The sequence below is a fragment of the Physcomitrium patens genome, chromosome 5, assembly GCF_059467195.1.
Source record: "Physcomitrium patens ecotype Gransden chromosome 5, ASM5946719v1, whole genome shotgun sequence".
In the NCBI taxonomy this organism is placed as follows: domain Eukaryota; kingdom Viridiplantae; phylum Streptophyta; class Bryopsida; order Funariales; family Funariaceae; genus Physcomitrium; species Physcomitrium patens.
Window position 1 is genome coordinate 17,991,863 of NC_143414.1, and position 72,089 is coordinate 18,063,951.

Consider the following 72,089-nt stretch of genomic DNA (forward strand, 5'->3'; position numbering starts at 1 on the left):
AAGTACGGATTTTATTATACTAGATTTATAATTTTTTACTTGGTTGGTAGAACTATTAATAACGCTCTGGAAAAAGTCAAGTTTACATAAATTCCAATCTATTCGAGGGTTATATTTTTCTAGCCAGGATAGACCTAAAATAACTGGATTGGACGGGGATTTAATTATGTTAAAAGCTATGTAGCTATCATGACCGTCTATTGTTACTTTTATAGGATGAGTTTCATGAGTGATATCTCCAGAAGACAAGGGACGACCATCTATGACTTCTACATGTACTGGTTTAGGTTTCTGTATAAAAGGTATTTTACGACTTTTAACAAATTGTTCATCTAAAAAACATGCTGAGGCTCCCGAATCTAATAAAACAAAGGCTTTGTAATTCTTAGGTCCTAAATATAAGTCTATTATAAAACAAGGAGAGGGTTCTGAGGAGAGGATAGGACCTTCATTAGGAATTGTACAAGACTCCAGCTGCACGGTTCCTATTGTAGCTGGACGAATCCGTTTTCTGACATGTTGTCTTCTTTGACCGCCGTACCCCTCATTTTATAGTTATGTTTTTTCTTTAAACAATGTTGAGCAGTGTGCTTAGGTTCTCCGCAGTATAAATATAATCTTTCTTGACGACGACAAATCTTTTCTTGCTTAGTTAGGGGTTTAAAACGTACCGCGTCAATTTGCATGTCTTCTACTTCCGAATGTACGTTTGGTGAAGATGCTGATGTTGCCATTGAGTAATAACGTTGAGGTTCCTTTGTATGACTCTCGAATCAAAATTTAAAAAGTCGATTGTCACATTTTACCGCAAAATCGATTGCTTGTCTCAAAGTTTGAGGATCAGGTAAGTTGAGCATCAATTTCTTTACTTCATATTGCAATCCATAAAAAAATTGACTGATGAGTGCAGCATCATCCCACTTGATATCAATTGCAAGTTGTCAAAATTATGAAGCATACTTTGTTACTGAGCGATTTCTTTGTCGCAAAATTCGTATCTTGTTTGTTGCGACACGAGTTGCATCGTGTTCACCATACATAGATCGAAACTCCACCAAAAAAGCTTCCAAATTGTCCAATATTGGATTTCGTTGTTCAAGAAAAGATGAAAACCACGATAAAGCAGAACCAGAAAGTAGAGTGCCAATAAACCTGACTTGTGATCCTGGAGTTGGATAGCTTTGCGGTTGAAGTTCAATTGCCAATTGTACTTGATTGATGAACCCTCAAAACTTTGATCTTGTACCATCAAATTTCTCGGGTAAGGCAATTCTTGGTTCTCTAGTGCTTTCAGGGTGTTGTACAATTGGAGAAGGAATGTGATTTGGTGCAAATGTTGAAGCAGCTCCGGTCATCTCTATATCTCTACTTTCTGCTATTCTTGTTCTTTCCTGTGTTGGTGAATTGAGTTGATTCATCGCAAGCAATAACTCCCTCAATTGTTCTTGCATTTGTGAGATTGCACTCTTCATTTCAACAAGCTCTGCCATAATGATACTAAGAAGAAAAATTTATCTGATATTGCTCAAGACAAAAGAAAAAGAAAAGACTTGATAATAAAGAAGATACTAAGAACAATATCAGTTTAGAAGTGGGTAATCTGCAAACCTCTAATACGCTTATGTCTTGTCAAGAGAAAGGGGTAATCCACTCTTACTCAAGAAAAACAAAGCTCTGATATTGTAAGTGCACTCTTGTCAATCTGTCAAGGACAAGAACTCGATGAAAAAATAATTCAAACAAGTGAGCATTCACTCAAAGAGAGGTAACAAAATATATATAAACAAGTATATATATTGAAAGAGAAACTGGAATGGCTATTGCCAAAAGACAAGAAAACTAGAGATCCTTGAAACAAACTAGAAGCAAGAAAGGAGTTGACAAGAGTGAAGAAGCCTTCACTCTTGTCTCTATATATACTATCTAACTAGGAGGTACGTGGCGACGTTCTATAGGACCTCCAATATGTGTTGACTTTGTAGGGCACATGCCTTGACTTACAAGGCAAGTTTTTCTACGTCTGGGCTACATAGTTAGCTTGATCTTCAAGCTAACAACATGTGTGGCACATGGCCAACTTGTTGACCACGTTTCTAATCCAAAAAGTCAATTAAAGACACCTATGAAGTCAAAGCAACATCTAGGAAATTTCTAGGAAGCTTTTATATTAAATATTATAGAATTAACTTACTTTTACTTACTTTTACTTACTTTTACGTATTTTGATATGTAATTATTAGCTTACATGATTATGGCCGTGACAATAGTAGTCATATTATTTTTAATATTATTAGAACCTCATCAAATCCTATTATTCTTGGTCTTTCTTGGTTGGAAAAACATAATCCATCGATAGATTGGAGGTTGCGAACGATGACTTTTCCCACAAAACCACCCAAGAAAAAACCTAGTAAAAAACCTCGAAAAAAGAAATCCTTATTCATTGGTGGAAGAGCGTTTATAAGATCATCTAAAGAAGGCACTCCATTTGTCATTTATGTGGCTCCAACTACCGAGGAAAAAATCTCAACACCAAGTATACCGGAGCAATATAAAGATTTTGAAGACGTGTTTCAAAAGAAGAATGCTGACATACTATCGGAACACCGACCATATGATTGTGCCATAGACTTGCAAGAAGGATCACAACCACCTTTTGGCCCAATCTACAATCTATCGCAAATGGAGTTAGCAGAGTTGCGAAAGTACATCGACGAGAATCTAGCCAAGAACTTCATTCGTCATTCAAAATCATCAGCTGGAGCATCCATCTTATTTGTGAAGAAGAAACAGGGATCATTACAAATGTGTGTGGACTATCGAGGCCTCAACAAGGTAACAAAGAAAAATCGTTACCCATTACCCTTGATTTCTAGTCTCTTAGAATAACTTGGATGTGCGAAGATCTTTACAAAAATTGATCTAAGGGGAGCTTATAATCTCGTACGAATCAAGGAAGGAGATGAGTGGAAGACAGCATTCCGTACAAGGTATGGTCATTTCGAGTATAATGTCATGCCTTTTGGTCTTACCAATGCTCCAACGGTTTTCCAACATATGATGAATGACATCTTTCGAGAACACCTCGATGATTTTGTTGTCATCTACTTGGATGATATTCTAATATTCTCTAAAAACGAGGAAGAGCATGAGAAGCATGTTTGTTTGGTCTTGGAGAAGCTACGCAAGCGAGGACTATATGCCAAATTAGAAAAGTGTTTATTTCACAGGACGCAGATGGAGTTTTTAGAGTTCATTGCGACTACAGAAGGTTTGAAGATGGACCCCAAGAAAGTAGAAGCAATCATGTCTTGGGAGGTTCCGAAGACGGTTAGAGACGTACAATGCTTTCTTGGTTTTGCTAACTTCTATCGGATCTTCATCAAGAATTATTCTCAAGTTGCTGCTCCTCTCACTCGATTGACATGCAAGGATAAGTTGGAAGGGGGACCTTTGGCAGAGAAGGGGTTTCAAGACTTGAAGTCAGCATTTACTACAGCTTCAATTTTGGTACATCTAGACTTTACAAAGGCCTTCTATTTAGAAACTGATGCTTCAGATTTTGCTTTGGGAGCTGTGCTTTCACAAATGAGTGAAGACAAGAAGCTCCATCCAATTGCATTCTATTCTCGGAAGTTCTCTGCTACTGAAATCAATTATGAGATCCACGATAAGGAACTTCTTGCTATAGTGGATTCTTTCAAAGAATGGCGTCACTTTCTTGAAGGAGCTGCATATCCAGTAATCGTGTATACGGATCACAAGAATTTGGAGTATTTCATGTCGGCTCGAGTTTTTAATCGACGTCAAGCTCGGTGGAATATGTCGCTATCTAGATTCGATTTTGTTATCACTTATCGACCTGGAAGGCAGCAAGGACTATCCGATGCTTTATCAATGAGATCGTATCTTGCACCAAAGGCTGGAGAAGCAGTGTTTGATCAACAATGTACAACGTTATTGAAGCCAGAGAGATTTCAACTTTGTGCTACTATTGTATCATTTGATGCTGACTTCCTAAACCAAGTACGTGCTATGACCATTAAAGATTCAGTAGCCATTGATATCAAGCAACGTACCAATGATGACAAGTTTAAGGTGGAGGGAGATCTTTTATACTTTGAAGAGCGATTGTACATTCCAAAAGGACTAGCACGACTCCGAGTTCTTCAATCTCGCCATGATTTTCCAACTGCGGGACATTTTGGATTCAACAAGACCTTGGAGCTTATTTCTCGAGATTTTTGGTGGCCCCAAATGTGGAAGGATGTGAAAGATTTTGTCCTCTCCTGTGACATCTGTTCAAGATCCAAGAATCCTCGGCATCGCCCTTATGGACTTCTACAGCCATTGCCAATTCCACGTCGACCATGGTCTTCAATTTCTATAGACTTCGTCACGCACTTGCCATCATCAAACTCATTTGATAGCATCTTTGTCATGGTAGATCGGCTTACGAAGATGGCACACTTTATTCCTTGTAAGAAGACTTCGTCTTGTGAAGTCACAGCAAGACTCTTTCTCAATAATGTGTATCGATATCATGGACTACCAGATGATATTATATCAGATCGAGGTACCTAGTTCGTGTCAAAGTTTTGGAGATCTCTCTTTGGGATATTGAAGGTGGATATCAAGCTTTCTTCAGCTTTTCATCCTCAAACTGATGGCCAAACGGAACGGGTGAACCAAGTCTTGGAGCAGCACTTACGATGCAGCATCAACTATCAGTAAGACGATTGGACTGCATATCTATCGCTAGCCGAGTTTGCATATAACAACACCCTCCATGCGTCGACTCAACAAACACCATTCTTTTCCAACTATGGGTATCATCCGAAGCTTGATTTATTGAGTCCGTCAACAAATAACAATCCAGCAGCTGAAGGATTTACAAAACAACTATCAGAGCTTCAAACTATGTTGAAGCTTCAATTACAATCCGTTCAAGAATCCTATAAGACGTCTGCAGATAGATTTCAGAATCAAGCACCTACTTTCAAAGTTGGAGACAAAGCTTGGCTTCTTCGACGAAATATCAAGACCAAGCGACCATGTGATAAGTTGGACTATCGAAGATTGGGACCATTTATCATCCAGAAGCAAATTAATCCAGTGGCATACCGGCTGGAGTTACCGGCTTCTATGAAGGTACATCCAGTCTTTCATGTTTCTCTATTGGAACCTTATCGAGAGTCATCTTTTCCTTAAAGAGTGCAATGTCCGCCACCTATTATTGAAATCGAGAACCACGGAGAATACGAAGTTGAAAAGGTATTGGATTCACGGCAAAGGTGGAGAAAGTTAGAATATCTTGTTCATTGGTGCGGCTATGACATTAATGAGCGAACGTGGGAGCCAGCTAAAAATCTTGCGAATGCGCCACAAAAGATACAAGAGTTTCATCAACGATATCCTGATAAACCTAAATCAATTCGACGATAGCTTCTTTCTGAAGCTTGTTCTTCCAATAATATAAGAAAAGGGGAGAGCACCAGCAAAATTCGTAGTTGATGTAGTTATTTTTTCCAAGATAGATCGTAGTTGGATCTTTTGATATGGATAGCCAAGAGATAGATACTATGCCAGTTAGAGTATCGCAACCGAGTAGCTCACGAAGGCAACCCCGAGATGAAGAACTACATGTACCACGACGACGACGGAGGATATCGAGTAATCGATCACTGGTGATTGTATTTGAGATTGAGCCTGCTTACGATGGTCAACCAGAAGGCGTGTTTGCAGGACAATTTCACAATGAGGACACGAAAGTTCATGCTTGGTCAGAAGTCGAAGGCATGGGCCACTACCGTTGGCTTCAAGGGTCGATGAACCACTTACCTCGTGAACAACAGTTGGAGTTCATAGCAGAAGTTATGCGATAAATCTTCATTTTCTTGCATTGGTATTGATCAACAACATTGCTTCTCAGAGACCTCCAAGCTAAAGGAGGGGGTGATGTTAGGGACATATTCCTTAGAACTTTCTAGAGAGAAGTTTCTAGAACCTTCTAGAAAACAAGCCTCTGGAACCTTCTAGAAGAGAAGCCTCTAGAACCTTTTAGAGAGAAGTTTCGAGAAGCTTCTAGAAAGGAAGTCTCTGGAACCTTCTAGAAGAGAATTTTTTAGAAGTTTCTAGAAAGGAAGCCTCTAGAACTTTTTAGAAGCTTCCTAGTTAATAGAAGTAGCTCGAGAAGCTTCCTAGTTAATAGAAGTAGCTCGAGAAGCTTCCTAAGTAGGAGTATATATAGGGATCGAGGCTGAAGAGTTCTTCAGTCTCGACAATACATCTCTTGGAGTTCTAGTTCACCTTTCTGGTGTTGTTCTTGTACTCATCTATTTAATCTAGTTCTGCCACTTCTTCTTGAATTTCTTGTTAGATTTTAAGTCTATATTTTGTGTCCGTGACAGCTTCTTAGAAGCTTCATAGATGCTCTTTTGACTTTATACGTATCTTTAATTGACTTTTTGGATTAGAAACTTGGTCAACAAGTTGGCCATGTGCCACACATGTTGTTAGCATAAAGACCAAGCTAACTATGTGGCCCACACATAGGAAAACTTACCTTGTAAGTCAAGGCATGTGTCCTACAAAGTCAACACATATTGGAGGTCCTATAGAATGTCGCCATGTAGCCCCTAGTTAGATAGTATATATAGAGACAAGAGTGAAGCCTTCTTCACTCTTTTCAACTCCTTTCTTGCTTCCTATCTTATTTCAAGGGTCTCTAGTTTTCTTGGCTTTTAGCAATAGCCATTTTAGTTTCTTTTTTAATATATATATCAAGTTATTTCTATTTTGTCATCTTTCTATGAGAGAAGTCTCACTTGTTTATTTGTCTTTATCATATTCTTGTCCTTGACAGATTGACAAGAATACACCTATAATATTAGAGCTTTGCCTAATCTTGATTAAGAGTGGAGTACCCCTTTTTCTTGATAAGACACAAGCGTATTAGAAGTTGCGGATTACCCTCTTCTAAACTGATATTGTCTTTAGTATTTTCTTTGTTTTCAAGTTCTCTCTTCTATTTGTCTTGAGCAAGATTAGACATCTTTTCTTTTCTAAGTGTTATCATGGCAGAACTTGTTGAAATGAAAAGTCCAATGGCACAAATATAAGAATAATTGAGGGAGTTAATGCTTGCGATGCATCAACTCAATTTACGACCACAAGGAGCAACAAGATTGGCAGGAAGTGAAGATATAGAAATGATTGGAGCTGCTTCAACATCTGCACCAAATCATGTCCCTTTTCCTATGGTGGAACGTCCTTCCAGTGTTAAAGAACCAAGAATTGCCCTACCCAAGAAGTTTGATGGCACCAGATCAAAGTTTAGATGATTTATCAATCAAGTACAACTTGTGATTGAACTTCAACCCCAAAGCTATCCAACTCGAGGATCACAAATTAGATTCATTGGTACGCTTTTTTCAGGTTCAGTATTATCATGGTTTTTATCTTTTTTTGAACGACGAGATCCAATATTGGATAATCTAGAGGTTTTTTTGGCAAAGTTTTGATCCATGTATGGAAAACATGATGCAATTTGTATTGCAACCAATAAGATTCATATTTTACGACAAGACAATCGATTAGTAACGTTGCTTCACAATTCTAATAACTTGCAACTGATATCAAGTGGGATGATGCTGCACTTATTAGCCAATTTCTCTACAAATTATAATATGAGGTAAAAAAATTAATGCTCAACTTACCTGATCCTCAAACATTGGATCAAGCAATTGACTTTGCTATGAAGTGCAACAATCGCCTTTTTGAATTCCGATCTGAGAACTATACAAGTGGACCTCAACGTAACTATAATTCAATAGCAACACCAACATCTCTTCAACACATACATTTGGAAGTAAAAGATATGCAAATTGATGTAGTACATTTCAAACCTCTTACTAAGCAAGAAAAGACTCGTCGTTGTCAAGAAAGATTGTACTTATATTGTGGAGAACCTAAGCACAATGCTCAACATTGCCCACAGAAGTGACGCAATTATAAAATGAGGAGTATGGCGATCAAAGAAGATAGCATGTCAGAAAACAAACTTGTCCTGCTACAATAGGGACTGTGCGGGTAGAACCTTGTACAACGCCTAGTGAAGGTCCTATCCTTTCTTCAGAACCCTCTCCATGTTTTACAATAAATGTTATTATAGTATCTAAATATCTCAAAGTCTCTACCTTGCTAGATTCAAGAGTCTCAACATATTTCTTAGATGAAAAAATTGCTAAAAGATATAGCATATTTTTAGTAAAGAAAACTAAACCTTTTCATGTAGAAGTTATAGATGGTCATCCGTTGTCTTCAGGAGATGTTACTCATAAAATCCTTCCTATAGAAATAGCAACTAATGATCATAGTAGCTTTAAAATATTTAATATTATTAGATCTCCTTCTAATTCAGTAATTTTAGGTTTATCATGGCTAAAAAAATATAATCCTAAAATAAATTGGACTTCTCGTAGTCTTAACTTTCTGAAAGTATAACTAAGAGTGTAGTTAATCAACTAGAAAGTCATAAGTCTAGTATAATTAAACCTACATTTGTAGGTGCAAGTAATTTCTTACATGCTGCAAAAGAAGGATCACCTTGTGTCATTTATGCCACACCTGTTTTTATTGGTGGAACGACTTCAAGTGCCATTCTAAGCCAATATCAAGATTTTCAAGATGTATTTAAGAAAAAAAAATGTGAATACTCTTCCAAAACATCGTTTCTATGACTGCTCAATTTACCTTGAAGAAGGAACACAACCGCCTTTTGGACCAATCTACAATTTATCTCAAAATGAGTTGCCTGAACTCAAGGAGTATATTGAAGAGAATTTGGTTAAGAACTTCATACGCCATTCCAAATGTCTAGTAGGAGCTCCAATTTTATTTGTGAAGAAAAAAAATGAATCATTACGGATATGTATTGATTATCGAGGACTCAACAAAATCACTATCAAAAATAGATACCTGCTATCTTTGATATCTGGACTTCTTGATCAGTTGAATCAAGCTAAGATCTATATAAAAATATATCTATAAGGAGTATACAATTTGATACGCATCAAAGAAGGAGATGAATGGAAGACTGCGTTTCGGACAAGGTATGGACATTTCGAATACAACGTTGTCGTGTTGTAACACGAGTATACAGTGAAAATAAAAGAAAAAAAAAGAAGAAGGGGAATTTTATTAATATTCAGTTACTTCGAATATTGGGAGCATCAACCAACTCCAGTACAAATACTGAGTGGTCAGGTTCAGTCACTCCGTTACAGTTAGCCGAGGCATATTGAAATGTTCCATTCGATTCCAATAACGGGAGTCAGCAAGAAGAGAAGGACCAATTCATACGACGGGTTCGAGGAGCTAATTGGATCCAATTTTGATAATCCAATCCGGGTCCTCTTATCCAATATGAGACCTGAATTGGCCGGTCAACCCAATGCAGTCTAATTACGGGAAATCCAGGTCTTACTATGGGTCTTAGTCAATCTGACGTGAGGACCAATTTGACCCAATTACGGGAACATCCAGGTTACTACGGGCATCTTTCCCAATATAGGACCTGAATTGGTTGGGCGACTCAATGTGGTCCCGATTACGGGGTTTCGATTCTGTTTCGGGCTGTCCTATTCTCTGTGCCATTTCAGGGAACGTTGTTTACGATAAATGGATCTCTTAAAGGTAAAAACGAAGGAGAAGGCCTTGATGACGTGAGCCAATTTCGGATCTAAGCTCTGACGGCGGGAGCCAATTCCGGATCTAAGATGGAAGATTGAAGAAATTCAGAGGATAAGGTTAGGAGAGAATATAGTTTTAGGGAGGGAGGTTTTTGAAGATCAAGGGAATTAGAGAGAGGAGCTTCATGCTTCAGGTCAGGGAAGGAAAGACATAGAATTTGGATTTTTCTTCTTCGTAGAGTTTTGGGAAGACTGAGGCAATCGCTGCTGAAGTCAGTGTTGTAATGGTGAATCGGGATTTTTAAATGAAGTAGGTTTGAATACTCTTGACTGTTTTGTAAAATCGAGTTATGTCTGTGATTGAAGGATTAAAGGGGTGTCTATAGGATTGAGTATGCGGAGTGAATGAAATTTATTGGGTTAATCTTATAGGACAGTCAGTGGATACAAGATCGTAAGTACAAAGGGGTATTGAAGATTAACAGTTTGGGTTGTTCGGGGTTCTCTGTAACGTCTAGAGACCTATTGACTGGGGCAAAAAAAAGACTTCGACAAGCAGTCGAAGAGCATCCGTATAGATTTATGGTACATTGTTGCAGTCGTTTATATTCCAGCAGTCAAAAACTGATAGACTGCTTGACTATCGGCGAATCTCCATACTACCTTCTACAGCCAGACGCCCGGCGCGTTCTCGAGCAGGAAAGCACGTAATATGACATAAGTGGTGAACCCGACGTGAAAGCTTGAGGTAGAAGGTATTGAATTTTGGTTGATTTTATCTTTATTTTTATGGAAAACGAAAATAAAAATTTTGAAGGATTTTTGGGAGAAGTTTCTGGTGGGGAGTCTTCTAAAGGACAAGGTATGCACATGGATCCGTCTATTGCTAGTTTGTTTCAAGCCTTCTCATTGTCAATGCAGCAACAGCAAAGCAATGATCGAAAGGAAGCTTTGGCAACCAAAGCATTGCAAGCAGTGGTCAATAAAATTGATCAATTTGATGGGAGGAATATTTCAAAGTATTTAAGATGTTATGTTCGTGAAATAGAATTAAATCGGGTTTCTGAGAAGAAAATGGTTGCACTATTTGGACTTGCCACGATACCGGAGATAAGGGACCACATTACATCGATTACGGATCGTTGTGGGAATTCATGGGAGGATTTTTCACATGCATTGAAAGACGAATATTTCTTGGAAGATGCTGATCGCGTTACTAAGAAGCTGTTTCTGGGATGGATTGAACGGCCCAATAAGAATTTGCAAGCAACAAAGCTACTAAGAGAATTTGAGAGGCAGTACTCTCAATTATCGAAGGTAGAAAAATTGACATAAGAGTCGAACAAAGTTGATCTATTTCTTCAAGCTGCTGATGGAGAATTGCAAGAGAAATTAGAACCCCTTCTTGAAGACAAAGAAGAAGATGAAGGATTGACGACGAAGTGGAAGAACGTTGAAGATGCGATGGGGTTGCTTACAAAAAAAGAAAGGAGGAAGGATAGGAGCAATATTTCGAAAACAGTACAAGCATCCAAAGCTCCAGTACGTACAACACCACCGACAATGCCTACAGTTCAACCTTCGACATCCTTGTCAAAGAAAGCAGATATGGGTATGGAAGAAATTATACGAGGAATGCGAGATCTTCAAATCAAATTGGCAAGACTTGAAGAGAATACTTCTATAAATAATTCGAAGAATGTTTCAAAACAAGGATATGTACAAAGATGCATTTGGTGTGATGATGCTTCACACACTAGAAAAGATTGCAATGAATTTAATAATATGATACGGCAGGGAATTATTTGCTGGAAAGATGAGAAGATAGCATTGAAAGATAGGGAGGATCTTCTTCAAACCAATTTTGGCAAGGAAGGAATGAGAGCATTGGTTCAAGATTACTTAAAAGGGCATGAAACAGTAGCACGAGAAAGTGCAAGTTATGGTGCTAGAGTAGATGATGAAATTGGTGGGAGTACGGAAACTAGTGAGTTTTGGGCTTCTGCCGTTTCTACAATGCAAGAAGGGAAATTACCTCGAGAAGCGTTATTGAGAACTGCAGCTACAATACGAGGAAGAACAGGTTGGGAGGATCCTCTTGAGTCTCTTTCAGTTCATGCATATATTGCTAAGAGCCAACATGAAGCTTTGATGGAAGAAAAAAGACGAGGAAATTTTGATGATAATAGAGAAGGAAATTCTTTTAAGAGGCAAACTCGAGGAGACAAGGCTCGGGAGGCAACTTCACAAGAATTGCCTGTAAAGGATACCTCAGCATCATTGGGAGAAAAAACAACGGAGACAAAAGATAAGGGCAAATCAATTGCTTATAAGCTACTTTCTGACATTGAAGCGGCAACAAATTTGAAAGGGGTGTTGGAAGAACGTATATTAAACGCTAAGGTGGAATTCACATTGAAAGAAGTCTTGGAAATTGCAAAGAAGGAGTTTCATGATATTATCATTGACAGCATTAAGCGAAAGAGGCAATTAATGAGCGAAACTGAAATGAGTCATGCTATTGATGCAAGAATATGTAGAGATGAAGAAGAGGTTGATATTGGTTACAAGTAGCCAACAAATGAAAAGAATGGGTATAATCAGCGAGTACATTTCGAAGATTCTAGTGACAAGGAAATGGAAACTTTGAGCCATTATACTCGAAAGCATTGGGCAAGGGCAACTACTGAGGTATTGGTGAAGGTAGGAGATATAGAAGAACCAATAGTTGCCTTGGTGGACCATGGTTCTGAAATAAATCTCATGTCTAAAGATCTTTATAAGAAGCAAAAATGGCCAATTGATATGGAACATGGATGGGCAATACGAGCAGCTAATAACACACGAGGCGAATTATATGGAGCTTGTCCAGATGTCAAAATTCGGATTGGGGATGTTGCGACGGAGCAACATTTCTTCGTTCAAGATACAACGTCTTATCCGTTGATTTTAGGACAACCTTATATCACGGCAACACGGATGGAAACAAAGGTACTTGACGATGGTTTTGCTTATGCAAGGGTACGGAGCGAAGATGGGAGGAAAGCTGTACAATTTCTAACAGTACCTCCTAACCATGAACGGAATCGAGATAGGTTGAGGGAGAAACCATTGCCAAAGATTGTTGAAGGATTTAAGGATTTTGGAGAGGTACCACTGTAAAGCGAGATTATGGAGGTACAAAAGAGGAGGTACTCTCGCGAGATGAAGGTGCCTTTGATGCGAGTTTTATTGGTATATTGGAGAATGGAAATATTATGTATAAGAAAGTTGATGATTTTAAAAGAAAAGAAAGAAAAAGATTATATGATATTGAAAGACAGTTACGCAAGATAGGTACATTGCAAGATGATGAGAGGATTTTGGATGTTTATGAAGAAAATGGACTGGAAGATTCATTGGAATTGATTACATCTATTGGGTTAGGGGATAATGATAAGATTGTTGAGATTCATTCGAGAGAGGTTTATACCATGCTTGAATCTTTTCAAGCACTAGAAGTCACAGTAGAAACGAGATATAAAATGGCAGATAAGAAGGTAAAGCCTGTTGCCGGACCATTACCAGAGGATTCTAAAGAACAAATGGGAGAAGCATCAAAAGAAGCAAGTTTAAGAGATCCAATGAGTATTGGACATCAATTTACTGAAGAGACTTTTGAAGAATTGAAGATTGGTTCTGATGGTTCTTTATTGCCGGAAGAAATTACTTGCTTCAAAAAGATGTTGGCTAAACAAGATAGATTGATTGCCTTCGAATCTCATGAAATTGGGTGTGTGGATCCAAATATTATAACACCTATGGTTATCTTCACTGTACCGCATGTACCTTGGAATCTAAGACCGATTTCAGTACCGAGGGCACATTTACCTAAATTGGTGGAACTATTGAAAGAAAAGATAAAGATGAAAATATTAGAACCTTCATTTGCGCCGTATTCTAGTCGATGGTTTACGATACCTGAGAAGAATGGGTCACTGCGGTTTATTCAAGATATGCAGCCGGTGAATGCTGTAACTGTCAGGAATGTAGGAATTGGACCTATTGTGGATGAATTTGCTGAGGCGTTTGCTGGAAGGGCGATCTATTCAATGGGTGATTTGTATTCAGGTTATGATCAATTTCAACTTGCCGAAAGAAGTAGAGATATGACAACGATGAGGACACCACTTAGATTGGTTAGAATGTGCACTCTTCCTCAAGGCGCGACCAACTCAGTTGCGCATATGATGAATGGGATAAATAAGGTATTGAGAGATTTTATTCCGGAAAAGACTATGCCTTTTCTAGATGATGTTCCTATAAAAGGGTGTAGAGAAGGAGACAAGGATGAAACTTTAGATACGAGGGGGTGTCGCAGATATGTTGTTGATCATATACAAGATTGTGAAAAGATTTTGACTCGGCTTGGAGAAGTTCATCTTACATTATCGGGTATGAAGTCCGTATTTGGAGTGCGAGAGGTTGTAATTGTTGGACATTTATGCGGATCTTATGGAAGAAAATCAGATCCGACTAAAGTTGATGCAATTGGAAGGATGAAAGAGGATTGTGGTTCTTTAACAGAGGTTCGCAGGTTTTTGGGTGCATGTGTATTTTATCGAATCTGGATCCCTCATTTTCCTCACATAGCGGATCCATTATATGAACTGTTACGCAAGGGTTACCGATTTGAATGGAAAGAAAGGCATATTCAGGCAATGCAAAGATTGAAGAAATTATTGATGTCACCTCCAATATTGAGGAAGGTTGATTATAAGTGCAATAGACCAGTGATTCTTACTGTAGACGCTAGTCCAATTGTCGTTGGATGGGCGGTGGGTCAAGATGATTCGAATGGGAGTAGATTTGCAGTTCAATTTGGGGCTAAAGTTTTAAGTATTCGTCAGCGTGCATATTCGCAAGTCAAAAGAGAACTTTGGGGAGTTGTTTCGGCTATGAAAGCTGAAAAGGACTATTTGATTGGGGCAGTAGTAGTAATTGAAACAGATTGCTTGCCATTGCTTGGAATGATTATTAACTGTTCAACGCCAGATATTGCAATGTTGAGATGGATTGCTTATATTAAGTCACTAAATCTAAAATTTAAGCATATTACTGGAAAGGACAATTTAGTAGCAGACATGCTATCTCGAGCAAGATACGAGAGGGAGGACGAAATGGTTGAAGACATTGATGATGTCGGATTGAAATTCTATTCAATATCAAATCTCAACAGAGAAGACAAGCTATTTCTTGAAGAATCTTATGAAGGAGAATTATTGGATATTGGTCATTATTTGAATATCTTATCTAAGCAGGGGAATTGGTCTATAGAAAAATTCAAACAAATAAGAAAAAAAAGCATATGGATTTTTACTTCGAGATGGATTCTTATGGAAGAGACCGAAGAAAGGAATTGGGATGCCACAACGAGTGATAGGCAAAAGGGAAGAAAAACTAAAATTATTAAAGGAGTTTCATGATAGTTTATGGACAGGGCATAGAGGAATCTGGGCTACTTTTGCTAAACTCAAGGAACGATATTGGTGGAAAAATATGTATCGAGATGTACTCTCATTTGTAGAGACATGTGAAATCTGTCAATCGTATTCTAATATCCGACATCGAGATGGTCTTCATCCTACGTATCCTCTGGCTATTCATTTTAAATGGGTTGTTGATTTGGTTATTATGCCGGTTGGGTTATGGCAGATGAGATATTTGGTTTTAGCTCGTGAAGATTTATCAAATCTAGTAGAAGGAAGAGCATTGAGGACAAAATCTACAGAGAGGATTTGTAGGTTTTTGCTTGAAGATGTCATTTGCCGTTACGGGTGCGTAGGAAAAATCACTGTAGATCGTGGAGAATTAAATGCACAAGAAGCTCGTAAGTTCTTTGAAAAATGTGGAGTTAAACTATCACTGACTACTGCTTATAATCCAGAAGGGAATGCGAAAAGTAAACGCGGTCACCCGCCGATTGTGAAAGCATTGGTTAAAGCTTGTAATGGAAAAGTTAAAGAGTGGCCACGGCTTTTGTCATTTGCATTATGGGCTGATCGAACAACACATAGTTCGGTGACAGGATATATGCCAGTAGAACTTATGACAGGTCAAAAACCAATTATGTCGATTGAAGAAAAGGTACTTACTTGGAGTATGCTACCATGGGAAGATGGATTGACAAGAGAAGAACTTCTGGCTATTAGGATTCGACAATTGGAGCAAAGAATGGAAGATGTCCAGATAGCATTGGAAAGGTTAAAAAGAGCAAGGTTACAAAACAAGGCGCGATTCGATAAGCAACATCGATTGAGACCAAAAGCAATCGAGGAAGGTGACTGGGTACTTGTTTATGACAATAGTCTGGATAATCAACATAGTACTTTGCGAAAATTTTCAAAACGTTGGTTTGGACCATATGTTGTAACAACTGTTCATGATAATGTGACTTACTCATTACGGGAGTTAGATGGTACAAAATTGAAAATACCATTTGCAGAGAAGCGAGTAAAAATATTTAAACGAAGACACGCGGAGATGAATATGGAAGACCTTAATGAAGGTACAGAGATTCTGCACCAAGAAGATGAAAGTGATTTGGAAAATGAAGGTGACGAAGATGAACTGGACAAAGACGTAGGGGATATATTCTGAATCAAACAGCAATTGGATAAATTGGTGCATACCGGAGGATGCACAGGTTCAGAGGGGGTGGATGTCGTGTTGTAACACGAGTATACAGTAAAAATAAAAGAAAAAAAAAAGAAGAAGGGGAATTTTATTAATATTCAGTTACCTCGAATATTGGGAGCATCAACCAACTCCAGTACAAATACTGAGTGGTCAGGTTCAGTCACTCCGTTACAGTCAGCCGAGGCATACTGAAATGCTCCATTCGATTCCAATAACGGGAGTCAGCAAGAAGAGAAGGACCAATTCACACGACGGGTTCGAGGAGCTAATTGGATCCAATTTCGATAATCCAATCCGGGTCCTCTTATCCAATATGAGACCTGAATTGGCCGGTCAACCCAATGCAGTCTAATTACGGGAAATCCAGGTCTTACTACGGGTCTTAGCCAATCTGACGTGAGGACCAATTTGACCCAATTACGGGAACATCCAGGTTACTACGGGCATCTTTCCCAATATAGGACCTGAATTGGTCGGGCGACTCAATGTGGTCCCGATTATGGGGTTTCGATTCTGTTTCGGGCTGTCCTATTCTCTGTGCCGTTTCAGGGAACGTTGTTTATGGTAAATGGATCTCTTAAAGGTAAAAACGAAGGAGAAGGCCTTGATGATGTGAGCCAATTTCGGATCTAAGCTCTGACGGCGGGAGCCAATTCCGGATCTAAGATGGAAGATTGAAGAAATTCAGAGGATAAGGTTAGGAGAGAATATAGTTTTAGGGAGGGAGGTTTTTGAAGATCAAGGGAATTAGAGAGAGGAGCTTCATGCTTCAGGTCAGGGAAGGAAAGACATAGAATTTGGATTTTTCTTCTTCGTAGAGTTTTGGGAAGACTGAGGCAATCGCTGCTGAAGTCAGTGTTGTAATGGTGAATCGGGATTTTTAAATGAAGTAGGTTTGAATACTCTTGACTGTTTTGTAAAATCGAGTTATGTCTGTGATTGAAGGATTAAAGGGGTGTCTATAGGATTGAGTATGCGGAGTGAATGAAATTTATTGGGTTAATCTTATAGGACAGTCAGTGGATACAAGATCGTAAGTACAAAGGGGTATTGAAGATTAACAGTTTGGGTTGTTCGGGGTTCTCTGTAACGTCTAGAGACCTATCGGCTAGGGCAAAAAAAAGACTTCGACAAGCAGTCGAAGAGCATCCGTATAGATTTACGGTACATTGTTGCAGTCGTTTATATTCCAGCAGTCAAAAACTGATAGACTGCTTGACTATCGGCGAATCTCCATACTACCTTCTACAGCCAGACGCCCGGCGCGTTCTCGAGCAGGAAAGCACGTAATAGGACAACGTCATACCTTTTGGACTTACAAATGCACCAGTAACATTCCAACATCTAATGAATAATGTCTTTTGGGAGTTTTTGGATGATTTTATTGTCAATTACCTAGACGACATCTTAATCTATTCTAAGAATCCAGAAGAACATGAAATTCTTGTTCGTGAAGTATTACAAAAATTAAGAGATGCAAGACTCTATGCCAAGATAGAAAAGTGTATATTTCACACTATTCAATTCGACTTCTTAGGATATATCATTTCAATTGATGGACTTATGATGGATCCTAAGAAAGTTCAAACTATTATGGATTAGAAGATCCCAAAAATGATAAGAGATGTCCAATGCTTTTTGGGATTTGCCAACTACTATCGGATCTTCATCAAAAACTTCTCTCAAGTTGCAGCTCCACTTACACGTTTGACTTGCAAAGACAAACTTCAATGGAATCAAGAAGCAGAAGCAGCATTTGAAGCTTTGAAGATAGCCTTTGTTTCTGCACCAATCTTGTATCATGTTGATTTTTTTAAACCATTTTTTATGGAAATAGATGCATCAAATTTTTCTTTGGGTGTCGTATTGTCACAAATGGGAATAGATGATAAACTTCAACCAATAGCTTTTCATTCTAGAAAATTTTCAGCAGTAGAGATCAACTACGAGATCCATGACAAAGAACTTCTTACAATTGTGGATTCGTTTCAAGAATGGCACCATTATCTAAAAAGGTGCTTCTAGTCCAGTCACAGTGTATACGGATCACAAGAACCTTGAATATTTTATATCAACACGTGTTTTGAATCATCGCCAAGTCCATTGGAATATGTCTTTGTCAAGATTTGAATTCAAGATTACTTATCGACTAGAGAAACAACAAAGTTTGTTAGATGCACTTTCTAGACAAACTTATCTTGCACCAAAGGAAGGAGATGTTGTTTTTTATCAACAACAGATAATTTTCTTGAAGCTAGAGCATCTTCATCTTCGAGCAATGAAATCAACACTAACTGTTGATTCAACTTCCATTAAGCAAGTTCAATCAAGTATGTCTTCTAATCCTCTTATTCGTGATATTAAGGGAAATCCTTCAAAGTCTCATCATACTTCCAAGTTTGAATTTAAGAAGAATCTACTATATTTTGAGGGACGCCTATATGTTCCAAAAGGTGAAGCTCGATTACGTGTTCTTCAAGCTCTTCATGACTTTCCAGTAGCATGACATTTTAGGTACAATAAAACTTTGGAATTAATATCCAGCGACTTTTGGTGGCCCCAAATGTGGAAAGCAATTAAAGATTTTGTATAATCTTGTGATGTTTGCTTGAGATCAAAAACTCCTCATCATCGACCTTACAAACTTCTTCAGCCATTACACATTTCAGAACAATCATGGTCTTCTATTTCTATGGATTTCATCATGGACCTTCCAATCTCAGGTTCTTATGACTCTATATTCATGATAATAGATCATTTTACCAAAATGGCACATTTTGTACCATGTACAAAATCTATCACAAGTGAAGAAACAGCTAAGCTCTTTCTTGACAATATCTATCGCTATCATGGATTATCCAAGGATATTATATCAGATAGTAGAACTCAATTTGTATCAAGATTTTGGCGGACTCTTTTCAAGATTCTAAAAGTAGATATAAAACTATCTTCGGCATTCTATTCTCAAACTGATGGACAAACGGAGCGTGTTAATTAAGTTTTAGAGTAGTATTTAAGATGTACCATTAACTACCAATAAAATGATTGGACAATTCTTTTTCCATTGGCAGAGTTTGCTTACAATAACACGATACATTCTTCTACAAAACAAACACTTTTTTTTGTTAATTATGGTTATCATCTATGACTTGATACTTTTGACTTTTCAAAAGTTGATAATCCTCCTGCGAAAGATTTGGCAATTCATTTTTCAGAGCTACATGCAACGATTAAGGCGCAGTTAAAAGAAGCACAAGAATAAAAAAAGGTCAATGCAGATGTCTATCACAAAGAACAACTACCATTTCACATGGGTGATAAGGTATGGTTACTTCGTCGCAATATTAAGACCACTCGTCCTTGTGACAAGTTGGACTATCGAAGGCTTGGACCATTTTCTATTTCTGCACAAATGAATCCAATTGTATATCGTTTACATCTACCGAAGTCAATAAAAATCCATCAAGTATTCCACGTGTCTCTTCTTGAACCATACAAGATAGTGGACATACCAAGAAAAAGACAAACTCTACTTCCTCCTATAGAAGTGGATAATAATGAAGAGTTTGAAATGGAAGAAGTCTTAGATTCAAGGCGGCGTCGAAATAAATTAGAATATCTTATCCATTGGTACGGATATAATATTAGTGAATGCATATGGGAGCCAGTAAAAAATCTTATAAATGCAACAAAGGCGGTGGAGGCTTTTCATCGACGACATCTATCAAAATCAAGATGAAAATCTTCTTTATAAAAGAAACAAGATCTATACAAGATATCATTTTATTTTCAATTCTTGTTTGTAGCTTCTTTGTAATTGTGATGTTCAGGAGATCGAGAACCAACAACCAGTGGATTTGACTCAAGAGCCTTTGTTTGTTGACCTGCCAGATGAGACATTATGATTGTCTCAACCTTCAAGATGACGCAATTGAGATGAAGATCTTCAAGAATAACATGTTCTTCCTTGAATAGATGGCAAAATACAATACGTTTGGTATCACGACCTTGGAAGGGACTCCTGATGTTTGGTGATTTTACTAGAGGTAGGAACAACTCTTGATGGTATTTCAAATGTTTTATTCCAAGAAAGTAATAAAGGCCTCAACAATGATCAAATAATTGGGTGGTTTTCTCACCCTGGTATGGGACACTACCGATAGTTGAGAGGCCCTATCAATCATCTTCAAAGAGAATAAAGATCAAAGTATGTGGCGAATATAATTCGTCGCATCATAGATTTCTTCAACATATGATTACCACTCCTCGTGGAACTTGTTCCTAGAAGGGAGGGTAATGTCACAGACATATGCATGTAAGCCAATAATTACATGTATAAATAGGTAGAAGTAAGTAAAAGTAAGTTAATTCTATAGTATTTGATATGAAAGCTTCTTAGAAGCTTCATAGACACTGCTTTGACTTTATATGTGTCTTTAATTGACTTTTTGGATTAGAAACTTGGTCAACAAGTTGGCCATGTGCCACACATGTTGTTAGCTTGAAGACCAAGCTAACTATGTGGCCCACAAGTAGAAAAACTTGCCTTGTAAGTCAAGGCATGTGTCCTATAAAGTCAACACATATTGGAGGTCCTATAGAACGTCGCCACGTAGCCCCTAGTTAGATAGTATATATAGAAAAAAGAGTGAAGCCCTCTTCACTCTTATCAACTCCTTTCTTGCTTCCAGTCTAGTTTCAAGGTTCTCTAGTTTTCTTAGCTTTTGGCAATAGCCATTCCAATTTCTTTCTTTATATGTATATGAAGTTATTTCTATTTTATCATCTTTATATGAGAGAAGTCTCACTTATTTATTTATTTATTTTTATCATGTTCTTGTCTTTGACACTTAATTCCTAATGAAATTGGCTCATCAATGCATCTTCTTCTTAATTTATATCACATGCTAATTTTCAAAAATTTGAGGTATACATTGATGCAAAATGCATTCTTTATCAAAGGCTTCGAATTTTAGTTGTTGAAGAATAAACCTTATCATGTTCACTAAATGCTTCTGCAAATCTTGCCAAAAATGCTTCAAAATTGTACAATATAGGAGAATTCTTTTCATATAATGGAGAAAATTAAGATAATGCTTGACCTAAGAGCAAAGTTTCAATCAAAACAACACAAGATACTTCAATGAAATATCATTGAGGTTGAAGCAAGGTGATTAGTTATACTTGGTTTATAAAGCTACAAGATTTTAAGTGGGTACCATCGAACTTTTTTGAAAGGCTAATCCTTGGTTCTTTTACTATTATTGTTGTCAAATCATTATCTTGAGAGGATGCACCTTCTATGTTTCTTGAAGCAGATATAGTCATTTGAAAATTTGAAACCTCTATTGCCATTTGTTGTAGTGGTTGAGGCACTGCGGTATGGCCTCACATAACTATAAAAAGAGTCTACTAGTGCATCTAACAGGACTACTAAGAGAACAATCATATTGAGTGCTTGTAGATTGTGGCTCTACAAAAAATTACATCTCAACTCAAATTGTCGATTAGCTTAGAATTAAAACTAAGGCAATGAAGGAAGGAAGTATATACCTTACAGATGATTGAGAGAACGTATTGAATGAGATATGTAAAGAAAAAACCTTGAAATTGATAGACGCCTATGTCTTAAGAGAGAGATTCAAGGAAACAAAACTAACGTATGATATCGTTGGTATGCCATGGTTGAAGATGGAAAATAAGTAAGTTGATTGAATAGCAAGGACAACCTCTTTTAAAGATGGAGGATGCAAAGTAACTCTTTACATCTCTACATGAAGTGAAGAAGAAAGATAATCTGTAATCAAAGACATACTCGTAAGGATGATCTTTATGAAGATGCAAATACAGAATGAATAACCTATATATATGGTGGTTCCAAATCTTGTGCCAGTAGTAGGAAAGACAATTGAAGAGATAGAATGAGCATAGCAATTCATATGAAAATATCAGGATGTCTTTTCAATTGATCTACCTAGTACCATACTTCTTGATTAAGATGCCCCTTTTCAAATAGAACTATTGCCTATAGCCAAATCACCAAATCGACTAATTTATTATCTAGCACTAAAAGGACTTAAAGAGCTATGGAAGACATTGAACAAACTCTTAGAAAAAGACATCATTCAAGAAAACACATCACCATAGAAAGCACTTATATTCTTTGCATCCAAGAAAGATGATGGACTTTGTATTTGCATCAACTATCGAGGCTTCAATAAGCAGAATATTAAAAATGCATATTTACTTCTATGCATGGATGATCTTCTTCACCAACTTCGAGATGCGATCATCTTTAGTAAATTAGATCTTTGGAGCATCTATTGGCAAACAATTATTATAAGAAAAGATGTAGAAAAGATGACATTTTATACACGCTATGGACATTTCAAATGATTGGTTTTATCTTTTGATATCACCAATGCTCCAGCCTCTTTTATGGATCAAATGAAAAAAAAAATTGAGATCTTTTAGACAAGTATGTAGTCATTTCCATTGATGATATCCTTATATATAGTAAAATCCTTGAAGAATATAAACAACACCTACAAGAAGTATTGCGCGAGCTACAAGTTAGTTGCTTCTATTATAAGAAATCTAAATGTGAATTTTGAAAGTTGAAAGTCATCTTTTTGGAGCATGTGGTGTCCTTTGAAGGCATGCATATGGAACAAGATAAGGTGAAAGCAGTGGAGGATTAGCCAACTTCCAAAGATGTTTTCAAAGTTTGCTCATTTTTAGGTCTTGTTAGATACTATCGCTATTTTATTCAATAAATTACTCATATTTCTGTCTCATTGACAAACCTATTGAAAAAAGGTGCCTCATTTGAATAGAAATTGGAGTAGCAAAATGCCTTTAATAAGTTGAAGGAAGCATTCATTACTACTCTAATATTGTAGCCATATGATCATAATCTTCTTTATATGCTTGACATTGATGCTTCTAACTTTGCTATTGGAGTAATCTTTCAACAAGACTTTGGTAGGGGCCTTCAACCTATGGCATATGAATCATTCAAGCTCAAAATGATAGAATGTAATTACTTTGCACATAATAGAAAATAATTAACAATTGTACATGCCACAAAGATGTGGCGACACTATCTATTGGAAAAGCCAGTAGTTGTTTAGAGTGACCATCAATTCTTGCTATATGATTTGCATCTAGAAAATATGAAATTGTGGCATCATCGTTGAGAAGAATAGCTATAGCTTTTTTATATCTAGCTTGAGTATAAGCACGGGCAATAACATACTGTGCTAGAGAGCTTATCATAGAGACCAAACTTGAAGGATAAATCGGAAGATAAGGTAAAAGTTGCTACCATTACTAGTCTTATTTCAAATTTAAGCAAAGAGGCAGAATAGAAGGAAGCTATGCATCAAAATGCTCATTTCAAGATGGTTAGTGATGAGCTAAAAATGAATAATTTATAATATCAAAATTACATTCTTAATGATGGCTTGTTCTATTTTAAAATAAAAAATTATATATCTAATAATGCTAAACTCCGGACATGCATACTTTAGGAGGGACATGACATCCCAATATTTGGACATTTAGGACAAGTAAAGATTCTAGAATGGATCTTAAGAGCATGATTTTGGATAAGTTTGGATTATAATGTTCAAGCCTTTATATGCTGTTGCAGGTCATGTCAATGTAATAAAGTATGTAATGAGGCATTTCTTAGACTATTGCAACTAATTTTGCTATCTACGACACATTAGGAGCAAGTGACTATGGATCTTATTATGTATTTGTTCCAAATGCTTCATAATCATACTGCTATTGTTATCTTTATGGATCAACTCTCAAAGTAACTTTACTTGGCTATGATATGCTTGGATATTCATGCTCCAATGCTTGCACGAGTCTTCTTTGATATCGTCTTTTGTCATTATAGATTACTTTGTGTCATCGTTTCAGTTTGAGATCCATCCTTTACGGGAAGTTTTTGACAAGCCTTGTTCAAGCTACTAGGCACATGACTTGCCATATTTAGAGCCTTTCATCTCCAAATAGATGGGCAAATAGAGCATGCAAATCGGACCTTAGAAGATATTTTATAGGTATTTGTGGTGGTTCATCATAATCATTAGGATGAATACTTAATGCCCTTGGAGTTTGCTTATAATAATAGTATTCAAGCAAGTACTAGTTATTCACCATTTTTTCATAGTATCAGTCAGCATTCAATTACACCAATAACTCTCTATCGTTCCATCGACACCAACAACCTGACAATTGAGGAATTTATGTAATGGCTTATAAGAGGCATGATACTACCTTCTTATTGTATAGAATTAGAAGAAGCAATATGCAGATAACCATCGACAATACAAGACCTTCTAGGAAGATGATCAAGTATTATTCTCCAATGCCAACTTGCCACTTGTTACATCAATCTAAATCCATAAACTAACACCTTGGTGGCTTTGACCTTTCCACTTTTCTACAGTGATTTTTCATGTTACATACCACTTTGAGCTTCCGCCACATATTTGGGTCCATCCAAACTTTCATGTTTTGCAATTAAAGGAATTTCATACCAAGCCAAAGCACTTTTTGGATCAACTCAAATTACTACCACTACTAGTTGTAATTGATAACCAATAAGAATATAAAGTAGACAATATTTTGAAACATCACTATCTTCATTGTGGTTGTGGACATCCACAATTTTAATACAAAGTTCTTTAAAAATGTTATCCTATTTACGATGTAATATGGAAACTTACACAAAACTTCACCCATTGCCAAGAGGCAATTTAAAAATACCATTGGGTGTGAAACGAGGACGTTTCGTATTAGTGGAGGAAGATTGTCTATAATAAGGTATAGATAAGTTAATTGTGTAGATAATTAGAACCATGGAAGTCTTTAGAATTGGAGTTAGATGAGTGGATCAAGTGAGATCTATTGTAAAACATTCTAGAAAGAATTTAGGACGGTTATCTAAATAAGGCCTACCATAGAATCTTCTAAAAAAAGAATTTAAGGTAATTATCTAGGTGGGATCTACTACCTAGGAACATTCTAAAAACTTCAAGGTGGTATGACAAGGTATAAATAGGACTAGCCAAGGCCTTTTGGGGCATTTGGTGAGATATGGCTTCAAACCTTTTTTTTTTTAGTAAAATTTGATTTTACATCTTTCTATTCAGTTTTATTCTGTTTTGTTTCGATTTGTTTAGTTTTGTCTTTTATGTCCTATTCTGTTTAGTTCCATTCAGTTTTGTTTTATTTTGTTTTGTCCTATTTTGTGATGAGGCTTTATATTACTATAGATTTGAGGGATCTTGGATTTTTGAGATAGTTTGGTCATGTTTCAAATAATGTATGAATAAATATTTGATAAATATTCAAATTATTGGATGTAATATTTAGATAAATTCATTAATTTTGATGTAATATATTATTATCATATATATATATTTATTAGAATTATTATTTAGATAATATGAATAGATAGAAGTAAGTAAAAATAGATTAATTTCATAATATCTTCTAAGAAAGCTTTATAAAAACTTCATAGATGCTACTTTGATTTTATATGTATTTGTAGTTGATTGATAGGTTAAAAACTTGGTAACAAATTAACTATGTGCTTTACATGTTAGTAGCTTAAGAAACAAGCTAACTATATAGTGCCTATATAGAAAACTTGCCTTGCAAGTTAAGATATATGTTGTGCAAAATCAATATGTTTTAGAGGTCCTATAGAATATCACCATATAGCTCTTAAATAGATAGTATATATAGAGGCAAGAGTGAAGTTTTCTTCAGTCTTATCAACTTCTTTCTTACTTTTGGTCGAGTTTTAAGAAGTCTCTAGTTTTTTTTATTTTTTTTCAATAGCTATTCCAATTTCTATTTAATATATATACTTCCTTATTTCTATTTTATTATATTTTTTTGAAAAATTCTCACTTATTTATTTGCTTTCATTGAGCTCTTATCTTTGATAGTTATGTAGTTGAAAAGCTATGATTATATTTATTGCATAAATTAGATAAATATAGATTGAATGAATATGGATTAAATAGATGTGTGATCTTTGATTTATTATTAGATGAATAATTCAACTTGGATTATAATACATAGTAATTAATTAAAACTATTTAATTAATATTTATTTATATATATGAAAGTTTTAAGACATGCAATTGGATGCACTTAATTCTTTTCATACAAATAAGTATTATTAAGTAGTTAAAACCACTTCTACAACTTAAATGAATTTATTTATATATTTTAAATCACACGTGACTCAAATAAAATTAATTATGCATCTAAAATAAGTCATAGACTTCTAAATTTCAAACCACACTAATTTTATCATAAAAGATGCCATTGCAATCTTAGAACTTAAATAAAATTAATTATATAACTTTTATAATATAGACATAATTTTTATAATATAAATGAACTTCTTAAAGTCACATTATAATTTTATTAAAGCCACACCATGTAAACTATGTAATGATTAATTTAGTCCAATGTCATTCTATTCCATGCAATGTACTTATGACTATGATTCAATGCAGATGAAATTGATGATTATCTTCTATGTGTACAAAAGGTAGCCCATCCTTTGTGCTTGAGCATCTCTTTTGGTCAAGACCCTCCTCATGAGTGTAAAGTATAGCCTTATTGATATCGCCAATGAATCTCCTCTATTGATATTGATGCTTAGAAGTATGGATTAGATATTGACAAGATGAACAAGTTCAATTTACTATGGTAAAACATCCAAAAGGAGAGGCAAGCCAAGCAGGTAGAAAAATAAAAACATAGATTCAACATTGAGACATTGAAGGTGTTTTTTGAGAAGGCCCTTGCTAATATTTTTGAAAAGAAAACACACTTGCTTTAGAAGCGATGGTGCCATGTAATAGTTGATAATTGTATGAATTGAGCAAGATGCTATATAATAAAATTCAAAGACCTACTAGATCCCATCCAAATTGTTGTTGTAATATCAAGTGGCTTTTAGCTAGAAGGAATAAAATTTCTTGCTTGATTGAATTTTTTTTAAATCAACTATGTTTTTTTTCTAATATGCAAGCTCTTTTTGACCTATAGTGATATGTTGCAAAATTACTCATGGTTAAAATAGTTTTGTTAACATCTTGGATTTTCATATTTCCATTGCATGTGGACATACATGATTAGTGATGAATTGTTTTATGAATTTGGCTTATGAATCACTACCAAATCATAACCAAGTTTTCTTCATTCTTGTAAATTTGATGCTTTAATCCATTTTGTAGATTTCAAGGCAATTGGAGAGAGCTGTGCAAAACCTTTGCCTTACTACATTAATAATATTCTTGGCACTTTGAACCTTTTGGATGTTATAAACACTCATAATTGCAAAAAGGTCTGAAGTAACTAAAGTGCTGTTAGTCCTTTTTGTAGTTGCAAAATTAATAATGTTTTGTGATGGAGTATCTCATTGTGTTGGATTTGTATATTACCATCATAAAGAAGAGAGTCATATGCCTTTAATTTTTTTCACAACTAATTGTGTCTCATTTTTTCAACAATCAATTCCATCATTCCATGGGGCATTTTATTATTCCAATTTAGCTCGTCATTGAATGAGTGTTAATGAATGTTTAACTTCCATTTCTAATTGAATTATGAACTTTACACTTATGTATTGAATATGATTATTGTATTTTAAATTAGTATCAAATGTTTTTTTTGGGTGATATGTAATTTTTAACTTCTTATTTGTCTCATTCAGTCAGGATGATAATCACGAGGTTGTCATTACAGTGCTAAAGATTGTTCAAACTTGTCTAGAGCTGTTCTATCTAACTTGCATCTGAAAATAGTGCTGTACAAAACATTACGTATCATGCACACGTTCTGCCGAGAGAAAATGCTCACTAAACTATCAATCTAACTGCTAATGATAGTGCTAAATACCAATCGGCATTGTGACCTAGCATTAGCATCACACAGTGTTGCTAGAATGTCTTCCGACATACCAAGACGAATGGGGTTGAGCATCGACATGCACTTGGGTGCATTGAAAACAATAATACTTAAAAAACAGAAAAAGATGACTGAAAGAGTCCCACAACTCCACTTCGACTTTGCATTGACGATCGACGATTGACCATGACGATTGAGTGTTCGCAAAATCGTCGAGGAACGGATAATCTGTGTAGCCAACAACGGGGTCCTGCGTGTAAAAAGTGCTTCGATCGTACTTATTCAGAGGGGCGTTCCACACAAACCGTTTCGATAGATCTGGGTTGGATAGATACAGCCTGCCCCTACACGATAGGGTCTGCTCTCCCGCTAGCGATGGCGTCGTTTCTCGTTGCCCGGGTGAATCCGCCCCCAGCAATGAACGGTCCATTAAAAGCTTTCCGGATTAGCAACATCACGTCCTCGGTCGGAGCCTCTCCATAAGGTTCCAGCCTCCGCTCGATCACGTGGAGGTACAAAACCTTGTGATGGTTCAGAGCTTTGGCGATGTGGACTGCGAGGTCGCCGGAGTTGGAATTAGTCACTTCCAGTATGTCTGTGAAGGGAGAGATTCGGACTCCCCCCCGGTCTGACCCTATCGCCCTTCGGACAGCGCCCACGGTGTCGAGCAGAAAGCGGCAATGGTTCTCCACGGTCCCGCCATACTCGCCTGTTCTGTCGTTGGCGCCGTCTCTCAGAAACTGTTCGATTAAGTAGCCGTTGGCTTCGTGAAGCTCGACGCCATCGAAACCTGGAGGAGCAACCGATTGGAGTTCCGCGTGAAGTTCAACAGTCATGACATCCACTCAGAGATCCATGACTCATTCCCCGAGATTCTTGACGAATTTATCTGAACTATTGGGCTGGAAATGTCATGGTAGAACTGAAAGGTGCACCACAATGGACCTGCTTCAATGGCATTTCGAGCAGCTTAAGCGAAATCTTCAACAAAGAGAAGAACCTCATGAGTGTCGATTGCTTGCGGCTCTGAGAGGTCAGCCAGTCCTCCGTCTCCAAGGTACGTTTTTCCATAGTTTTTGATTCGCTGGTTGGTGGAGGAAGGAGGAGGTGCACCGTTCGGTTGGTAAGCTGCATGGAGCATCGCTCAAAAATGTCAACTAATTTGATCATCTACACCTTTTTACAGATCTCTTTTCTACACGCGTCATCAAATTTTTCGTTTACTACCAGTTTGTGATAGCCGTGGCAGGCACCGGAGGCTTACAAGTGTGAGAGAAGCGGCCACAGTGCCGTAGTTGGCAGAAGAAGATGCCGCCCTTGTCATGTACCCCTTGCACAATGGGCTTCCAAGCATCGATTTTCTCTCGACTCCAGATGCCTGGGACGAGGTGGTATCCTATCGCAGTCTCGGATACAACGGTTGCCTTGGAGATGATGAGACCACCCTCACATGCGCGTTGCGAGTAGTAAACACTGGCATACTTCTGAGGTACATAGCCATATGATCGACACCTGGTAAGTGGCCCATGCACAACCCTGCACACCGTTGTCAAAACTCACGTCAGCGCCAATTCAATTCTGCGTCCATACACATTCTTCGAAGCTCTCAATCGCCAGCATGAGGAATCGGCAGCAACATCCAAGCATTCGTCGAAATGACAACCTCTGTATTACCAAGAATCTTGGATGCTCAAAACACCACCTCACGACTGAATTCCACGATTCATTTCCGGCAGAGTATAGGATCAATCCAAAGTTCTTCGCAAGTGTTCAAACCAAGACCATCAACATTCTCTCAAAAGCACCTTCTCGAAGGAGGACTTATGGGATCTTATCGAATCACTACCAACAACCTCGTCCTCAGACACATCATCTAACACACAAGGGAAAACAGAAGAACCCCCAGATCGGAGAAGTATTTCTATATCATAATATATTGTCCAATTTTTTTCTTATTTTTTTTTAATGTAAATAAATACTAATTGTATGATTAAGTTGATCAAAATAAATATGTAATATATTACATAATACTAGTCAAGTGATTAAGTTGTTAAACAAGAGCATACAACAAAAAAATCTATGAATACTTAAGTACTAAAATTGTTGAATAAAAATGTATAACATAAATAACTTGATTAACATAATAATTTTGTATAACAATTAGATTAAACTCATCACCAAATTAACTTAAATATACTAAAAAAATCCAATTTCCTTTGTAAAGAAGTAAAAAGACATGAAGTTCTTTTTTATGCTTATTCTATCTAAATTAAAAAAGATCTATAAGAAATTAGAAGTCTTATCAAACTATTAAAGAAATAAATCAAGATAAAATTCCAAAGATATAATACATTGTAGTACTACTACTAAAAAGTAGTAAATTAAAAAATAGATATATGATAGAAAGAAATTATTTGATTATTGTTAATTACAAAGAACCTACAAAATCTTGAACCAAGACTAAAATATAAAAAAAGATGTTGACAAGACTAAGGATAGTCTCAATCTTATTTCTATATGCACCAACTACAAAAAAAGTCTTACAGAAGCCGCATAGGGTTTTCAAAGCTTATAGCCTATGTGCCAAATTGTAGGTTGTTTCTAACATAACTTCTTAAAAATGGAAATCTTGTAGAACAAGTTTTAATAGCTACATGACATATCTATAAAAATCTAAAAATCTAATATGTATTTAGAAAACCTTATGAAGGCTTTTTAATAAAGATATTATCTTTCCAATACGATTATATATGCTTCTATTTGCTTCTATTTTTATTTATTTAAATAGTATTTGCAACTCATTATAACTTGTTCAAAATTTGAATGCTTTTTAAGTTAAGAAAAACAAGAATATCAAATAAATATAATATATACTTATATTACTTAAGTAAATATGAGGAGATAAAAAGAAAAAAAAGTATGTAAAAACATATTAGATAGATATTATCTTCTTTAAAAAAAACTTTAAATCCAAATTAGATTTTTAAATTCTTTTAAATATGCAATATTATTACATATCTTTGAAAAGCCACTATAAAAGCATCTTATAACTTTAAAGCTTTTTTCATGCATTTAATGGTGTTTAAAAATTTTCAACATGATTCTTTTAATTTTCAAAATGAAAATAAGATTGAAGCCATCTTTAATCTTATTATTGTATTTTTCATGTTTCAACTTATATTAAAGACTCTTAAGTTCCTTTATAACAGCTATAACAGCTAATAACAGCTACTCTATTTCATTTTTTTCTTGTCACTTTATCCATTTTTTTCTTTTTTTCTTTTTAATAATAATAATATATATATATATATATATATATATATATAAAGATTTCCATAATCATATCCTCAATAAAAATATTTTTGCTAATATTATAGCTAATTAATTTTACTTTTGAAATATAATAAACATAATGTTATTACTTGTTAAGAATACAATTTTACAAAATTAAAAATAAAACCATGAAGCTTTATAATCTTTATAAAGCTTGCATACAAAATTTTAAAAAAACTGTTGAGTTTTTTATATAAAGATATTAGGCGAAAATTGCCACCTATTAAATAAATCTTTAATTTTTTATCTTGTCTAAAATAATATTATGTGTCAATTCACATATCATAACAAAGAATCAAAACTACTTCTTTATATTGGTACAAACATTGGAATGAAGATTATTCAAAAACGTATCACAACTTCTTGGTTTTTATTTATGGTTAGTTTAATCTTTCAAAAACTGTCTTAACTGCATATAATAAATTAAGATGTTAAGCAGTATTTTAAAAAAATGTACTGTAGATAATTAATCTATACATGTAAATGAATTTATCTAATATAAAATATCAAAATACTTTGTTTTTTATTTTTTAATAAAAAATATATATATAGATATAAATTAATCTATAATAATTTAAATTATATATATATATAATCAAAATTATATCTTATAATCAAAGTTAATATGTCAATTTATTTTTTAAAATATAACTTTTATAAAAATAAATACTTTTATAAGGTCTGTTTTTATTTAGTTCCAACATATTATAATTATTTTTTTAATAAAAATTTTAAATTTTAAAATATTTTTTACTCTTTTGAATCTTTAATCAATTGCATTCTGAGTTATTTACACATTTTTATGATATACAAACTTCTTTAATCACATTAAAGTATGTGATATAAAATGAAAGACACCAATCATACTCTAATTATTATATAATTTTTAAAGTTACTATCTTTGCTATTAATATATATATATAAAAAGATAATCTTTATTTGATACTCTTTTACATCTTTTTTCAATATTTAGTATTTTTTTCTTTTAGTTGACATTCAACTTCAGCAATCTCCAAAATCTATAGTAATCAAAAATAAATGTGCTCAAAGAACTTCTCATAATCTTATTGAAGATTCCAAATAGTTTGACTCAAATTCAGAATTCAAGATTAACCAATTATAAAAACTCATTGTACAAACAATCAATAATAAATTAATATTTTTTTTTCAAATATCATAATAGAAAAGAAAAAAAAAAAAAAAAAAAAAAAAGGAACAAGATGCTTTCATACTAAAAAAAATAAAACTAAAATCTTCTCAAAATATAAACGATTTTTCTTTTAAATGAACAAAGTCTATGATAATATAAAATGAAATCTACTCCATGATATGTTTAAAAAAAATGTGTTTATACATTCGAATGGAAATTTCGACCATGAATAAAACCCATAACTAATAAAAGCAACAACATCAATCACCTATGGACTTGTGATTTTGTTGTCATATTTTGTGAATGCATCTAGACTATTCCATGAAGGCAGACAAACACAAGAACAACGCCGTTTCCTCCACAAACAATTTGAACCCAGATGAGGAAGTTGGCAGAATTACTTTCAATACTCACCTTTACAAAATTTTGAGGTTTACTTCTAGTGTTTGTGGACACAAGATTCCTTGAACTTTAACGCTTGCAAACGCCACAGATAATCAGAGTCATGGTGTCCTATCAGAAGATCACTAGAATGCATTTAGTAGCTGAGCGATTATGGATTTGAGAAAATGCAGAGATGCATCCATGTGGGACTGAATGAAGATTGCGAAGAATGATGGTTAGTTTGAACCATGAAGAGCTTACGGCCATTCTATGAAGCAACAATATATGAGGATGAGATTTTTCGATGTATATACAACTTGGTTCGCTGCGTGTTTCTACTCAGATTTGACCACAATCAAAGACAAAAGCTTCGTCTTCGAAAATGAATTTTCAACGTCGTTCATGAGACTGTCCCTTTAGCTAATTGCTTACGCTGTGCTGCTGCTGCTGCACTTCATGTTGGTATGGTGCCAAGTATGAATACCGACTGGATTTGGAACTGAGGTTGGACGGACCATTGCAAAAAATTTGCATGTCTTGCAAGGAACTTCAATGCATCCTGGCTAGAGCTCGTGCGCTGAATAAGAATAAGAATTTCGCTGTGATTGCAGATGCGACTTGCTTTTACTCGATTGACTATTCTCATCAGCAGACCTTAATAGGTATAATCTTCTTGTCGATGTCAGAGCGAGAGAGCTATGAGTACCGCTGAATCTTCATTTCTTTTTCTCCACTGATGTTTTTGAGGCTCTTTGGTCAGCAATTGTTCACTGCAGAGATGATGTGGTATTAGCAATGGTCTTGACCCGTCAATTAAACCACCCTAAAACCACTACAGATTGTCTAGTTATCAACTTTGTGCATTACAAAAACCTTTCACCAATTGTGCTAAACTTCATTCGGAAACGTAATCTGGAATGTGTCAGTGGAGGACCTTCTCTTGCCACAATTTCAAACGACTTGTCAACATACTTCAGGCTATTGGACTCAGAATCTTGGAAGCCGAGTTTCAAACGGCCCGCAAGGTTGTTTCCTGCAAGTGTAGAACAACGACTGGTGCCGTTAAAAACTTACCAGTCATGGGATGAGGAATCCAGCAGCTTTTTGAGCAAAAGGACGGTGGTAAGTTGGTAGGCTACATGCGTGAACGTGTGTAGAGTACATGACCTTCACGGAAAGTTTTCAGCACGTGATGTACAGACTTTAGCTTTGGATCTAGCCTCAACTTGCCCGTCCATGGTGTTTATATATATATATATATATATATACATGTACTCATATCCATGATCTTCATCGGATTAGTTACAAGTTGACTACTAATGTGTAAAGTAGCCACGAAATCATTCACGGCACAACCAAGCTCGCTACCGTCCATGCAACACAGAGAAGATGACGATGACACAGACAGCAACGTCAATCCACATCTCGGAACCATTCTCAGTCTGCAGGATTTGTGAGACCCCAGAGTCCGCACGGAGCATTCGAAACCAGCTTCTAGACATGACATTTACACACACTCCGAAATCTCCTTCTTTACCTGCCGGATCCTCCAGATTCTCCAGGCATTGTGGGTGAGATGAGCACAATCAGCACTACATGCCGTGGATATTCACTCCATTTTCTATGATTTTGGTAACTTGTAATGTAGATGAGAAGATGTTCTAGTTTGAAGGATTCTTAACCACTGTTAACTACTTGCAGTTGAGTCTGTGTGTGCAGTGTTTACAGTGTTTTTTCTTTCGTTTTCTACAAGTGGGTTGTTGAAAGTTAACCTGTAAAAGATGGAAGAATGGGTTTGATGTCAGGAAAATCAATAAAGAGAAAAATAAAGGATAAAAACGAGTTCTCATATCAGTCAGAAACTGTATTTTTTTACTTTTGATTTTATCCGTTTAAGTTTACATGAGATGTTTCCAAAGGGAGAAAATGTTAACTGAGTTTTATAAAGTTTGAACGAGGTTTGGACTTCATGTAAAACATGTCTTTTTATGTCTATATATATAAATATGACAAGCTGTCCTTATTTTAAAAATAAATGATTAAGCAGTTGTACAAAATGGATTGTTTTCTTTTATATAAACAAAGTGTAATAAGAAAGAATAGAAATCATAAAAAGCAGGACTTGAAAGAACAATTAAGTTCTCATGTTCTCACATAACTAATATTATGTTTTTATTTTTATTTTATTTTCTTATTTTCTAAGAATTATTATTTATATAATCAGTAACTTGAAATGATTCAAAATAACAACATATGTGCTCTTGATAATTATCACAACAATAATAGGTTTTGGCTTGAAAGGGTTCAAACAATGCCCAAATATTATCACTAATGAATATGTTTGATATTTGAAATTTTATATTATACCTCATTTTCTAATACCTTTAAAGATTAAACATGAACTACAATCCCTAGAACTACCATAAATGAGGACAATAATGCTACCCGATTTTTTTAGTGCTACCAAATTCAATTGATTTGCAACCCATTATTTTACAAGGACATATTATGAAAAATACTTTTAGCACATCTTTCAAACAAATTATCTCTTTTGAAATGGATAAATCAATTCTATCAAAGACATTATTATTTGTCACATTTAATATCATTCCATTTATAGAAACAATAGTGCAAACGTACTACCAATTTTTTGGTTGCAATTATAATATTTAATAAAATATATAAAATTTAGTGTGTATATAAATATAGTGTGTACCATAGATACAAACGTGCCATGGAATTTTGTTTTGTTTTGTTTTTTATCTTTTTTGGACTCAAGCTCCATCCAAAACTTTTTGGACGCGGGCAGCTTCGTGAAATGCACAGGGAAGATCCAGAGGGCAGGTTGTGAAAAAAGATTTGGTGAGATGCCCGGAAAGTTAAGCAGGAACTCATTGTGGGCGATTTTGAACTGACCAGGCCAACCAAACTCGGGCAGAAGGAAAACATTTGGTCTGTGGGGTAGGAGAAATTTTCCCACATGCTGCCCGGGGTTGTGATGTCATCTACGACAGACATGACGTCAGCCTTGTTTGACCCACTCCATTGCAAATTCGTAAGAGAAAAAAGCGACATGAAAAGAAAAAGGATAGCTAAGCGAGCGAAAAAGAAAAGTAACTAGAAGGAAAAGGAAAGGGAGGAACGAATGGAACTTCTGAAAATTAAATCAAATGTGATAATATGTTACCCCGGGCAAAATTTGTTATTTTTACACGTATTTTTGAAGTTGTAATTTTAAAATTGAGTAAATTTTTGTGATATTTAAATTTTTGATGATTAATCTGTGTGTGTGTATATATATATATATATATATATCTATATATACATACGTACAAAAATAAGGCCCCTTTTACCAAGTGGACACCTTTATATCAAGCACCTTTGTATACACATAGTAAAATTCTTATTTACACTAAAAATATTACCAATTATAATTTATTATATTTATTATTATTCTATTTAAATTTTTGATGGCATAAATTCTAATAACAAGTGGCATAATTTATTTATCTATTCATAGTATCTCAAAAATAAATAAATAATAATAATAAAAAATCCAATTGGTTATTGATTAGGCCAGAGTCTATATATTATTCTATCTTTTCATCAGTATAGATCATCTTAATTTTTAAATTTTTTTCAAAAACCTTCAAAACATTTAATAAATTTTAAGAAGTAATATATAAATATTTTTTTTTCTTATAAATATTTATAAATATTTAAATTATAAGAATAATCATGACTACAATAATATTTTTAAAACAACAAAAAAGGTTGTAAAAATTTGTTTATTTGTATGCTCAAACGTGAAAATGACTTGTTGATAGTATGACAATACAAACCAAATCAATAGAAAAACAAAGTTTGTAATGATATAAAGTAGATTTTTTTTCAAATAGCACAACACCACTTCAAAAATAATAGATTATACTGTGCCAATTTCGACAAACACTTTTATTTTTTATAATCTTGTTATGATTAAACCATTTTATAATATTGTCACAACAACTTGAATTTGAAATCCACAATCAAAAAGTATTACTAAGACAACAATTCAAACATCCTATAATAGCTAAGAATATTTACAATATTGTTATGCACATTAAAAATAAAGTGTATATACATATATAAGTATATATATGTATTCGATTGAGAAAAAGCTAAAAGGCAACAAGGCAAGGGCAGCGATGGGAGTAGGAAGAAGGTGAAAGGCGCTTTATTACAGAGCTTGATGTCGACGTTGACAGAGTAACCTGGCAGCTGAGAAATTATGTTTCGGAGCAGACTTTGTACATCCCATGAGCTCTCGTGACGACGATCGATGTGGGATAGTTGGCACATCGCCTTTGCCGGTGAAGATCAAGCACCTTTCTGGTTCTGATTCGGAATCGGAGCATGATCTCCGAAAGAGTTGGCGGAAGCTGCCTATCAAAGTTCTGCTATTACTGCAGACAGATCGGAAGCTCCCCAGCACCCGCACCCTAGCTGCCGATCGCATCCCTTAACCATCATTTTTTTAAGAAAAAAATGGTAAACTGATCAGTTGAGATCCATTCTCAGAAAATGACGGCAACGACCTGGAATGGAAAAGCAGGAAATGGGTGGTTTCATTGTGGGTGGCGTCGCTAGTCTGCAGTGATAATGGAACTGCTCGTCTGTTATAAATTTTCTCGAGTTTCTTCATTCACCACTTCATTCCCTAGCTTCTCAGTCTCAGTCTCTTCAATGTTCAGCACACATCCTGGTTCCTCATCTTTTCACCTAGCTCGGTGTCTCAGTGTCTAAGTGTCGTGGTCTCTTTCTCATTCCAATTGCAACGCTGGTTGTGATTCGATATCCGGTGCAGCAGCTCCTCATCGCTGTTGATAGTAGACTATCTTGTCGTCTGGCCTTAAATATTGAAAGCAGATCTTGCATTGGACATCTTGGCGGTTACGTTGGGAAACAGTGTTGCTGTGTTCAGGACGGTTGGAGTAGCAGCGATGAGCCTCAATGATGTATGGACTCAATCACGTTTGTAGCTTTGATGACTTTCACTCGAGTCGTAGATTGGTTCACGTGACAGTAGAACTGGACAGTAATTCCTCTTCCGAAAGGATATGTTGAGTTTGCTTATTCTCCTTTGTGCCACATGATCTGATCTTCAAGCTGCCAGAGGTTTTCATAAGACGACCTTTTTTCAAAAAACATTGCACAGGTCTTTTTAGCGCGCAGTGAGCCTTGGTGGATGAACGAGCACCCTCTTCCTTACAGAGATGCAGGGAATTCTCCGGTAAACCCTTTTATCCCCATGCTTCTCATCTTCTAGGGTGAGTTTTCAATTCCTCTACGAATTTGGCCTTATGACTGGAGATTCTCTTACCCATGATTCCGGTGGAAAAACTTGTTTTATCTCGGTGGAGGGGATGATTGTCCGAGATGGGAATAGAATCTTCGGTCGACTTGCAAATCCATAACACTTTAGTTGGTGGTCATGCAGAGGACAGAATTGAGGGCGGTTATGTGCTGCAACAAGTGTGAGGAAAAAGTTCGGGAAGAAATCAGTGAAGCGTACGGTGAGCGCCTTGGTTTATTGTTTCACCGCTGATTCTTTTTTTACTTCAGCTTTGCTCTGTTTGCAAGTTGAGACATGTAATGATCATGCTCACGCAGAAATGCAATTTTGTTGACATAGGTGTGGAAGAGATTTTCACAGACCAAACACGTTCAAAAGTTGTGGTCTACGGCTATGTGGACAAACATGATGTGTTGAAGAAGACGAGGAAGGTGGATAAAAGAGCGGACATAGTGTCGTCCGATTCGTTCACGTTCTACCACGATAATCACAGCAAACACCGCAAGCATCACAAACACAGCCAGGGGTATTTCTTCGACAACAGCCGCGGCCACATCCACAACCGCACAGGCAACCATCTGCCAATATTTGAAGTGACTGGCAGTCCTCGCTATAACTCTAGCTTCGTCCAGTCCAGCTCATATGACAACATCTCCGACCGCCGACATAGCAGCTACTACGTGCCTGGGTACCAATCAACGCAAACAAGCAACAACAGACTCAATTATAAACCCGACTCCAGGTACAGGCATTTAAACAATGGCTATCAATCCGAGCCAGAGAATAGATACCGATACCATGACTATGAATCAAGCGAATACGGACCCCAGCATGACCATCGATACAGGTACGGGTACAGCGGCTACAAACCAAGCCAGAGCTATCCTCCGAGTTATGTCGAAAGAGATTACCGAGGTTCACCATATCCATTGGGCATCACGAACCCCACCTACATAAAACATATCAAGTGCTCTTGATTTCTGAAGGTCATCGTCAACGAATTTGAAGCTTCGTGTACAACACGCAATATGTATGTATGTATATATATATATATATATATATAGAAAGAGAGAGAGAGAGAGAGAGAGAGAGAGCGAGATGTCATATGACATTAGTCGTGCACGCCGTGGAGTCTTATAAAAAAAGATTTCGACTCTGTTCATTCTGAAGTTTGCAAAAAACAATGATCATGGCGGCTGTTGTATTCTTTGGCTGGAAAACCAAACATGCTTTAGAAAACCAGAGAAAGAACGATACAAGAGCAGAAATTCAATGGGAGGTATACAAAAGTAAACTCCCTGTCCGTCGAATATTCTATCGAAGCTTCATTCTGCTTTCAGAATATTGGCTCAGCTTCTGATTTTGTGAATACAACCTTGGAGGCTGTATTTGGAAATACAAAATATTTGTACAGTGAGCAGACTTTCTGCATAATGTATCTAATGGTGAGGTGGGTGATAAGTGAGCTTGCTCCGATGCTGGTTCATATGTTGTTTACAACGTGAAAGAGGGAATCTATGCGTCGTGGATGTGGGAATCTGCGATACAGGTCTTCACGAATGAATGCAGTTCCTGAGTCTTATATTTCTGGTTGCTGTGATGTTGATTCTAATGCTGATTGAGTGAGTACAACATTTGCTTCAGGTTCGGATCTCGGTACTGGTTTGATCCCAAGGAATGTCCTCACAATTAGGTCTCACACGAAGCATGTCAGCTTCCGTTGACAGGCTTGAGTTGCCAGTACATTGTCGTTTTTCACACGGATCTTTTAAACTACAGGGTTTGTGATAGATACATGCTCAAGGTACTGCAGAAGAACGCCGTTTTTTCGATCAAAGTCATTAGTTTGGAGCTTTATCATTGCAGAATGTATGTTGGATGCTCAATTCATACTGAAGTTGCTGGGTCAGTTAGAGGAAAAACAGAAGATAAACTTGGATTCACCACGCATCTCTTCACCGGATGAGAATATCAGTCAAACAGAGGGGAAGAGGTTTAGTCTCTCGAAGGAACCATCATAAACCTAGACTGTGTCGCCGAAGACCTAATTCTGCACACCAGCAACTTTATATTTCATGCGCTTCATGTTTTATTGAAGTTGTTATTTCTCGCGGTCCGCAAACACCAGCCATTGAGTCCAGCATCCTCGATTGGTGGTCTCTGTTCGTGGATTTAGGCGGATGGAATTCTGCGAAAGAGGTCTTGGAGTGATCTCTTGTCAATTGGGTAGGTGTGCATATCAAACTTTTTTCTTTCTATCGCATTGAAATTACACTGTGTTTTCTAGTACTGAACGTGTCAACTACTGGAATGAAAACTGCTGCTGCTAGATTACTCCATGCAGTTTGTGGTCGGAATGATGCTAGTTTCAATTGCATAGAAAAATAGCTGCGCGCTAATTTACTTTTTTGACGGAGAACTTCTGTTACTCCTCAGCCGTCCACTCATCATGCGTCGATCGATGCAAGTGATGATCAAAGGAGCACATGTCTCTAAAAGACTGAGAGTGTTAACAGGGTATTGCTACCTCTGTTAATAATCCAGAAAGAGTTCAGTTCCCTAAGCATTGGTACACGAGATTTCGATGCAGCGTCGAAGGTTGAGGAGATTTTATGGCGCTAGGACCCAAATAAAATGGATGTAAAAAATACCACTGCCCTTGCCATCATCTGTCTACACTTATTACAATCTTGCACTTATCTTCAGTTGTTATACTGTTCAATGTGCATGCTTCCCTTTCAAATCTAATAGCGTTGGGTTTGATTAATTACAGCAACATTATTGAGGGCAGCAGGAAAACAAGATAATCTGGGCACCAGTTCGACCAAGTCCCTGTCACCATGTGTAGTGTTGTCAAGGAATTTGAATGGCTCGACTTCATTTCTGTGCATCTTGCAATATTCAGATTGAAGCACAAGTAGAAGTCTATTTCTCATAGAACCACATCTTATGCATACTCTCGATGTCCAGGTGGTGAATCCAGGATTTAGGGCATCGTGGGCATCGAGTTCAAAGGAGCTGTCAGTGTTGATCATGATCAGATTAACGTAAGTTTGATACAAGATCCAAGTACTGACCTGCAACCGCACCTCAGTTGATAGAGCAACTTTTGCATTTGTAACAAAACAGAGACATTCATTTGCTTTGCAAATATAAAGGCACCAGAACAAGGGAGTGGCAGCACTTTGTGGAATTTCTATTATATATTTCTATTATTATACAAATCATACTATTCAACACTTCTCTTCCACTAGTGGGACTTAGTTTTCTATTGAAAGAAGGTCTAATATATTTCTAAAAACTATAAACTTATCTTTAGGAAGAGGTTTTGTAAAGATGATTGTTGCATCTGCTTTATGTGACAATACTCCAATCTAATCTATCATTTCTCTATACATTGCTTGATGAAATGATGTTTTTTATTCCAATGCTTTGTACAACTATAGTGTGTTGGATTTATAGTAGTAGCAATAGCGTTCTAATTATCTTTATAAATGAGGATCTTCTCTTATTTGAAAATGTCATAATCCTTAAATATTTTACAAAGTTACAAAGTTTTAATTGCTGCAGTGGCCAAAGTTGTATACTCTACCTCTATTGATGAAACAAGGATTAATAATTACTTCTTGCTTGACCAAGTAATAGTTGTTCCACCTAACATAAATACATAACCATCCATTGGATGGCAAGTCTTCATACAACCTACTCCATCTCCATTACTATAGTCTAGAAGTTGCAAACTTATTTCTTTACCTCTATATTGCAATACCAAAACTTTTTGTTTCTTGCAAGTAATAAAACATTTGTATAATTCCTTGCCAATGCCAAATACATAGGTAAGCCATATATTAAACAAAGTGTTTACAAGAAAATGCAATGTTGTACCTTGTACCATTTATAAAATACAATAACAAAGCTAAAGCTTTTTTATGAAGATTTACATCTTCTAAATTAAAAGAATTGCCATTCTCACACTTAATAAGATGACCTTATATCATTGTTGTTGCAATTGTCTTTATGTTTTTCATTCCAAATTCTTCAAACTTATAAAAAATATATTTAGTTTGGTTTAGACTAATAGTACCATTCTTCTTATTTTTAAAAAAATCAATGCAAAAAAAATAACTATGTTCATTGAGGTCTTACATCTTGTAACACTCTTACAATTTATCTTTGTATTTTACAAGGATATCAAAGTTGGCATTACTCTATTTCTTATAAAGAGATAAGCTATTGGCTTATTTAATGGTTTCTAGTTCTATATATTTATCAACATAAATAATATCTACTATTTCAAGTAGCAAGTTATAATCTCCTTAAAAAAAATTATTGTTATTTTTTCAAGATGTGCAATGCATCCTACTACCACTTATAATGTTTGTTGAATCAATACCACTTATATAACATCTTGGTAATAGAGCTTAAATGATTGCCTCCACTTTTGGTAGATAGAATTCTATTATTTCTTTTAGTATAGAACTTATCTTATTGTCAACCATTTCTCAACCAATTCCATCATATATATGTGATTCTAAAGCTTGAAATTTGGATATTTCTAATCTACTTAAATTTTGAAATTAAGCAAACTAAACATTTTTTTTTTTATAATCTCCATCTTTTGTATTCTTTTCTTTAAGAGTCAATGGCTCACCAAGCAACCCATCCTTGTTCTCAAGAAAAATTACATTTCAATTAAGAATTATCTTTTTTTTATTATGTGGAAAAATCTCATATCTCTTTTTTACATCTAAACATCTAATAAAAATACCTTTTTTTGAATTTGTATTAAGCTTTTAATATTTTATTTTTGATATATTATACTAAAGAATGTTTATACTCCTTCAAAAATAATCTACATCATATATCCTATCATGTCAATAATCTCATATATATACATAAGAGTAATCATGTACCAAATGCCTTCAATCTTGAAGTAAAAATCAAGCTTATAATTCAAGAACTTGTTACCTTGATTAATAAAAAAAAGTTTCTATCATTTTTCTTAATTCTCTTTTGTGCCTATGATTCTTAAGTCTTATAAGCATCATGTACATGGTCTTTAGTCTAAAGAAATAGAAGGCTAAAATAATCAAAGAATTTATAAATCCACACAACAAATCATTCGGCACCACCAAAACTAGTTGTATCAAAATAATCAAGATGAAACACTATTATATTTAAAATACCATTTGCATGCTTATGCTTATCCAAATAGGTTGCATATTGGCCTTAACAACAATGCATAATTTACATATAGATAATTTATTCTTTTTATCCTTAATATTTAAACTTTCAACACTATTCATTTGTTTTGATGCCTGTATTGTATGCATTGAAGCATGTTCTAATATTTGATACCATGTAATGAACACACAATCTAAGATAGATGAACTAGCAAATGTAAAAACTTCTTCAATTTCACAAAGTATAAGATAAGTTTTATTATTAAGTATACATTAAATGAGTGAGGCACTTGTAAAAAGAATCCAATCTATTCCATTGTCATCTAAGCTAAACTTACAACCTTTTTTGCACAAGTTTGTGGCTAATAAGATTGTATTACATACTCCTAGAAATCAAAATACATCCTTCACAACTACAAGAATGTATTTTTCCTTAGGGTCCAAAATTATGAGGTACATCTTATATGAACTTTGTGATTTGTTAATGCCACCATTATAGCCTTGAAGTTGGATGGTCGTATTTTCATTCAAGTTGAGAAGCTTATTCATGTCTCTTTAAGTGCATATATATGTTATGTTGTCAATACAAACACAATAACATAATTGAAACAATAATGCAATTGTTGCTTGTAACTTATATGATATCTCTTAAGTTGAAAAAACAACAACACTAACACTTAGTGTACTACCATTGTTTATTATAAAATACTTTACATCACCTCGCCAATGTCCATTTTGTTTATACATCCTATAATTGTTTTTGGACTCATTAGTTTTGGACTTTTGCTTTTGTCTTAGATAGTGCTTCTTCAAGACTTGTTTCTCTCTTCCATTCACTACTAAAGTAAATAATAAAGAATTAATCTTTTCATTTTCTAGTATTTCTTTCTTAAGAAGTATAAATTGTACCACTTCTTCTATGATCTCTTTTCATTTCTTCATTCCAATCAATTAAACAAATAGATTTTATGATTGCAGTAGTATATAATAGAAATTCTAAAAAGTGTCGCCTCTTTCTTATTTCAGCATATTTGTGATTGCAATACAAATGAATGTCTCTATCGTATAATATGGTATCAAAGCCATAGATGAATAAATATCATAGATGAAAATATTTGGATGAATAATAAAACTAAATGACATTTATAGATGAAATTGTTGGATAAAAAACTCTCTAATAACCTATTGATGTCTTGTTGTTGCTAGAACTTCACCTTGTTGTTGAACTATTCAACTACTACCAGTTTTGATTTCTATTGGAGTTGATCTCTTTTTGATGCTACTATTGAAAAAGTGTTGTTTCACATCATCATAGTTTGATACAACCACCCTTTATTATTGCATTTTATACAACATTTGTTAGTTGTTCTATTGCTACTATAAGATTTGTTGTTGTTGAACAATCTTATTGATTGTTGCTATTGCATTGGTTGCCATGGCAATGGCATCCTCTTCAACCAACTATCACATTGATTGGTTAGATAAAAAGAACTATGGCATTTGGCATGTATTCTGAAACATTTGATGTGCATACATAAACTCTATATGCATGTAAACAGGACATTGGAATGTACTAGGGTACAGATGAAAAATTGAAATGGGAGTCAAGCTAGAAGCACAAACATTGATTGATTGATTGTGCGTTATAATTTGTCAAATTAAGCACTTGCAAGTCACGTGAAAGAACGGATTGGGAACTTATTGCCATCCCCTCAAGAAAATAGAGAAGAAATTAGAATGGACAAGTTCCGAGTCTGTGAGAACAATTAAATTACCACTGATCACCTGGAAGGTATCTCTTTGAATGTGAGAATGAACTCAGTGGCCGGACTAAAGTCCTGGAAGCACATGAACAGGCTTAGCAATCACCAAACCAGGATCCGCCACACTTCCTCCCAACACCAACCAGTGACTGACTGAGGCTTTTGGTTGTTTATATCGGAAGACAACTTACAACCCCGTAACTCTAGCTCATTGGCTACTCCTGTATTTCATCTCCAAGTCACTCACTGAAGAGATAAATTTCACTTCACCTTCGGGGACCACACAAGCTCTGTGAGCAGGACAGTCTGTCTGGTTTTGAAAGGTGCAGCATCAAATAACATGGTGCTTGACCTGGCAAGGAGTACAAGTTTAGGAAGTCGTTTCAGGCTGGTTGGTCACTGAAAATCCTTCGCACCCTTGAGATTTTCCTGTGGACATTGGCAGCGCTTCCGAGGTCTTCCGTGACCCTTGAGTACGATGCCACCGACGAAGAGAAATGAGGTCATGCCACAGCTAGGAGGTGCCATAGGATTCCACTGTGATGGTTTGTGTATATATATGTGTGTGTTTTCAGCCCAACGAACTTCCTTGATTAATAGAATTCTCTGACTTCAGGTCGGTTTGGCTGTGCCCAGGATGAGCACAGATTTACGTTGCAACGGTTGCGTAATATCTGAACAAGTGCCTTTCTTTCGAGTCTGAAGAAGCTTCTGTCGGCAGCCAGCCAGACTCGACTCTTAATTCTCATGGTATTTTCTACACATTAACATGGAGCCAGGATAGTAACTGTAATAGCCAACAATTATTCAACCCAACAAAGGGCGTCTTGTTCACATCATGATGATTTGATGTTCTTCGTGTCCGTGAATATTTGTAAGTTGATTCAACAAAAAAAATCCTGGCAGAAAAAAAAACAGTTGTCGAAGTCACACAAGTAACATTTCACAGGCTTTGAGAGGGTGGGGTCCGGTGAGGGATGGTTGAAGCATGCTTTGGTTCCCATTCCAATAAAATCGACATTTACCCACAAGAGTTTCATGACAAGGAGAAGATACTCGAAGGGGAAATAAGTAAAATAATAACCGTGAGCGAACCGTAAAATTCAGTCGCTTCAATGGTTGCAGACGTCCATTTTTAAGTCTTGTTTTGCTCGCAAAAGTACTCTGTGTTTAAGTGAAAGACGTCGCTCTTTACTAAGGCGGTAGAATCAGTTTGTCCCATGTATTGAAATGTGCAGGTTTGCGAAGCACCTCCCAGCTCACGAGGCCGCTAACGCCTCAACGGCAGTAGCTGTGGGGTTGTCCCGAGCGAGGATTTCTGGGAAAAAGGACCTCTGATGTGTAGTGCTTTGAAGACTAGGCACTCGACACACACAAAAAAGCAAGAGCGTCAAGTCACTGGTACCTTTGCTGACACAATTGCCAATCGCTTCACCCAATCCATCGTCTTCCCGAGCCAGAAAGCGGGCTTTCGTCATTATGGGAGCTTCAAAAGGCATCACTCCTGAGATCCCATTTCGCCCTTGTCACCTTCTTCGCAAGCTCCATGTAAGTTATTCATCCATATCCCTCTGGCTGGGAAGAAAAATCTGAGGTGATGACATTTGTGCACGGCAGAGGTTTCTCTCTCCGTTCCTGTCGTTGTAGCCAAAGCGTCCTTTTTGACTTGACCACGCATTGTATGGCTGGAGTGGAGGTGCCCTAAAACCCTGGGTGACAACAACCACTAATGCAGCTTCTAGGGTTTGGATGGTTCCATCCCACACTTCGAGTCTTCAACGGCATGCAAACCCATAAATCCACGTCGGAAATTCCATAAACCCACCTCGGAAATTCTGTAAACCCACCTCGAGAATTCCACGATAGTTGGGTTTCTTCGATACGAAGCCTCTCGAATCGCTTCAAAGGATTATGTCGAGTGGCTTCGCCGTGCGAAGAAGCCAGGATGAACTAGAGTTATTTGAGCTTTGAGCCTTCGAGCACCAGGAATTGGAAGCATCGTTGCTTTTTAGGTGGTTTGTTAGGGCTGTCAGGGTTCCAACTAACATGCATAATCTGGAATTTTAGTTTTGATTCAGTCTTAATTGGCGAGTCAAGCGCCTCTTCGTGAGTTTCAAAACAACCATTTCTATGTTTCGATTTTATGATAAGGGCCCTCAAGCTTAAAATTAGGATTTCCACATGTTGATGTTTATCCATCGAAGCGGGATGCTGGTGTTTATCCGTGGCAATCTACGTGGATCGTAATGTTAAATGCAAATATTGCCGACTTTCAAGTTTGGCTTAAACCTTAATTAATGATACTTCAGAATCTAAAACAAATTCATGTTTGAGGTGCATAAAAAGTTACTTTACACCTAAATTTGGGATTCACAAGTAGTATTAGTTGACAATCTTGTTTTTAAACATCAGAAGTCTTATTTAACACGGTGTGTAATAATTTAAATTAAGTAAATTTCACTCACGAAAAAATTAAACAACAGATAGAACAATTCTTTATTTTTTGAAATATTGCAAATATATATATCAAAATAGTCTAATTAAAGTAATTGCCATGGATGGCATATATTCATGTCTTATAGATTGAACCCTTTGAAAAGAATATCGAAGGACACATCTATATTTATAAAAACAGGAAATTCCCAAAACAAATAGCCAATACAAGTGTCGCATTGTCTATCATTTCGTACTCATCCATAACCTTTACCACAAAGTTGACTCAGCTCTTAGAGTAGGAAAATTCTGACTTTTAGAACAATATCTTTTTTTCTTCAGATTTGATTTAAATAAGTTGTAAAATTCATTTATTTTTTTAACTTTGAAAATAGCTTGATAAAAAAAAGAATCCTTAAAATAACAAAGAAGGATAATAAAGCAGTTGGTACTTGCCAGAATTTTGAGAGGAGAAATTTTTACATTATTCTCTATCCAAATTGTAATTCAACGTGAAAAAATGTATTAAAATATGTAGGAATAAATAGAAAGACAAAATAATGTGTATCCATGACCAAGTTCTATCAGATAAATACAAATAAATAAATCTATATTTGTTATCAACTATACATATTTTCTTTTTTCTTTTTTTTTTTTCTTTTTTTTTGTAAATACCTAGCATTCATCAAATTGTATTGTTCTAGTGCTATACTTCATCAATGATTTTGTCATAAATCATGGGTCTTTTATAAGGACGGATTGTCAATGGCATGGCCTTGATCAAAATGTACAAAAATAGAATTAAACAGAAAATAAAATATACTTTTTCTAAGTTTTAGGTAATGTTGTTACAAATGATACATATTCCTCTTTCTTCTTTACTATTGTAACTATTATTAAATACCAATTTCATATTTCCATTTTTGAAATATCCAAGAATTATACTGTCATATCTATTTTAGAAACTGATCAATTTACGAATTTCAGTATTAAATTTAAAATATGATTATACTCTTCTAAAACAAGTTCATGTTGTATGCATTACAAACTTTTGATTTGCAATTATTTTAATATGTATAATGTACAATTCCAAAATATTTAGTTATAAGTAATCTTGGTGTTGTTGAAAAGTCTTAAATTTTAAAAAAAAAAATACAGTTTCATGTACACATTCAAGTTAAAGAATTCTGAATACAGAAACACAAATTACATTTTTCTAAATTACAAATTGAATGGACACAAATGGAGTTAAAGTCATGATCATGAATCATTTGTCTTTAAATCAGGAGAAGTATTCCACATTCAATTTTGAAATGTAATTCAATCTCCACTTTATCAACATCCAAATTGTTAAGTAAAATTATGTTAAACTATAAATCTTACACCACAACTACTTGGACTTTAAAATCCTCTAGATACTACAGAAAACATGGAAAAAAAAAAGAAAAAAAAAGAATAATCTGAATATTTTAAATTAAAAAAAAAGAGAGTGCAGAGGGACATCAACGTTAACTTACTATTTAAATTACGTTTGAATATAAACTTTATGAATGAGTGGTCAATTATGTAAACATTTTTATACATAAAAATATATAAAATCTTTTTTGACTTCTTGTAGAATATAGCTATATAAGTTAAAGATTATGTTAAAATTTGAGAGTGTGACAAAAATTTAAAAAACATAAAATCTAAAAAACTCTCAAACCATCATTATTTGATATTGTGTCAAAATTTTCCAAGTTTGGAATTTGAGATTGTTCTCATCAATCCCTAATGACTTCATACAACTAAAAATTATAATTAAGAGGAATCAGACTTAAGTTTTTTGAATGATATTTCACGTATGATGAGTGATATTTTGAAATATTAATTGATACTTCACCAAATCACCCACCTTACAAGGTGGGCGATTTTGAAATCCAAATATCAAAAGAGGAGCTTGTAAAATATCAAAAACTGCCTTGCTTGCCTTAACTTCCTTCCCTCTTTGACTCCATACCAGGGGTAATAAAGTTTGAATTATGGATATTATTATCACTTGAATGGTGATATTTTGAGTGATCCGTCGTATTTGGTTTCCCTAAAACCTTAAGTCTGGATCCCCTTATTGTACCAAGTTCATGAAATAAGCACATAAAAAAGTAAAAAAGGTTGGCAATTCAAATCCCAATTATGAAAATGACAACTATTCTGAACTATGTGAATCTTCTTCAATCAATTTCCACATACTTAACCTTAATCCAAGTATCAATCTAGAGGGAAGGGGCCGCTGGAACCGAATAAAAAACCCAAGTCTTGGATCCACGAGCTGACGAAACTGGTGAAGAAATTTTTACCGACGGGGACTAGGAGGAGGAGGAAATCGGCCACCAGATTTGCTTGCGACGAGTTGCGAAGGGGCTCCTGGGGAATCGAGAGGGACCCACGGCGGATCGAAAGTGCTCGCCACCCAACCCACTTTGCTGGAGCCTCTAGAGGCTTCGCAGGGATTCATCCCCTGCAGTCCACCCGCTGTTGCTGTTTCCCCCGCGCTGCATTGCCAGCTAAGCTCGTTTGCTCATCTTTATATATATATATATACATGCAAACACAAAGGAGTATTGTGCTTGGTGACCATCTTCATGGCTTGCTCTATTTTCCCATCTGTCTCTGTACTGCATGCTCCGCACAACACTTGTCGCCGGAAGGACCCCCCAGTTGTCGGTTTCAGGTTCTGATAGGCCGGAGATTTCTGAGAGCACGAGCGTGTTGTTGTTGTTGTGATTGGACGTCTATTTGGGGGTGGGCGTAGTACCAACGCAACTGCTCCTCACTCCCTTAGCGTCGGGGGCTTTTGCTTAGAGTCGTGCTGTTCATCAGGTTGCGAATCGGCGCCAAACTTTATGCTTTGTCGTGAATTGGCTCTTGCTTGTTGAGAGTGCGTGCGTGCGTGCGTGGAGTTTGGGTGGAAGAGGTTTTGGTTATCTCGTGGGTTGCATCTTCGCAGTGTGTTATAACTGCGACGGTTTTCAAGCCCCTAATTCATCCCTTGTTCTGGACCCCGGGGTGTTGGTTGCGGGAAAGGGTTACCGGGTTTGTGGTTTAAGCATATTTGGTCAGTGACTTCGCAAGTTTTTAATGGCGGAGACCGAGGTGAGAATGCCTTCTCTCGCTGCTTCCACCAGTTATTCTTCCTCTGTATTCGCGAATTCTGGACCTAGGCGTGGTTTCGAGAGAGTTGGCCTCGGAGTAGAATAGTAAGAATCGTTGTTGCTTTTTCCCGCATCTGGCAGGCTTTGTTACAATATATTCTTGCCATGGAGGTCATCAATTCTTTGATGTTTCCATAAAAGTTAGGTGGTCGCCTTCTGTTGGTTGCTAAGAGACTCAGCTGGGTTTGATTGTGTGCAGATTTGCTACAGTGGAGGTCCCCAACCTCCATGGCTGGACAAGAACGCTTGGTACATTCCTGTACAAGTTCCAAAGGAACACGCCGATCGAATGCCCGTAAGTTAGTTGGCGCCAAAGAGATCGTTTTCTGTGTGTGGTTTTCCGCCGTCAAATTTTTCTCTACGTGTCGCATTTCACTATTTAGAAGACGGCTTCTGCCTATGTCCCGTTAAATCTGCCTCTGGTACATTGTTTTAGCTAACTTAGAGATTGGAATAGACAAGCACATCCTTAGAGAATCTAATCAAATGTCACTTGTTTGTTCAATAGACTATTTATCTTTAAGTTGGTGGCTTGCGCAGAGAATCGCATTGCACAAAGTTGAGCTAAAGGTGCACATGTGTTGCCCCAAATGTGCGGAGATAGTGGCTGAAGAAATCAGATACTTGGGCGGTAAGCTGCGACCGTTCCTTCTCAAATGGATTGGTTTTCCTCTTTGGTCGCCAATTCTGGGAAATGTGAAGATTCTCTTGAGTGCGGACGCAACTCTGAGAATGCTGAGGGCAAAACTGATAGCGTCAAATTGGAACAGCTTGAACTAATTGTCTCTAGTGTCGATGCTGCTCTTGCAGGAGTTTTTAACGTGGAAGTCGACCAGAAGAACTCCAAGGTGACTGTCACTGGGAGACCAGACCCAGAGCGGGTATTGAAGAGGGCGAGGAAGGTGGATAGGCACGCAACGTTCTGGCCAACACCTCCGCCCCAAGTCGTTCAAGTGGTCGAGGAGGTGGTGGTGGAGAAGCCAAAGGAAGACGAGAAAAAGGAAGACCCTAAAACTGAAGAAAAGAAGGAAGAGGTCAAGGCGGAGGGGAAGAAGGAAGACTCGAAGGAGGAGAAGGTGGAAGTGAAGGAGGAGAAGAAAGAGGAGAAGAAGGAAGAATCTTCCACTCCTGTGGTAACGCAAGTGCAGTATCCCCCGCCTTACTCCACGTATGGAACTGCCTACGGATATCCTCCTTACGGATTCGACTACAGACCGAGCCAATCTTACACGCCTCTCTATCCCGATTACCACATGGGTTATGGTCCTCAAATTCCCTTGTACAATCCCAACTACATGAAGCACGTCAAGATAGCCTACTGAGACTGCCTCGCAGTTCGAAGCACTGTTTTGTGTGCCTGGACACATTAATGCGAGGTGATTCGGAGGCAACTGTAGTAGTGTACATTAAATTGGATAACCAGAACTTGCTTACTAGTTTATGCCTGAAGTCATCGTAGGTAGAGTGATGGCTGGGCTTGTACCACTCCAGCTTAGCGCACAACCCCCCCCCCCCCCCCCCCCCCCCCCCCGATTTCGCTTTGAAAAATTAGTCTTTAGTTGCGAACGGTTTGTAGAATTGTTGTAGCGAAGGCGCAAAGCATAGGGCTAGTGGCAGGTGGTTATAGTCGCCTCAAGCAGGCGTAGCTCGTTGCGATCGGATCCCAACAGAACCCTTCGTAAGAAATACGCTGTCGCAAGGAAGCTGCTGCAATCAATTCTGTTTTCATTTATTTTACTTTAATCTCAAGTGCTTTTTGGTGATTCATCCAACAGATGTTGTAACCATACAATTACTAATGGCTCTAATTTTCCAATTGTTCGAGGAACTCCCATAATGATCTGATCCATACAAATCTTGAGTTGAACGATCCGGCTGAATTTTTTCACAGCACGAAAGTAGCCACCCCTCCAACCCAGAACTAGCTGTTGTCAGGCACACATGCAATTTTCTACGGATCTTCTGCAAAAGGCTGTGGCTCGTCCTGCAAAGACGCGCAGCACCTGATGCAAAACCCATCATGGAAAGTAAGTGAAGGAGCTGTCTTTGTTGGAGCCAGTGCCCCCGACACTGTATTCACATTACATTTATCCGTTAACCTCCAAGCAAAGTCTGTTACGATATGAAACCTAAGTGCATATCCTTAAAATCGTGCAATTATCTGAATCCCGTCTCTGCCTCGAGCACCCACCTGTACAATACTCTCAGTGAAGTAGTGTTCATCAGCAACCAATCTTCAACGGCGATCTACTCAGGCAAGACATTATTATTTTCACGGAGTGTGCACTTTCCAAAAGATGGGGAAAGTCTTGCTCCTCGTGGAATTAGAGTCTCATATATGACATTTGTCGTGACGCTCTTAAATGTGGGAAAAAACCATACGAAGTAGTTCTTTTTCATTTTGTCCTTTCTTCCTTTATTTATGTTCTACCCTTTTTCCCCTTCGGCAATAAGTGATGGAGAAGGACTCTTGACCAGGTTGTTGGAGGCGGCTCACTTTGGACTGAAGCAGGAGATGGAAGAAGTCGGTGGCTCAACACATGGGCCGACTAGTGGACGAGAGCCAGATATGAGCCTAGCAAGGTCTCCCTCTCGTTGAGGGTAGCGTGGAGGTATCGTATCAGAATCCGTATCAGAATCAGCGAAAGCAGTGGCTGTTTTTCGAGCTCCCTTTGTTTTTTTTTTCTTTTCTTTTCTTTTCTGCATTTTTCTTGTATAGTTTCTACTGATCCCCCGTGTTAAGTCAAGCACTCTGCATGCCCCGAGACAATTGCTGTACAAGCTCCGAGACGGCCGCCGTTGGAGGCTACTGTGCAAGTCGAAGTGCATTCCAAACTCCATGTAACCGGGAAAGAACTCCGTCGTCGTCTTTCGTATTTCAAGTACGCTCCCGTAGATCGTGATGCTGCAATTAGCACCTGTGACTTGCAATGCTTGCTTACTTTTATTTTATATTATTTTATATATTATTTTTTACTGACATCGAACGGGACATATGAGACGATTGGATGAATCGTATGGTAAATTATAGAGCTAGGCAGTTTATCTCCCAACACCTATTGACAGTGGAAATATAAGAGCAACAAATAAGTTGAAAAAAAATCTAAGTCATGTTATTCAAAGGCCTTATTTATGGATAATTTAAATTTCATCTAGTTGTTGAGTTGAATTGAATCCCAATCATGTTTCTTGTGATCTGAGTTTTATTCCATTGTTTGAGAAGGATTTCTTTGTTTTCAATTTTAATTAATTATTTATTTTTTTGCATGTTGTTTTTTATAAGATTTCTTCATATTCAATTAATTCTACCTATATCATTTTTATGGTGTAGATGTTATTCCATATTTTTTCTTCAAATTCATATTTGTTTATTTGGATCCAAATTATCCATAAATAAGGCCTTTGAATAAGGATTACATTGAAAAGAATATTTTAACTCTTATGAATAGAATATAGGAAAATACATATCTTTTTTAAGAAATTTTCTTTTCTAATTTCTAGTTTTAGATGCTAAAAATTATTTTTTGTAAGGTCAAAGTAGTCTAGTTCTAAATTCTTCAAATGTTTGTAATTTTTAGAACTTTCATAAAATAATTTTCAAATTTTTTAAGGCATCCAAAGAAAACAATGTGTATTAGTATTTAGACAAGATTTTCCTCTTTATTTATTAACAATTACTTTTTTGTGCCAAATGAGACACATGAGCATAGGTTTTGTACATGTTTTGGATCTAAATCACACATCTTATTAATCAAAGAAGAAATTTGATTCTAAGATTATACTTTCTTTTCTGATGGTTAAATTCAATTCTAAATAGATCATATTTATTATGATTTTGTCCATTTTTGTAATATAGATTGTTAATTTTGTTTATGTTGACTAATAATACGTATTTAGATCAAAACTAAGTTCATTAATTAGTGCAAAGAAGAATTCGATATGCTAATTTAACTATTTAAACTTTTTAATTAATTTAATTATTTAGACTTTTGTAGGGATTATTTTATCTTGTTGTGTTAGTTGTTGAAGTGGTTATTTTATTGATTAAAAAAAGTTTTTTTTATATAAAATTAGAATCTTGATTATAAAACAACTCAATTCAATTTGATCTTGGTAGGCCTTAAAAAATAAACCTTGTATCTTCTTTAACATCTACATATTAAAGAACGAATTGGAATAATACTAAAAAAAGATTGTTATTTTTAGTTTTCAAGTTTTTATTCTATTAAATTTAATTCATAATTTTATTAGAGAAAAAAATTATTATATAATAAGAATTTATTCCAAGTTTTTAAAAAGAATGAACGAAATTAAAACCCATTTTATAAAGAATTTTTTTTGGCTTTTTAAAGATATATATATATATATATATAATTAATCAATTTATAATATATGGGCCATAACACTTAGAATTTTTCTATAGATTTTATAAATTTCTATAAATAATTATTTATACATAACTTAATTTTATAAATAAATTTCAAATAATTTATCTATATTCCTAGAAAAAAATAGATGAATGATAAAAAAAGGGTATTGTCAATAATAACTTAATCTATTACTTTATTTTTTTTTTAAATATTAATAATCAAGTTTATGCTTGGTCTTTTCAATTAAAAATAGTCAAAATATTGAGTTTGAAAAGATGGACTAAATTGAATGTCCAAAAATTTGCTTAAGTTATTTAAAGAATCTTTAATCTATTCAAATTAAATTATCTATTGAGGTTTTATTATATTCTTGTATTACTAGTAGACAATAAAATTAAACTATTATATTTCTAATTTTGATATTACATCATATTTGTTAAGGCATGTATATTAAATTCATTTCTTTTAAGTATAAGGATGGATTTATTTGCATATTGACATATAATTTTTAATTCGTATTTCAAATGGCATTATATTACTTAATTTTTATTTTATTTTATTTTATTTTATTTACATAATTTTTAAATAACAAAATTGAACAACTTTCTTAGTATAATAAAAAAATGATAAGTAAAAAAATTACCTTATTGGTCTTATATTTCAATTATAAATTCTCTCTTGATATAGATTAAATTATTCTAATTACTAGATTAATATCTTAAAATATAACCTTAAATATGTATAGAGATTATGAATATAAACCTAATTTTTTTATATCTTAAAACTTAATTATTAAATATTATTTTATAATATTATAAAAAATAAAAATAAAAAATTATTTCTAATAATAATAAAGGTAACATATACATGTTTAGATATCTTACTTCTATTGATAGTTTTTTTAGTAACCAAGACATTATCAAGAATAAATTGCATTAATGAAAATATTATTTATTTAAATAAATCACTTTCTTAAGATTTATTTATCATATAGGTTTAGTCTTTATTAATGATTTTTTATTAAATTTTACAAATTTTATTTCCTATATTATTTGGTCATAGAATTTTAATTTTTAAAATTTTTTTAATTAAATTTTTTAATATTGAAGATTAGAGAAAAAATCTCTAAATTTATAGAGGTTGCAATTTCATATATAAAAGAAAATTGTAAACATATGAAAGCTATCAATGCATCTTCATACATGTGCTCATTTTTGTATAAGAGTAAATAAAAGTTATAATAAATTTTGTATATTTCTGAAGAATTTATTTTTTTAATGTCTTTGTGGTTTTAGAGCTTTTTAATTAAGGTTTAGGGTGTATATATTTTACTAAATTAAAATACTCTTTAGATTTTATATTTTCAATGTTTTTCTACTTAATATGCTTATTTATTTATTTATTTATATTTTTGATCTTCCTGCTTCTATTTCTTAAAATATTTAAGTTTTTTTAAATTTATTTTTTTTGGATGTGTTTGAAATGCAAGGTTTAAGGGCTAAATTGTAATTGTTGATGTGCCTCTACTATAAACTTTTGATTTTATAATTTTTAACTTTATTTAAAAAATAATTATTTTTATAATTTGTTTTGTAAAGTTATATGAATAAGTATACTTTAATGATGATTAATCTAAAATATCTTACTTATATTTATTTTAGTTAAAAATTTTATAATTATTTTAAATTAATAGAATAAAATATATCAATCCTATAATAAGAGGATTTTTCCAATAACTTTTGAAGTTCTATACTTATTATAATTAAAAGACGGTTAAATAAGATTGTATCTTATTCAATTTTATATACTTGAATTTGGATTTTTGATATGATATTATTACTTTTATAAAATCTATTAGACTTATAAGAACTTGAATTCCAACTTTTCTATTATTCTATGATTATTTAGACTTCTCCTATGATTTGAAAGATTTTTTTAGAAAATTTGGATTTCAAGAAGATTATATGTATTTTTATAATCTTGATTCATGAAAATTTTACAAATTTTGGATTTATTACATGTTTTAAAAAATATATTCTAATTTTTTTTAATTTATGAAACATCACAAGAAATCACATTAGATAAATCTAGTCATTTATTTTTATTTATTTCAAAGCTCCTCTCGATGAATAAACTTGTTTTACATGGTTGTAAAATACAATTTGATAAGAATAGATGTTTTGTAAAGACATTGAAAAGAGATGATGTTGCAAAGGGCTTTAGAGATTGCAACTTCTACTTCATCAAGTGTAAGAAGGTGAATGGAGTTGAAGTGGCAGCATTTGCTGAATTTCCACAATATCAAGATAAGTTTGGCATTTGGCATTGATGCCTTGGTCATTTGAATGCCAAGAGCATGAAGGAGCTCCAATCCATAGTAAGTGGCTTAGATCTTCGTCATATAAGCGACAATGGTATGATACTTGCTTGTGAAGGTTGTATTCAAGGTAAACAACAAAAGGCTATATTTCCAAGTAGAGTTGCAACATGTGCAACCAAGTTATTGGAGATAATCCATTCTGATGTTTATGGACCTATGAAGATGCCATCAATAGGAGGTGTAAGGTACTTTGTCACATTAATTGATGATTTTTCAAAGAAGGTGTGGATTTTCATCCTTAAAGCAAAAAGTGAGTGTTTCACAAGATTTAAGAAATTTAAGGTACTTGTAGAGAAGCAATGTGAATGCAAAATAAAGATATTATATATGGATAATGGAGGTGAATATATGTCAAAGCAATTCAATGATTTCTTAAAGATGCATGGTATTGCAAGACAAACCTCTATTCGTTACGCTCCACAACAAAATAGAGTTACTAAAAGAGCAAATAGAACTATTGTGGAGATGGCAAGGAGTATGCTTCATGCTCAACACCTTAGACATGAGTTTTGGAGGGAAGCAATGGTAAATACAGTGTAAATAAGAAATATGTGTACTACAAGTACACTTATATCATTGACTCCGGAAGAAGCTTGGAATGGAAGAAAACCTTGTATTTCCCACATGAAAACCTTTGGATGCATAGTGTATGCAAAGACACCAGATTGTATGAGATCAAAATTTGATGCAAAAGGTACAAAATGTGTATTTTTTAGATATTGTGAAGGTACAAAGGCTTATAGGCTCATGTATTTGGAGACCAAAAAGATCATCAAAAGCCATGATGTTGAATTTTTAGACTACAAGAGTGCTTGTGAGCACTTAGAGATGTGTCAAAGTGGCAGTAATAGTGTATTTGTGGACACATCTTTAAAGTCAGCAAAGAAGGAAGAAGATGAAGATAATGATGGTTGTAAAGATGGAAATGAAGATGAAGAGGCAAAGAAGGTAGAGAACAAGGCCTTTAAAAATACTAAGACTAGCAATGAAGAGCATGAAGATGTTGATGATGATGGTGATGAAGATTATCCACCTTTGAATGAGAAAAGACTATCTATAAAAGAAAAGAAGGTTAGAAGAGACCATAGAATGCAAGAAGTTGAATCTTCTTCAAATGAAAGGAGATATTCTTTGAGTCATAGAAAACAACATAGCAAAGGTGGAAGAATCACATCTTTCCTCAAGTAAGTAAAGAACATGTTAATGTTGCACTTCTTATTGATCTGTTGAATTTGTGTGATGCAATGAAGTCTATAGATGCTTTGAAGTTAGAAAAAGCCATGGAAGAAGAGTATCAATCACTCATGGATAATGGAACATGGGAATTCACTCAACTTCCATCAAATTGAGCTTCAATTGATTGTAAGTAGATATTTAGAATAAAGAGGGATGTAATGGGCAATATTCTAAGGTATGAGGCAAGATTAGTTTCCAAAGACTACTTACAAGTTGTTGGTATTGATTTCAATGAGATATTTGCTCTCATGGCCAAATTCACTACTACTAGAACCATTGTGGTAATTAGTGCAGTAATGGACTTGGAGATGCATCAAATGGATGTAAAGACAGCTTTCTTGAATAAAGATTTGGAATAAGACATCTACATGGATCAACTTCAAGGATTTGTTGAAGAAGGCAAGCAACACCTTCTTTGTAAGTTGAAGAAATCCTTGTATAGGCTCAAGCAATCACTAAGGACATGGTACCAATGTATCAGCACATCCTTTGTGAATGGGAGATTTGTGAGAAGCAAAGCTGATCATTTTATGTATATGATGCAATCAAAAGTCTTCTTATTGATATTCTTTATGTTGATGATTTAATCATCTTGATCAATACCTTAAAAAAGATAGATTGGTTGAAGGTAAAGCTAACAAAAGAATTTGAGATGAGTGATTTGAAAGAGCTCCACTATTGCTTAGGAGTGGAGTTTGTGAGAAATCGAGCTATGAAAATCATTACATTGAGCCAAAAGAAGTGTATTGAAGATGTATTGAAACAATTCAACATAGAGGAGTATAAGCCTATTGGAACACCATTGGAAGCCAATATAAAGTTGATGAAGCTCATAGATGAGGAATTTACTAAAATTAAAGATGAAATAAAAAATGTTCCATACAAGGCAGCAGTAGGCTCATTTATGTATGCAATGGTTGGCACAAGGATGGATCTTATATATGTGGTGAGGATTGTGAGTCAACACATGTCAAAGGCTGGACTAATCCATTAGGCAACTATTAAGAGGATCTTAAAGTACTTAAAAAGTACTTTAAACTTTAAATTGTGCTTTGGAAGTGATAATATTGCATTGTATGGTTATTATGATGCAAAATGGACGAGAGATGTAAATGATAGAAGGTCAACAATAGAATATGTATTCTTTGTTGGAGTAGGAGCAATTTCATGGAATTGTAAGAGATAACCAATAATTGCAAGGTCTACAATGGAAGCGGAATACATGGCAACAAGTCATAGTGCAATGGAGGCAATATACCTAAAATAAGTTTTAGAAGACATTAGACTTCTGCAATTAAAAGCAACTCCAATGAAGTATGACAATCAAAGATGCCTTACCTTTGCAAAGAACCCAAAGCATCATTAAAAGACAAAACACATTAACATTCAACATTACTTCATATGGGAAAAGATTGAAATGAGAGTGATTGATATGAAGTATTATACAATGGAAGACATGCTTGCTGATTTGTTTACAAAAGCATTGGTGAAGGATAGACATTATAAATTAACAAAGGCATTAGCTTTAAAAGCTTTTAATCAATATCAAAGTGGAAGTGATAAAATAAATATTAGATAAATAAAAGATATTATCTAATGTAAGTTGTTAATGGTTAAAGGGCAGCAAAAGGTAATAGAAAAGTTACTAAGGTGGCAGCTAGGGTTTGTAATGGCAGCTAGGTTAAGTAGCAGCTAGAGGTTATATTGGCGGATAGGTTAAGTGGCGGCTAGGATTTGGAATGGTGGCTAAATTAAGTAGAATCTAGGGTTAAGTTGGATGAAGTAAGGATGAATGAGAATGAAGTTGAGCCACAATAGATGTAAACTCTATCTATAAGTAAAGAATGTTGGAAAATAACAAGTCATAACTTACTCATAATAACTCGGATTTATATGTTTCTTATATCATTGAAAAGCTAAAAAAATTGAGTTTTTAAAAATATATTTTTGAATTTTATTTTTTATTTTTTATTAAATAAAAAATTAGTAAATAAATTTTGATTAGTTTTATAGTATATAATTGCTTGATTGCACTTGTTCTATTTTTTTTGTGATTTGTTTCTTTTATTTTTATTCTTAATATTCTCACTTTACACCACCTATTACAAGCAACTCTTAATTGAGGCCATCTTGTAATTAGATTAAGGAGTGAATTTTATACTCACATACCTCCAAAATATATTGACTTTGCAAGATACATATCTTAGCTTGTAAGACAAGTTTTTTATATGTGTGCCACATAGTTAGATTATTTTGCAAGCTACCCACATATGATTAACTTGTTGATTAAGTTTTTAATCTACCAATCAACTACAAATACATGTAAAAATAAAGGAGCATCTATAAAGCTTTTAGGAAGCATCTCTAGAAAATATTTTGAAATAAATGTACTTTTATCTACTTCTATTTAATCAAATAAATAAATATTAGAATAAATATATATGTCCATGATATTTCTTTCTCTTCTACAGACAAGTTTCACGAGGAGCAATCATCATATGTTGAAGAAATCTAAAATGCAACAAATTCTATTTTCTAAATATTTTGAACTTTGTTCTCTTTAAAGATAGTTGATAGGTCCTCTCAACCATTGATAGTATCTCATACCAAGGTGGAAAGACGAATTTGTTATTTAATTATTTTTGAGGCTTTTGTAACTCTTTTCAAATAAAATATTTGAAACACTATTTAGAATCGTTTTTACTTCTAATAAAATTATCAAACATTAGGAGTCTCTTCTAAGGTCGTCATACCAAACACATTGTATCTTGCTATTTATTCAAAAAAAAACATGTCATTTTTGAAGATCTTTATCTCAATTATGTTGTCTTAAAGGTTGTTACAATCATAATATCTTATTTGGCATGTCAATAAGTGATAGGTATTGAGTTGAATTTGCTGGTTGTTAGTTCTTTATTTTTTTAGCATCACAAATATACAAAATTACAAAAAAAGGTAAAAAATAAAATGCTATCTTTCTTGAATCTTGTTTCTTTTATAGTAAAGATTTTCTATTTTCTATCTTAATTTTGATAGATGTCATCAATAAAAAGCTTCAACCTTTTTTGTTGCATTTAAAAAATTCTTTATTGGCTCCTATATGTGTTCACTAATATCATATCCATGCCAATGAATAAGATATTTTAATCTATTTTATTGCCTCTTTGAATCTAAGACTTCTTCCACCTCGAATTCTTCATTATTATCTACTTCTATAGGAGGAAGTAGCATTTGTCTTCTTTCTTAGATATTTATTATCTTATATGGCTCAAAAAGAGATACATGGAATATGGGATGGATTATTATAGACTCCAATAGATATAATCAATAAGCAATAAGATTAACTTAATCATTAATAGAAAAAAATCCAAGCCTACAATAGTTTAATTTGTCAAAATTATGAAAAGTCTTGATATTGTGATAAAGAAGCCATACCTTGACATCTACATTAAATTGTGATTATTCTTTGCAATAGGCATCCACATTAATCTTTTGTTGTTCTTGAACTTCCTTTAATTATGCCTTCATTTTTGTTTGTAGCTTTGACATATGATTTGTCAAATCTTATGCTGCAAAATTATCAAATTTTAAAAAGTCAAAAGTATCAAATCATAAATAATAATCATAATTGGTAAAAAAAGGTATTTATTGAGTAGAAGAATGTATCAAATTATCCTATATAAACTTTATCATTTGTAAAAAAATTATTTAATTATCTTGATGATAATTAATGATATATCTCAAATAGTGCTCTAAAACTTGATTCATCCATTTTATTTGCCCATCATTTTGAAGATAAAAAGTCAAAGAAAGTTTTACATTCACTTTTAAAATATTAAAGAAGATTCTCTAAAATCTTGATATAAATTGAGTTCCATTTGATATAATATCTTTGAGCAATCTATGATAGCAATAGATATTATTAAAAAAAAACTTATGCATTTCTTTACTTATGATAGATTTTATACATGGTACAAAATATGCCATCTTGATAAAATAATCTACTAACACAAATATAAAATTATATAAACCTAAGATTAAAAGATCCATGATAAAATCCATGACAAAATCTATAGGAATAAAAGTCCATGATTGTTCTAGAATAGCTAATGGCTAAAAAAGTCCGTAAGGCTGATGACGAGGAATTTCAGATCTTAAATAAATCTCAATTAATTGTATAAAGTCTTTGATTTCTTTTTATATTTGAGGCAACCAAAAATCTCTAGATATTAGTTAAAAAGTCTTATTATATCTAAAATATCTAGTTGCTAGAAAATCATGACAAGCTTGAAGAACATGTAATCACGTTTTACCTTTAAGAATATATAATCATCTCTAACATAGAATAGATTATTTTTGAACTTAAACCTAGAAGTATCATGAGACTTAGAAGAATTATTCTTAATATCATGAATAAAATAATCAAAAGACACACTTAATAAATTTATTTGATAAAAGTTGAATCAATAGTCAATATTGACTTTATTACTCAAAGATGAAAATACTCTAGCTTCAAGAGAATTATTTTTTTGATCAAAAGTTGCATCTCTTTCTTTTGGTGCAAGATAAAAATATTTAAAAATGGCATCTAATAAATATTGTTATTTTTTAAGTCTATAAGTGATCTTCAAATCAAATCTTGATAAAGACATATTCCAATGGACTTGGTAAAGATTCAAAATATGTGCTGATATAAAGTACTTGAGATTCTTGTAATCTAGATATATAATAATTAGATTAGAAGCACTTTATAGATAATGATGCCATTCTTAAAATGAATCTACAATTGCAAGAAGTTCATTGTTGTAGATCTCATAGTAAATCTCAACTATTAAAAATTTCATAGAATAAAAAATAACTGGGTAGAGCTTAATATCTAATTTTATTTTTGATAAAATAAGACATATAGCAAAGTTTGATGCATCTCTTTGCATGAAGAATACCTTAAAAAAATTGACGCAATACAAAATTGGTGCAAAAATAAATGCTGTCTTCAAGGCTTTAAAAGATGTTTTTGCTTCTTTGCTCCACTTAAGTTTGTTTTTACATGTTAGATGTATACAAAGAGCCATAACTTAAAAAAATTTCTTAATGAGGATTTGATAATAATTTAAAAATTTTAAAAAATATTATAGATCTTTTATTATTTTTGAGGCCTTTTAATCTTTAATAGTATAGATATTTTTAGAATCCATTATTAATCCTTTGTTAGAAATTATATATCCTAAGAAATCAATTTGAATAATATAAAATACACACTTTTTCATCTTTGTATATAATCTCATATTTCTAAGTTTTTGTAGTACTTGATGAATATGAAGTTCATATTTTTTTATATTTTTAGAATAGATTAGAATATTTTCTAAATAAAAAACATCAAAATCATCAAGAAACTCACCAAAGACATCATTCATGAGATGTTAAAAAGCAGTTTGTGCATTTGTGAGTCCAAAAGGCATAATATTATATTCAAAATATCTATTCATATTTTGGAAAGTAGTCTTCTATTCATCTTCTTCTTTAATATGAATCAAGTCATATGTTCCTTATAGATCTATTTTTGTATAGACCTTTGCTTAATTGAGTTGGTCAAGAAGTATTGAAATTAAAGATAGAAGATATTTATTCTTGATAGAGATTTTATTAAATCTTTGATAGTCTACATACATTTGTAAAGATCCATTTTTTTTCTTCATAAATAAGATAGGAGATCCTACAAGAAATTTTGAATAGCATATAAATTTTTTAGCAAAATCATTTCAATATATTCTTTTAGTACAGTCAATTTATTTTACAATAAGCTATAGATTGGTCTAAATAGTGGTTAAGCTCTTCTTTATATATCAATTATACAATCATAGGATTAATGCTTTAAAAGAATATCTGTATTTTATTTTTTCAAAAAAGTCCTAAAAAACTTGATATTGGCTAAGAATACCACTTGACATCTTTCCATCACTAGAAATAGATGTGGCATATATAATAAAAGATGGCTCTTTTTTTGCAGCCTGCATAAAAGTTCTTGTACCTATCAATAAGAATTTAGATATATTAGGCTTATCTATTCCTACTTCACCACCAAGATTTTGGATTAAACTATAAGAAAAATTAAGGTTACAAGAAATCCAATCTATATGAGGATTATATTTTTTTAACTATGGTGATTCTAAAATAATTAAATTAGAGGGAAATTTTATCACATTAAATATTATTATATTATTATGATCTTTAATTACTACATTTAAAAGAATAGAGTTATAAATAAAATCTTCAAAAGATAATAAATGACCATTTATGACTTTTATATGTATGAATTTAGTTTTCTTAATTAAAGATATTTTTTATTTTTATTTTTTGACAAAATCTTTGTCTATAAAATAGGCTGAAGTTCTTAAATCTAATAATGCAAAAACTTTGTGATTTTTAGGTCCTACACATACATCTATTGTAAAACAAAGTGAGGGATCTAAAGAGAGAATATGACCTTTACTAGGTATTATAAATGATTCTACGTGCACAATCTCTATTGTAGGTGAAGAAACTTATTTTTTGACACATTGTCTCCTTTGATAATTGTGCTCCTTATTTTGTGTTTACATTGCTTCTTTGGATAATATTGAGTAATTTTCTTAGCTTCTTCACGATGTAAGCACAAATATTCTTGATAATATTGAGTCTATTCTTGCTGAATGGAGAGTTTAAAACTTATCTGTTTTTGAAAATAATTTCACTTGCTTATTTAAATTTATCAAATTATAATCTTTGATAGATTGATAAGAATATAATTATAATATTAGAGCTTTTATTTTTTTGATTAAGAATAGATTTTTTTTTATAATGTTCTTTCTTCTATTTTGCTTTATAAATATTAAATTTATATTTTTTCTAATATTATTGTGGAAAAGCTTATTAAAATAAAAAATATAATGGTACAAATATAAGAACAATTGAAAGAATTAATACTTGCAATGCATCAATTCAATTTACAACTACAAGGAACAAATTTTTTTGCAAGAGGTGAAGATATAGAGATGATTGGAGCTACTTCAATATCCATACTAAATCATGTTATTTCTCCTATGGTAGAACAACATTCAAACTTTTCAACACATTATAAAGCTTTTGCCTTGCTAGATTTAGGAGTTTCAATTTGTTTCTTAGATGAAGAGTTTATTAAAAAATATAGTATATTTTTTCTAATAGTAAAAAGTCTTCAAATAATATTCTAAGCCAATATCAAGATTTTTAGGATGTTTTTGAAAAGAAGAATCCAGATATACTTTTCGAACATCATTCATGTAATTGCTTAATTGATCTTCAAGAAGGAGCACAACTACGATTTGGACCAATCTACAATTTATCACGAAATGAGTAGGAAGAATTTAAAGAGTATATTAAAGAGAGCCTAGTCAAGAATTTTATATATCATTTTGAATCTCTATAAGAGCTCCAAACTTATTTGTGAAGAAAAAAGAGGGAACATTATGGATGTGTGTTGATTATCAAAGATTCAATAAATCATCATCAAAAAGAGGTATCTTTTACTTTTAATATCTAGACTTCTTGAATAATTAAATCAAGCAAAGATTTATACAAAAATGAATCTATAAGGAGTATACAATTTAGTATGTATCAAAAAAGAAGATGAATAGAAGATTATATTCTAAACCACATATAAATATTTTAAATACAATGTCATACTTTTTGGACTCACAAATGCATCAACAACTTTTTAATATTTAATGAATAATTTTATTATTTTTTATTTAGATAATATCTTAATTTATTCTAAGAACTTAAAAAAATATGAACTTCTTATTGTCGTATATTACAAAAATTAAGAAATTTAGGATTCTATACCAAAATTAAAAAGTATATATTTTAAAATATTTAAGTTGATTTTTTAGGACATATTATTTTGAATAATGGATTCATGATAGATCTTAAGAAAGTTCATATTATTATAGATTATAAGATCTCAAAAATAATAAGAGATGTCTTATATTTTTTGAAACTTGCCAATTATTATTGGATCTTCATCAAGAATTTCTCTCAAATTGCAAGTCTACTTACATATTTGATTTATAAACACAAACTTGAATAGAATCAAGCATTACAAGTAACATGTGAAGTTTTGAAGACAACTTTTGTTTTTATATCAATTTCATATGGTGTCGACTTTTCTAAGCCATTTTTTATGCAAGCAAATATAGTAAACTTTGCTTTGAATGTTGTATTGTTACAAATAGGAAAAAATGATAAACTTCTTGCAATAGCTTTTCATTCAAGAAAGTTTTTAGCAACAAAGATCAACTACGAGATCTATGACAAAGTACTTCTTTTAATCATGGATTCACTTCAAGAATGGTGCTATTATCTAAAAGGTGCTTTTTGCCCTGCTCCTATATATATGGATCACAAGAACCTTGAGTATTTTATGTTAGCTCATGTTTTAAATTGTTGCTAAGCTCATTGGAGCATGTCTTTGTCAAAATTCAAATTTAAGATCACTTATTTGCTAGGAAAATAATAAGGTTTGTCAGATGCTCTTATTAAATGATTTTATTTTATACCAAAAGAAAAAAATTTAGCTTTTGATTAATATTAAATAATTTTTTTAAAGCCAAATTAATTTCATCTACAAGAAATAAAATTAATACAAGCTATTGATTTAGCTTTTTTTAAGCAAGTTTAGTCAAATATATTCTTTGATCTTATTATTTGAGATATTAAGAATAATTCTTTTAAATCTTATGATACTTCTAAATTTGAGTTTAAAAAAAATCTACTCTATTTTGAGGGATGCTTATATATTTTAGAAGGTGAAGCATAATTATGTGTTCTTTAAGCTTATTATGACTTTCTAATAATTGTATATTTTAGATACAATAAAACTTTGGAACTAATACTTAGAGATTTTTGGTGGCTTCAAATGTAAAAGGTAGTCAAAGACTTTGTACAATCATATAACATTTGTTTAAGATCAAAAATTCTTTATCATTGACTTTATAAATTTCTTCAGCCATTATTATTCTTAAATAGCTATAAACTTTTGATTCTATAGATTTTATTTTGGATCTTTTAATCTTAGATTTTTTCAAGGATAAGAATTTGATGAAAAAAAATAAACAAGTGAAATTTTTTCAAAAAAGTACAAAAAAATAAAAATAAAGAAATATATGTATATTAAAAAAATATATAATGGCTATTGTCAAAATATTAGAAAAATTAAAGGCCCTTGAAAGTAGACTAGAAGCAAGAAAGAATTTGATAAGAGTAATGGTATTCAATGTTGAAGCATGTTGAAAAGCCTCATCAATATCTACTACTAGCTTATAGTGCTCAATGTGGTTACTATTCAAGTAGTCTTATGAAAAAGATCAATAATATCAAATTCTAGTATACACCCTAAAAAGAACTATTTAGATACTTATGCTTATTTAAACGCTAAAAAGATAACTTACACTTACAAATACCACCAAGCTTTTCAGTTTATTAATCAACATCTTCAAATCACTATACACCTAATATATCTACAAGCAAAAGGATCTTGGCAATGATATATCAAATTTCATTCCTATAATATACATATTAAAATAAACTATTGTAAACATAAAATGAAATAATCTTAAAAAAAAACCTCTAGAGATAATATCCACAACTAAGAAAAGATACCAAAAATAAAATTTAGAAATCCACTTTAGATCTTCATTTCCAAAAAAAAAAAAAAAAAAAAAAAAAAAAAAAATTCCTTATCTTAAGTTTTGCTTTGCTATAGTACAACCTAAGGTTGATCAATGTACCAAATTCTAATACCATAATACATCAATATCTTTCATTATCATAGCTTGCATCATACAAGATCTTTATCTTTGATCTTATAATCTTGCAAGTATTAATTTTTTTTTAATTGCTCTTGCATTTGTGCTATTGTACTCTTCATTTTAATAAGCTCTACAATAATAGTACAATAGAAAAAAAGGTATCTAATATTTCTAAAACAAAAAAAATACTAAAAAGAATGTCAATTTAGATATGTGAGTTGGATACATATTAGAAGTCCTATAAAATGTTGCCACATATCTCCTTCTTAGATAGTATATATAAAGGTAAAAATAAGTCATTTTTTACTTTTATTAATTTTTTTTTTTTTTGCTTTTATTCTAAGTTCAAGAATTTCTAATTTTTTTTATCTTTTGGCAATAGCCATTCTAATTTCTTCTTGAATATATATGTATTTAGTTATTTTTCTTTTGTTTTCTTTCTTTGAAAAATATTTTATTTATTTATTTTATTTATTAAATACTTTTTTTAACAAATTGATAAGAATATGCTTATAAATTAGAGCTTTATCTTTTTTTTAATTAAGAATGGATTAGTCTTTTCTATAGATAAGATATAAGCATATTAAAAGTTGCACATTATCTACTAAATTTATATTGTTTTTAGTATTTTTTTGTTTCAAGTCCTTTCTTCTACTTAGCTTGATGAATATTAGATATGTTTTTTTTTTTTTTTTTTTTTTTTTTCTTATTGTGCTATCATAGCAGAGCTTATTGAAATAAAGTATGCAATGGCACAAATGTAAGAGAAATTAAGAAAATTAATGCTTTCAATGCATCAACTCAATTTACCACCACAAGAAGCAACAAGATTGGTAGAAAGAAAAGATATAGACATGATTAAAGTTGCTTAAAAATCTACATCAAATCATATTACTTCTCTTATAGTAGAACATAATTCAAGTATTAAAAAACCAAGAATGGCCTTGCTTAAGAAGTTTGATGGCTCAAGATTAAAGTTTTGATGATTCATAAATCAATTACAATTGGTGATTGAACTTCAATCTCTAAGCTATTCAACTCTACGATCAAAAGTTAAGTTTATTAGAGCACTACTTTCAAGTTGAACATTATCATTGTTTTCATCTTTTTTTCAATAATATCATCCAATATTGGATAATTTGGAGGCTTTCTTGGCAAAATTTTGATTCATGTATGAAGAATAAGATGCAATTTGTTTTGCAACTAGCAAGGTCTATATTTTGAAACAAAAAAATTGATTTCTAATGTTCTATGCTTCACAATTTTGACAACTTACAACTATTATTAAGTAGAATGATGTTGCACTTATAAGCCAATTTTTATACAAATTAGAATATAAGGTAAAAAAATTGAAGCTTAACTTATTTGATCCTTAAACATTGAGTCAAGCAATTGATTTTATTGTAAAGTAAGACAATCAAGTATTTAAATTTTGATATGATAGTCACATAAGTGTACTTCAATACTTGTAGAATTTAATGGCAATACCAACATCTTTTTAATACATACATTTGGAAGTGGAAGATATGTAAATTGACATGATATGTTTTAAACTTCTTATTGAGCAAAAAATGACATGTCATCGTCAAAAAGGATTATAGTTATATTATGGAGGAGCTAAGTACATTGTTCAATATTTTTGAAAAAGAAGTGATGCAACTACAAAATGATGAGTATGGCTATCAAAAAGATAATATGTTGAAAAACAAGTTTGTCTAGCTACAATAGAAATAATTACTGTATTATATAAATTCTTGCTTGAGAATGCATCAGACACCTAGTTGTGAAAGATAAATATGAAATTATATGAATAAGGTCTTAAGAAGTCAAATGGAATCATAAATAGACTCTAATTAAACTTTAACAATCTTAATCAAACTTTAATCAAATTTAAAAGAAATTTCAAAGAAATTACAAAAGAAACATTAAAAAAATCATAAATTAATCTTTAAAAAATAACATAAAGAAAATTTTAAAATAATCAAAATAAAAAATATTAAAAAATAATCAAAAATCTTTTAAAATACTAAAAATAAAAAAAATTAAAGAAATTTTAAAAAATCCTAATGTAGTTCTAAATAAATTATAATCAATTTTTAATCAAAATTTAAATAAATTTTAATTAATTTCTATAATTATTTAAAAATTCTACTAGATATCAATGGAATTTTGAATTTTAACAAAAAATTATCAATATTTCAATCCATAAGCAAATAATAAATACAAAATTTTTGAAAAAATGGAATTCACCAATTGAGAGCAAAAGCTCCTAAAAGTTTTAGATGTTGGCAATTTTCCTTCTCCAATCTCAATGTTAATCTTTCAATAATATTTTCTAGTTGTTAAATAGTTTAATTGCTTTCCAATTCGACAAATATATAGGTACTAAAGCCTTATATGCCCTCACAATGTTTTGCTTTGATCAAACCAGCATATTTCTTAAGATCATAAGAGACCTTAATAACCCTAAAATTCAAATTTTCAAGATTTTAATCCAACAAAACTTTTATATTCTTTAATATGATTATTTGATTGACCTAAAATTTGTAAAATATATTTAATATAAATACAATAAAAAACTTATAAAATTTCACTTATAAATTTGCTACAATACTTAAAAATTCTTTTAATAGATAAGCCTCTTTGTATTTTTTTAAATCTAAAATCTTCGAATACATCTCTTATTCTAAAAAGTACTTAAAATTTTAATATACATCCAATTTACTTGAAATTAATTGTAAAAAAATATTCTTGAAGGTTTTTCTTATATTTTATTTTTTGATTATCAAAAAAATATCTTAAGATATTTTTTGCTACAAATTATTCTTAACATAATTTTAAAAATACTTAAATTATTATATTTTCTTAATTTACTTTTTTTTATCTTATTTATGGCCTTAAAAAGTAAATACAAGTATTTTTTGTAAAAAAATAATAATTAATACTAAATTTATTTATTATCTTTTTAAATTTTATACATATTTTTCTATTATATTTTTTAATATATTATATTTTTCTATAATACAACACATATTTTTATCTTTCACTATATAGTCATATTACAATACATCATGCAGCTAGAATCTTATATAACATCTAATAATGGTTCTATTTTTTCTTCAAAACCCTCTTTTTGTTTTACAATAAATATTTTTTTAAGATTTAAATATCACAAAGTCTTTATC

At 33.4% G+C, this 72,089-nt stretch overlaps 2 protein-coding genes and 1 pseudogene across 3 annotated transcripts; 2 read left to right on the forward strand and 1 right to left on the reverse strand.

The window, feature by feature from the left end:
* Positions 1-27,958: 27,958 nt before the first annotated feature.
* LOC112282833 (12-oxophytodienoate reductase 1 pseudogene) lies at positions 27,959-29,444 on the reverse strand (annotated as a pseudogene).
* Positions 29,445-37,795: 8,351 nt separating this feature from the next.
* Positions 37,796-39,941, forward strand: LOC112282255 (uncharacterized). Of its 2 annotated transcripts, XM_024519671.3 has the most exons (4): positions 37,796-38,186; positions 38,387-38,461; positions 38,669-38,744; positions 38,864-39,941. In XM_024519671.3, exons 1-4 carry the CDS (start codon positions 38,172-38,174, stop codon positions 39,499-39,501), a joined length of 804 nt encoding a protein of 267 aa, XP_024375439.1. In that variant the 5' UTR covers positions 37,796-38,171; the 3' UTR covers positions 39,502-39,941. The 2 variants fall into 2 exon arrangements, with proteins under 2 accessions (XP_024375439.1, XP_073390114.1); XM_073534013.2 differs by lacking the exon at positions 37,796-38,186 and having other exon boundaries at positions 38,387-38,498.
* A 10,547-nt stretch (positions 39,942-50,488) lies between these two features.
* Positions 50,489-52,866, forward strand: LOC112282028 (uncharacterized). The gene is made up of 4 exons (XM_024519146.3): positions 50,489-51,035; positions 51,294-51,389; positions 51,635-51,725; positions 51,905-52,866. Exons 1-4 carry the CDS (start codon positions 51,021-51,023, stop codon positions 52,414-52,416), a joined length of 714 nt encoding a protein of 237 aa, XP_024374914.1. The 5' UTR covers positions 50,489-51,020; the 3' UTR covers positions 52,417-52,866.
* The last annotated feature ends 19,223 nt before the right edge of the window (positions 52,867-72,089 follow it).

Bases quoted from the DNA above. Each gene is read 5' to 3' on its own strand.
- LOC112282028 (XM_024519146.3), top strand. The intron at 51,390-51,634 runs GTAAGTTAGTTG...TGGCTTGCGCAG, and splicing joins AACACGCCGATCGAATGCCC to AGAATCGCATTGCACAAAGT. The intron at 51,726-51,904 runs GTAAGCTGCGAC...CTGCTCTTGCAG, and splicing joins AGAAATCAGATACTTGGGCG to GAGTTTTTAACGTGGAAGTC.
- LOC112282255 (XM_024519671.3), top strand. The intron at 38,462-38,668 runs GTAAACCCTTTT...GTGGTCATGCAG, and splicing joins GAGATGCAGGGAATTCTCCG to AGGACAGAATTGAGGGCGGT. The intron at 38,745-38,863 runs GTGAGCGCCTTG...TTGTTGACATAG, and splicing joins AGAAATCAGTGAAGCGTACG to GTGTGGAAGAGATTTTCACA.